Source organism: Haemaphysalis longicornis, unplaced genomic scaffold (assembly GCF_048455015.1).
Source record: "Haemaphysalis longicornis isolate Haplotype H1 unplaced genomic scaffold, Haemaphysalis longicornis Haplotype H1 scaffold_5, whole genome shotgun sequence".
NCBI classification, from domain to species: Eukaryota; Metazoa; Arthropoda; class Arachnida; order Ixodida; family Ixodidae; genus Haemaphysalis; species Haemaphysalis longicornis.
Genome location: NW_027526385.1, coordinates 64,218,254 through 64,281,461, shown reverse-complemented (window position 1 = coordinate 64,281,461; position 63,208 = coordinate 64,218,254). Strand labels below are relative to the sequence as shown.

The 63,208-nt window shown below is 47.9% G+C and overlaps 1 protein-coding gene across 1 annotated transcript; it reads right to left on the bottom strand.

Annotated features, from left to right (window-relative positions):
- Window positions 1-3,885: 3,885 nt before the first annotated feature.
- LOC144138329 (cytochrome P450 6B5-like) lies at window positions 3,886-55,266 on the bottom strand. The gene is made up of 15 exons (XM_077670556.1): window positions 55,032-55,266; window positions 48,938-49,020; window positions 48,089-48,185; window positions 47,258-47,310; window positions 46,099-46,195; window positions 44,607-44,732; window positions 31,478-31,721; window positions 27,979-28,109; window positions 17,701-17,797; window positions 17,273-17,333; window positions 15,520-15,628; window positions 14,791-14,879; window positions 10,306-10,446; window positions 6,645-6,810; window positions 3,886-4,025 (listed from the first exon to the last, which is right to left on the bottom strand). The coding sequence occupies exons 2-15, from the start codon at window positions 49,009-49,011 to the stop codon at window positions 3,945-3,947; spliced, it is 1,566 nt and encodes a 521-aa protein (XP_077526682.1). The 5' UTR covers window positions 49,012-49,020; window positions 55,032-55,266; the 3' UTR covers window positions 3,886-3,944.
- Between the last annotated feature and the right edge of the window lie 7,942 nt (window positions 55,267-63,208).

Sequence of the window (63,208 nt, the reverse complement as noted above, 5' to 3'; positions counted from 1 at the left end):
GAAGATAAGAGGGCATATACACAGCGCTGTGTTTGTGCCCTCTTATCCTGTCTTTCAATTCCTTGCCTCTTCTCCTTCTTCGAAGCAAACAGCCTGAAACCGATAAAAAAAAACTAGTCGCTGCTGATGGCGAATGTATTGTTCCGGGCCACAATCGACGACATGGAACCACACACTCACTCATAAGGCGGAAATAAACAGCTCCATGGTTTATTTCTTGCCAATACAAATCGCTTCGTAATGCAAAAAAAAAGGATATTTATGGAGAAATACAATAGTTCTCTTATTTTGACTGCTGCCCTATCTTTTGTTTTCCATGTTTCCCTATTTTCCCTATTTCCCTGCTCTCTAAATATCCCGGGGAGCTTAAGCCCGCTTACGAGAGCTGAACGCAGAAGGATTGTGGCTTGCGCTGGCTTTCTACGCCTCCAGCGCTACGGCCTTGATACAGTGGTTGCATCGCGAACCACGCTTATTCTGCCCCGGAACTTGCGGCACGCCGGTCGTCTGCGTCTTTTCCTTCATGCCGCACGGCGCAAGTCACTCAGGCAGCTCAAATAAACAGCACGCTCTAAGAAACAACCGCGGGTGGGGTTCCTCACAAAGCCCCAAAAGACCTATCAGCGTCATCAAACGCAGGAATTTGGCCAATGACGAGACCCAACATGCAATTACAGTAACATATAGAGTCTACGGAGGGACAACAGCGCAAGTCCTTTCGCATATTCTATTGTAACAGCAAAGCTGTTTAACGGTTTACTTCCGCCATATAGCGTTACCAGAAACGCTTGCAAAGAAAAAAAATTACACCATCTTCCGGTAGGGGAACCCTGAGTAGTATGCGAAGCAGGCATGGGGTCGATTCAAGTGCCCAATAGTTTTCACTTCGTCGTTTTAGTGAGGTTGAGGTACATAGCTACCGTTATATTTACCGTTTGGTTTCGATGGTGACTACCACACCTTTCACTTACCGGAACTGCGAAATGGGAAATTGCGTTGATCCCATGACTGTTTCGCATAGTACTCAGGGTTCCCCTACGGGAAGATGGTGTAATTTTATTAGAGGGGTATGGGGGGTGTTAGAGTGGAGAGGCATTAAAGAGAGAGAGAGAGAAACGTTGTACGTGGTATGAGATTGTCTTTATTTAAGCATTATCATCATCATGTTCAACGTAGGTGACGTCGAGCTGTAGTTGGCGTTCCGCTTTATGACCGCCTTATGGCCTGTGAAATCTAAAGTCAAGGGATGCTGTATTGGATGAACCCTAAAGTTGCTGAAGATGAGGTCGATGCACGTTCCCCGGATGGTTTGGGCTGCTTGTAATCACGGTCCGCCGAGACTCGCCGACGCACGCCGCTGCCGACGACGATGAAACGTCGAAGGCGTGTAAAGCGTGCTCGTCTCGTGCCGGCCCAGGAAGACACCGGCAACACTGTCGCTCAAGGAGCCATTAAAGGGTAAGACACCACCGGGCGTTCAGCAAGCCGAGCATGCGCAGTGGGGGTGTAGACGGCGCAACAACGACAGCGACAAGGGAGGGACATAGCCCCGACTATGAGATGCTTCGCATCTAAAAGGCCGAGACCACGTGAGCGTGCGTCTCGTAAGGAGCGCCCGGCGTCAACAAGCTGGACCTGCGAGAAAGCTCTGCCCATCCTTCGTGGCGTGATCTCGCGCGAGCTCTTCCTCTCGCCACTTCACGTGTGTTCGCGCCTGAAGTTGGGAACACAGACGCAAATGTTCTCGCTACAGACACCGAGTTCGCGATGGCGTTTGCCACAGGTTCTAGCGAGTGCTAACGCGGTCCACTTTGGGAGAAATGTGAAAGCCTGCGGACGAAATGATTCGGCCTGGGAGTCATGGAGAACTTTTAGCGGCAAGTTCGGAAATCCGTGCGAGGTTCAACAGCCGGGTGTCTGTCGAAGCTATAGAGGGGCCGCCAGCTTTGCTGTTACTCCAGCCTTGTACAGGCAGACTGTCTGCGCCCATTTCTTTTTACTGTTATTGCATGCTGGGCCTCGACATTCGCCAAATTGACGCATTTGGCAGCCCTCATTTTTGGTACCTGGAGTGTCGTGGTGAAGTAGATCTGCAGCTATGTCTTAAGGCGTAGGTGCATTGGAAGCCTGTAACATCGCGAAAATTGCTACAGCCTACATGTGGTCAAAGGAACGGCAAGAGCGCCGGATAGACACCCTCGACAGAGCTGGAACGAGACTGGCCGTAGGTATCGACAGCTAGACGGCTTCGGGCGTCTGTTGAAGCATGTCTCGGTAATCAGCGTGCGACAGGCAGCTCTCAGAACTACACCAAGCGTCTGTCAATATAATTTTTTATCATTGCCCAAATAACAAAAGACTCGCCCCCACACTCCAGACGTGCTCGGGGGTACCCCCATAATCCCCAATAGACCTCCCCTGTGCCTAACCACCCGAACACTAAGAGCGTGGTTAGGGTCTAGGTCCGAGGTTGTTCGACAGAAGGATACCTATCCTCTATAATGCACGTCAATATACATCACGGAAGTTTGAAGTCCGTAATGTTCACGCCTTACGAGCCGCCCATTGATGTAACGCAAGTGCTGCATGAAAGCAAGGCGTCTTCTATATACTACGTTAGACGTGGCGCGCCCAGTCCGGCTTATTGGCAGCTGTTGTTTTGGCGTTGCCTTTTGGGAGCAGAATTGAAGTTAGAGGACTCTGGGTTGCAAAAATCAGCGAGGCTGTAAGAATGTGAATGAACACGAAGCATGTATTGGCAGCCAACTTTTCGAACTGCCAGCCTCAGTCGCACAGTTTACACACATCAATAACGTTTACTGTAAAGAATATCTCCCGTACATCCCAGGTGTGATGAATGGCTACGTGAGTGGTTGCCCGTGCAAGTGAGCCAGCCAGAACGACAGCGACGATGACAAAGAAGAGGAGCGCACAGGAGGGATCGCGAAAGCTCGAACGATGCCGGATGGAAGCCAAGCGGCGGTGCAGGGCGCGATTCCGTGGAAACGACCCCGTGGGACGCCTGGTCTACGGGCCACGTTGACGAAGACCGTCGCTACCCTCCGCCAAGGCTAGAGAGCCCGTCTGGGCGCCGTCATCGCGGCGCTGGTGTAGCGACTGCTGACGTTCTGGTGTGGATGTTGGGCGCTGCCGTTCCTGCTGTTGGAGTGGCTATAAACGTGTCGCGACTGAACGTGAGCTGACTTCCCTACTGGGCATTGCTCTCGGCCCTTGTGGACTGCGAGGTTATTTCGTGTACCTTCTAGCTGTTGACTGTGCGTCCGTGTGTCCCAAACCCATCCTGTCTGTAACGTCCCGGCCTCTACTGTGCTCACGTCCTGTGCTTGTCCTCCATCCTGTTGAATATAGTCTTCGTCATGTTAAACAGTGTTCGTCTGCCTGCCTGCGTGGTCCTTGGCCCATTCATAACACCAGGCACAACATAGGTGCGAAAGCAGATGCAGCATGTTGTTGCTAACCAAATTAAACAGAGGTTTGGGTTTTACGAATAACACTATAACACTACATCTAAGCCTTTAAAAATTTGAAAAGAAGTGACGTAGCTACACATGGAAAAATGTGGAGCTGTTCCATTCTGTCTAGGTGGATGACCAGGAAAGCTGTGTAGAGTACACATCATTAACACGGCAAGAGAATGCGCACTTATTTGTTTTCCTGATCATTCAGTAATGGTAGTAACTGATGATTGTGGATTGTTTTCGATAAAACAAAAGCTGCATCTGTTTCCTGAATGTGTCCTCTTCCACCCGATGTTCAGATTTGACCTCAGGTGGGAATTTCACAACCTTCGCAGCTTCACGGTGTACTAGCTGATTGGGATGCATAAAGTAAACTCGGTGCAATGAGAAAGTCTTCGTGGCCGCATCGGGTCGTGTGCATATTTATTTTGACAACACCATTGCTGGTGCCCTTCAGCGCATAAGTCACGATATGTTTTCGATGCGCACGTATACGCCATTCTTCGGAGAAACCACGATGGATTCAGCCTTCCGCTGTAAAGTCCCCTGCGAGAACAAGGGTAAAGTTTACAAGACGCAATATCCGAAAACAAGTGACCGCTAAAGCGTCTCTATACATTTACGCAACGTATTACCGTTGTTTTATATTTGTAGGGAGCCGGTTTCTGGTCGTACACTAACCATAATTTCAGTACAAATAATTTGCTACCGTTTTTCTATTTTAAGCAACACTTTAAGCAACATACATTGACCTCGTTCTTCTGAGTGCCACGAAACGCAGATACTATGAACATTAAGGAACAATTACCATCAAGTAAGGTTTCGTTTCTTTATTATTATATGTTAAATTTATTTTAAGTTTCAGAATATGTAGTTGTTTTATGGCGCAATTAGGAGCATTTTGGAACCTGATGCCACTTTTCAAGGAAAATCCCTAGGTCATACCTCCCACCTTGGTTGGGTTATGTCCCTTTGTGGCCGTGTGTTGTGGCACGCCGCTTCAATAAACGTTTCACTGCGGAAGCGCCAATCCAACCTCTCAAAGATTCTGAAGCCTGTCGATCGAGCGCATGTGCCATCGGAAAACCAATACGCCGGGTGAACAAATGTGGGTACAATTTTACAACTAGCCGAGCAGACAATACCCGCCGAGAAGTATTAGAAAGCACTTTGTAGCACGGCTAAAGAACTAAACAATTTTAGTCAATGAAAACTTTCAACTAGTCAATGAATTTATGTATTTCAAGAGCATGATATGTCAAAATAAGGTGGTGTTTCAGGCCACAGGTATGCGTCTTCGACAGCCAAGAGAAGGCCATGCTATACTCGGCTACAGCTTAAAAACGGCAAGGATGATGATGATGATGATTCCTATTGGTTTCCCCTTTGAAGCGGGGTGATGACATGTCATCTTACCAAAAAGGACTAATATAACCATGTTTTACACTCTTGGTTTAATACTAGCGCTGCTTAGGGCAGGCACTAAAGCTTATTAGGCCCCAAATACTTTATTTTCCTTGTTACAGGTGGTAACTGTCCTAGGCAATATTCCCCTCTCTGCTTTTCGTCCACCAGCATTCTAATCTTCTTTTCGTCCCCTCGACAGCCTTGAAGTTAACTTCCTGTGTGATACCCTTTAATCCTAGGGCTTCTGGAAGCCCAATATTCCCTTCATGTAGATTTGGATGGATACCCTCACATTCTAACACTATGTGCCGCATAGTTTCTGTTTCTTTTCCGCAGACCACACATACCCCATCATTTTGTGAATACTTCCTCACAAAACTCTTAGTTCGCAGGCAACCTGCTCTAGCCTCAAAAAGCAAAGCACTGCCTTGGGAATTATCGTAGAAATTTTCCTTTCTGATGTTCATCTTCTCAGCCCTGTACATCTCTAACGACGTTTTAGCTTCCATTTTTTCCCTCCATTTATTCGTTTCAATCTGCCTTGCCTCTTTTTTGGTTACCTTGGCTGTTTTGGATTCCCCACTGTTCTTTCCGTATTTCATCGTTAGCCTTCTAGTCTTTCTTAACCATTGCGTGTCCACGCTTTTCAAGTATAGGTACCTGACAGTTGCCCGGGCGCCTCATCACCACCGCCGGTTGTTCCTCCGCGCAACGCAAGTAGTGCGTTATTGCGAGTAGTTTGGACGTGATACGAGTGGTTTCCGTGAATTTTTCTGCCTTAATCTGCTTAAGAATTACTGCAGCGACGATAAAAATATGAGTGAAAAGCCTACTATGTCACGTTCAAGCGCAATCTCCTTTCGAAGGGTCCGTCGCTCCCGTGTAGTGACACAGTACATGAGCTGTTGCCGTTCTTAACTTGTACCCGACTATAGGCCACGGCGTTCTGTCGGAGTGTCAAGCTTCTCACTAAGGTTCATAGATGGAAAGAAAGCTGCTCGAGCAAGACAACGCGCTGCTGTAAACCCGCAACATACCCAGTGTGTGGCGCTGCAGTCGGGAGCGTTCTAACCACGTCGTCCGCTACCGCGCCTAGTCAATCGGCGTCCCCCCTCTGGAGCGCTACCACTGGCGTTCATAGTGGAAAGAGGACTCTCCATTTTGCGTGTGAACGCGTATGCCCCCTAACGCTGACATTCGCGTCGCGAGTGCATCTCTTTGGTTGCTCTCGGCAAAGCTCCAAGAATGACGTCGGCGGCACAGGTGTCCAGCCGGAGCAATGTTCAAGATCGTTCTCTCGTCATTTCGGTGATAAATTATTGAAATAATTAGGCCACAATACGTTATACATTTCGACAATACTTTGATAAACAGTCTACTCGCCGCGGTGGCTCAGATGGCTAATGTGCTGTGCTGTTGAGCCCAAGAACGCTGGTTTGATTCCGGCGCGGTTGCTTTTTTAAAGATGGAAGCGACAAGCGAAAGCGCCCGTGTGTCCACATTTCGGCGTACGTGAAACCTCCCCAGGTGGTCAAAATTAATCCGGAGCCTACCGCGCGCCCCATTGCCACAGTGGTGGTTCGGTGCGCCCCACAGCCACAATCACTACATAAACAATGACCGTAGAAACTAGAGGAACAACGCTTACGAAAAATTTTCGATGACGACTCTCTGGGAGGACTTTCTATATTTAAAATCCCCGCGGTTACACAATAGCTGTAAAGGTACCCAGCCCAAGAACTCCACTTGCTCTCTTACGTTCTTGTTCCTGGAGCCCAGATGCAGCCTGAAGCGGTGCAGAAGCTTGGCAACAATGAGCGTCACTTCAACTTGTGCCAGTCTCCTGCCGACGCAATTCCGAGGGCCGATGCCGAACGGCTGGAAGGCCAGGGGGTCCCGCGAGGAAACCTGCTCCGGCGAAAACCTGCGAGAGATGCAGACATACATACACACACACACACACACCCACACACACACACACACACACACACACAGACACACACACACACACACACACACACACACACACACATACATACATACATACATACATACATACATACATACATACATACATACATACATACATACATACATACGTACATACGTACATACGTACGTACGTACGTACATACGTACATGCATACATACATACATACGTACATACGTACATACATACATACATACATACGTACATACGTACGTACGTACGTACATACGTACATACATACATACATACATACATACATACATACATACATACATACATACATACATACATACATACATACATAACATACATGCATACATACATACATACACACATACATACATACACACATACATACATACATACATACATACATACATACATACATACATACATACATACATACACACAGAGCACAGAAGTACCTAATGTGGGCCCTGACAAAGTTTGACAGAAAGCATCACTTTCCGCACTATATTAGAGGACGCACGTATGATTTTCGTTTTATATCTTATGTTTAAATGCTACGAACTCCGGGCGCCTTCGACTACCACCAGTTACTAACTACAGTTATAGGCCCGCTCCACTGCATTCATGTAAACGGCGGAGACGTCATGGTAACGGATGACCCACATCCATCAACACTTTTACGCATAGATTCATTCCTTCTTATTACGGAGTCGATTTTATTTAACGTTTAGTAATTACGACTTTTAGTGCGCCATGCCTAAGCGCCTGCTCGTGTGGTTTCATGGCACAGCAGTCTTTTGTTGTAACCTAGCACGAAAGCGGGGAAGGAAAATGGGGCGAAAGTGCGAGAGGGATGGTGGTATGCTGAGACCGCTCGAGAAATTCCATCCGGTTGCGATGCGCTACGAGATCAGCAAGAGAACAAAGAGTCTTTCCAAAACAGAGCGAGCAGGAAAGCGGAGACTGAAAGTATGGTGAAAGGAACGACACATGTTCCCCCGGGGCGACGGGTACGAGACAGTGCCAGGAAAAATCACGCGTTTTCTTGCGTTCGCCGATGCAGCGATCACTTCGTGAGACGCAGCACGTGTGCCCCTTCACCCGGACGACTGCAGTTCGCCCTGCACACAAATTTCGCATAAGGTAGTATCCTAACCATCGACCAATTTTTTTTATGTCCATTGTTTGTTCCTTCACTTGCAGAAGAATGTACTTGTCAACTTTAAGTGATTTCTCTGCGCAGGCCCCAACCAGTGTTTCACTTCGGCTCTTTCGAAATAAACAGCAGGCTACTTTTTCATTGAAGACAATGCTATACAACCGAAGTGAAGTGCCATTGATCACTTATAGGGCTGACAATTGGAGCATCGCTTAACACCTTGAAAGGAAAAATTACAGCAATTCATGTAGCCATAAAAGGAGGGATAATAGGAGTGGCGCTTACGCACAAGGAACGAGCGTTTTGTATTAGTGAGGCACTTTTAGAGGCAGGCAGTAAAGTTCTATTTACTACAATGTGGAGTTGGGCGGTTATGCTATACCAAGTACTAAGAACACGTAAGCGAACCGGGTAACAGTAACTACCGAGAAGCGAGACTAGAAGAAGCGGAAGAAAATTCGCTCGATGGGAGGATGCAATAAGTAAACTGCGGCAAATAATGTATTCGGACATTGGAGGTTAGTAATGGTTGGAAGACAATGGGAGACACTTTTCTACTACAGTGGTGTTAAAGAAGCTGATCATAATAGGAAAATTCTCCCATTACTATAATAAGATGAGTGCGTACCGTAAGCATTGCTGTTCGATATCCTTGTAAAAACTGTGAGCAGCTTCAGCTCCGTTGCATGACGTCAGTGTATAGCCATAGGCTACTTTTAGCTTTCTTAATACTACCGTGCACCAAGAAACAGGGAGTAAAAGTGAGGCACAAAGGAAGAGCGCTATGTCCTGTGTGCCTCATCTTTAGTCCTTATTTCTTGCTTCTCGTAGTATTAAGATGGATTGCCAACTCACCCAGTCCGGCACTCTTCCTTTAAATAGCACAGCTGACTTCACCACAAGGGCCCTAACTGCCTCCATCATGCTGGAGGACTCCTCCACATTCTCTCCCATTTCTTTGTTAACAGTCCAACCTGGAGGCGCTGTTTTTTCGGTGCTTAAGGAAGACCAAAGAATACCCATTACTGAAGGCCAATAGTCTCACCTGTTCTCTTCAATTAAAACTTCGCCGTATCCACTAACAGGCCATTCAACACCTTAGAGCTTTTTTGTTACCAGGAAAGAGCTGCCCTCACTTTCGTGGACCGTTTTAAACATTGTCGGGCTCTGATTCCTACGGCCACCTCACAGTACATACATTTTCTGAGGCGTCAGCACTAGGGCTCACTACCCGGCCACTTTGGCATTGCACCCGACAGCTGGTGGGTAGATTCTTCAGTAGAAGCTGCGATCGAGTAGCACACGAGTTTGGGAAAACCCTGAGTAGGTGAGTGAAGCTGTGTGTGTTCCAGGAAACGTTTCTTGTATTATTGTACATCCATAATGGAACCGATATTCTGTCGTACCAAAAAATGGTACAGTCGTATGTGGAATCGACACTCGGTGCTCATGAGAGGGTCTCTTGTTAGTCACTATTCAGAACCTAAGAAACTGCAAGGACATTTCACTTTCGTAACACGAGTTACACGCAGTCCCCCTGCGTGCGCAGTTCAGCCCGTGTCGGCGCATGCTGTGTTCTTCCCTGGACTGACGGTAGACACGCGATAGGCAGCTGCGGCCCACGTGTCCACGAAGTGGCTTTAGAGATTTCGCCTTCAGTGGTTCACGTGGGCTTCTCCCGATAAGGCGTAAGGGAGTTGTAATGCCGATCTTCTGGCTGTTATATTTTTGAGGGTCTGCTTTGACCTTGAGCAGCCCATGACATGCCCTCCATCCGCCCCGCCCCTTCTCGCATACCGCAAGGCATCCTAGTTTTCTGCCACACTCTTCCGTCTCCAAGCTTGGAAGTGTTTCATACAGCCAACCCGATATCACAAACGGGGCACTTAATAACACTTCTGGCTATCTACAGTCAACGAGGATGTGAAAGCAAACTGTACAATAAACTAACATAGAAATTTGTAAATAACTCACAAGGCAATAGGCGGCTCCCATTTGCGTCGGATTTTCAAAGCGGGAGATTGAAAGGACGATTGTTACTGCCAGCACAACAATGAAAAAAAGCATTTACACAATTGACTGAGCTACGTTTTCTCGATCCTGTTGCGAACTATTGATGCACATATATGCTAAATGCATCCGAACATTGCACGCAACAGCAACAAACACAAAGATAACTAATCACAGCGCGGAAGACGGGACAGACAGAAGAAGAGAGTGTCCCGCCTTCGCGCCGTGATTAGTTACGAACACCTACCAAATCGCCAACTTGCCACTATCCAACACAAAGATATACGTGCCTGTTGGGATCAAACTCCTCAGGCCGTTTCCAGATGCGGGGGTCCATGTGTATGTCCTGGGTGCAAGCCATAATGTTCAATCCCTTGGGAAGAGTGAAGTCCTTGTAGCGGAATTCACAGGATGCCCGCCTCGCGGTGATTCTGCGGTCAAGAAAGCAACATGTGGGTATGCATTTCCTCCGAAAGAACGGAAAATTCGTTACGCAAGGAAAGCTTCAAAAAATACACACCGAGATTCCTCACAATTATTTTTTTTTTTGGGGGGGGGGGGGAACATTTATTTTGCCACGGGGCATATATATGGGATTATGAGGTGATGGTGATTAGATGAAAATGGAAATGTTCGCTTCGCGGATGAAGTCAAGGAGTGAACGATGATGGCGTCCATGTATCCATGCACGTATGCGGAGGCGTCGTCTGCGCGGAGGCCCGTCGCCGCAAGGTGCCGCAGTCTCGTCGGCCTCAAGGCGAGGCAGGACCACAGCAAGTGGTGAAGGTCGGCAATCGCGTCGCTGCGGTGGCACACTGGGCAACCAGGGTTTGTAAAGGAACCTGGGTATTGAGGCCAGTGGCGGGTCACGGCGGGAGTTAAGGCCACCCCCACCCGAATCCTCCTGAGCGCAACCTCCTCTGCACGGGTAAGACCCGGGGGGAGGGTGGCAGCACACGGTGGAATGAGAGCACGTGTGCGGCGCCGGAGGTGTTCTTTTCTCGTCACCAGGAGAGTGGCATCATCCAGCTCTAACGGGGAAGTCGGAGATGGAACGGATGCTGCAAGTCGGGCTTCTACGTCTGCCTTGCAGTGTTCTGTGAGTAGGTCACGTGGAACCCATTCAATCAGAATCTTGTGAACGATTCCTGCCGCAAATTGATGAATACTCTGAGCCAGCACAGGGCTACGACTAACTAACCGTAGTAGGCGGACTGCTTGTAGAGCATCAGTGCGAACTACGATGCGCGCCCCGGGCTGCAAAGTGATTCCGGTTACAGCAATCAGAGCCTCTCTAATGGCTACAAGTTCTGCACAGAACGATGATGGAGGTTCCGGGACCTTAAATCTGGACGTCTTGCTGAGGGTTCCTCACAATTGTCTCGAGTAACTCAATATCTAAGGGAGCTGTGATATAATGGTTCCTTATGTTGGGTTAAGGTTTAGTACGACAAAAAACTGGATTCTAGCACTTAGAGATTTCGGAACTACCGAAATATATTCAAAAAATTTTTGCACCTGACACCTGTGTACAAAGATTCATCCCGTCTCGTTTTAAAAAGGTAAAACAACGCAGCCCATGGATAACCAGGAATATAATTCCCATGAAAAGAAGAATTACAAGACTACGGAAAAAAGGCAGGAACAGTACCGAATTACCTGTAGCCAGTAAAACCCTAAAAGGCGGCTTGTCCGAATCGAGGAATAAGTTTTTCAAACATACCCCTGCAGAATTTCTTAAGAGTGTGCCTAAAAAGCTTTATACGAGCGGTCGAAAAGAAAAAAAAATTAACGGATCACTACCGGAGCAAGAACAGTGACGCAAAAGATTCAGATATCAGACGAGTTTAACAGGTTCTTCCAGTCAGTGTTCACAATGCCGTCATATGTGCGCGGTGATGCAACTTGCAGTATTCATGAGCATGTCCAATAGAACCCCTTTTATTTGATCACGAAGGTATTTCGTCTCGGTTTGTAAATTTGGATGCGAATAAGGGTAGCGGTCCGAACAAAATACCAACTGCATTTCTGAAAAGATACGCAGAATGGGTATCGTTCTTCCTTGTTATTCTCTTTGAAAGATATTTAAAAACTCATTCTATTCCACAGGACTGGCTTTGCGCAATAGTCATACCTTTATTTAAAGCCGGTAACCGAATGATTATCAGCAACTATCGTCCGGTGTCACTGACGTCTGTTTGCTGCAAAGTTATATAGCATATTATAGCAAAGCATATCATTGTTCACTTGGAGGCCAATCAATTACTTAAGGACTGTCAGCATGGATTTAGAAGTGGCAAGTCCACAGTGACGCAATTGATTCAAACAATTCTTGATTTCATCTCGGCTGTAGACGCTCGCCAACAGGCTGATGCAATTTGTATTGATTTTGCTAAAGCTTTCGATGTTGTCGACCACATTAAACTGCTTTCTAAACTGCGAAAAGTTGAATTCAGTAATGAAATTTTCAATACGATTGGCGCCTACCTGAATAACCGCAAGCAAGCGGTGAGGATTGGCGGTTCTTGGTCAGCTACGCTAGATGAGTTTTCAGGTGTGCCTCAAGCGTCTGTGCTTGGCCCGCTGTTGTTTTTAGTGTACATAAATGATATATGCACTGTTGTAAAGCCGCCTATTAAGATGAAACTTTATGCTGATGATTGTTTGATTTGTATGCATGCAAGCTCTAATCAACGCGAGTTGAACAAGTGCTTTGAAGATTTGGAATTGTGCTGTTGCGAATGGAATATGCAAATTAACTTCAAGAAAACAACAAATGTACACATGGGTAATAAGTGAAATGTTTTAAATTTTCAGTGCAACATCGGGAGCAACAATCTCTGTAAAACGCAATTCCTATTTTAAATAGTTAGGGGTGACAATTACGAACAACTTAACTTGGCATCGTCACATTGAGTCGGTTTGTTCTGAGTCATTTAAACAACTGTTTTCTACGGGCAAAGTTGCATAAAACACCAAAAGAGGTTAAATTGCTTGCATACAAAACATATATTCGACCTAGACTGGAGTACGCGCCCGTGGTTTGGAGCCCTCACTAGAAACACTTGGTCACCAAGTTACAACGAATTCAGAGGCTTGCAGCACGGTTTTTATGCTCAGATATAGAAGGCTGAATTCAGTAACTGATATGCTCAATTTGTGCAATTTAGAATCACTGCAAATTAGAAGACGGAAACAAACGCTTAAAATATTATTTCGTATAATCCAATGGCTTTAAAAAAATTACACCATCTTCCCGTTGGGGAACCCTCAGTTGTATGCGAAGCAGCCATGGGGTCGACTGAAGTTCCCATTAGTTTTCAGTTCGTCGTTTCCGTTGACGTTCAGACTCGCGTGCCTTCGTTGTATCAGTAGCTTCTTGACGTAGTTTGAATGAGTAAAGGACATAAGATGCGTTCGTGGCACATGCTCCCGTCTCGGTTTGTAGCGCAGTGGGAAGAGCGCCCCGTACCTCCCGTTGCGGCCAGAGAGTCGTGGGATCGAAACCGGGCGCCGCCTAACTATTTCTTTTTATAGTGGACTGCGCTGACGTCAGCCCAAACGCTGACGGGGCTGAAGAGACGCGCATGCGCAGTAGAGTGCGGACGGCAGGCAACGACAACGAGGGAGGGAGGGACACAGCCCCGAGCATGAGATGCGTCGCATCTAAAATACCAAAAGACGAGTACAGACGCCTTCCCGGAAAACGTAGCGCGAGATTGAATCATGACGCTGCCATTAAACTTTTCAAGGGTCGCACTGACATTTTTCGGTGGACATTTTTTCCGGATGCTCTAGAACAATGGAATTGTTTATCCCACCATGTTGTTAAGAGTACTGATGTGCAAACCTTTCACAGCGAAATCGATGCTTATTTTAGTCATGGTTGAACTACTGCCAATTCCGTTTTCCTGTGTGCATTGCTTTGTGATTACCCTTTCTTGTTCTTCGGTTTTCTGTTTGTACTCACTATTGTACTCCCTCCCTCTTATGACCCTCAAGCGAAGGTTGACAGTATAAATAAATAAATAAATAAAACATTGAAATTAAAAGCCTCCTCGGCGATTCGCGAAATGAACGCTGATAAAAAGTACTCCAGGTTAGTGGGAGTCGCGCTTGCAGGTGAGCAGCGACAGGCATTGATGAGAGCAGCACTTAGCTCTATTTATTACAAGAACGAATCTTGCTTTTCAACCCAGGAAAAAAATTAAAACCTAAGGTTTGTGTCGATGATATCAATAATTAGTTGGGCAAATTCATCAGGCAATAAAGACACGTGTCATGAGTAAACAAGGCAAACGCATCACGTCAGCTTTTCTTCGCTTCTGACACCGAGATTAAAGAGGTCGCATCTTGCGCATTTGGGACAGAATACGTTGAAATACACGTTTCATAACACAGCACAACAAGCGGCTTAATCACCGTTTATCTGGATTTGCGACCACATTTTCCTTGTCGTCTGTTAAAACATTGCGGATGAAAAGCATTTCAACAAACGCAAAAAGTTGTTAGTGAACAATGATCCCATTCGAGAGAATCGGCATTGCCCACGTCGAGTGAAGGCTGAAGAAACACCACCGTCCTACGAGGGAAATAGGCTGGCCTTTTCGACGTTTCTACAAAAGCTATGTTACCCTTGGTACGAATAATGGTAGATTCTTGTGTAGGCCACTTGCTTTGCCTTGGTTTCGGCACAGACGTTTTATGTACAACTGCTTTCGTTAGTGGCGAAGCCACCACAGGAGCAGTAGTTCAAATTTAAACCTAGCACGTACCCGACCACTGGTTGGCACAACCGCAGCGTCTCGAATATAGTCTGCGTTGTGTAGGGCAGCTCACTGAGGGCGTCATAGCTGAACTTGCCCTGAAAAAGACAAAGCTGATGTGGCAGCACACTAGAAACATTCGTTGGCTTAAAAGCTCACGGATACCAAACATGAACTAATAAAACACAGGTTCCCACAAAAGAAATCAAAAGTAAGGGGACGAAGTATGCTTCTAACACGACTTTATTTCTGGAACTTTTACTTCAGGAGACATGTTCTCTCCATAAATGAAGTTCAAGACTTCTCTTTCGAACAGCGCGGGCTCAGACTTGAGCCCCAGAATATAGAGGGATTTTTGCATGAGCACAGCTCTAGGCCTTTAGGCCCGCGGCATCAGCTAGAGGCAAACGTCGGTCACGTGTACTTACGTGCTGGGTCTTCAGACCACGTAAATAGCGCCTGGATCTCAAGCAGCTAAACCCGAGATAAAGCCGAGAGAAACAGTTGCAGTTGGCGTGCGACCCCGGTGTCATTTTGGGCAGTTCAGCAGTGCTACTTAAAGATGCGGACAAGAGGCTAGCCAAAACAGAGCGTCGTGTTTATAGAAAGCTCGATATCGGCAACCTTTCTTTCCCTCTGTAAATAGGCATCATGATCTGCATCTTCTAAGGACACGCGCCTTACATCTGAGATTGAATAGACCTCTATTGCCATCCCTCAAGAAGGGCAGTCACTTACGTGTTTTTCATAGGCAGCGTTGACTTCTCGCCTCACTCTCTCCTGGACTTCGGGGTACTTTGCCAGAAAATAGATGCAGCTAGCAGAAGCGGCGGACCCTGTTTCGAACCTGTGAGAAAATCATGAGAGATAGCTACGCAGAAACGTCTTGACATACGGTTTTCGATCGCCCGCATGGCGCTGTGCACGCTCCTCTGACCACTACGTTCCCTTTCGTGCTCGCCCCGTCATAGCTCCCGTATTCACGCACCATGAGTCGCAATTCCTTCAGAGGTCACTTTAACGCCCTTTCTCAGCGTACACTCTGCAATGGTTCATCACGTTTCCACTGCCCCGCCCGCCGCAGTGGCTCAGTGGCTAAGGCATTATGCTGCTGAGCACGAGGACGCGAATTCTATTCCCGGCCGCGGCGGCCGCTTTTCTGGTGCAGGCGAAAAGCGACAATTCCCGTCTGTACGTTATTTCGGCGCACATTAAAGATTCCCAGGTGGTCAAAATGAATCCGGAGCGCTCCACTACACGCGCCACATGACCTGTGCAGTTTCGACGCGTTAAACCCAATCAATCAATCAATCAATCAATCAATCAATCAATCAATCAATCAATCAATCAATCAATCAATCAATCAATCAATCAATCAATCAATCAATCACGTTTACACTCCACACTCCCGGTCACAAGCCAGCGCATTCAAGCTGTCGCCTGAGCCCATGCTACGCAGGCAACGCACAAAGACCACCCTGATAGCGTAGCAGAATTTATTCTTTCTTTCCTTTACAGCGAAATCCAATACGCTATCGCCCCTGCCGCCATACACTGTGGATGGAGCCCAGCATTCTCAAAAGCGACTAAGGTATTCATCGGAGCGTTCGGATGCTAGGGGAGACTACCGTTGGTTCTTGTTTGATTTGAAGCGAAATATAACCACGATTGAAAAAAAAATATGATGGCATCAAAATTCTCTACAGCCGCGCTCAAGTTTTGCATTAGACAGGAGCGCACTCGCATCCGAATGCGCACGTTGCGTCCCATTTCTTAAATGCGTTATCAATGATATTCGGACCGGAACCGCTGTCCTTAGGTGCAGGCGTCTCGTCCCCTTTCAGGGCTTTCAAGCCAAGTGACCTGAACGTGACGTCTGCAGGGCGGTGAACTCTGCGGATGTAGCATTGCAGCACTTAAGAAAATGAATTGTTAACGTATCTACGCGGTAACAGTGATCAGACATGTGTGTGGTTAGAGAGCGTCCATACGTTTACAGCGAAAAGTTACTCCCTCTTCCGCGGGGTCGTTCTTGTCGGCCTTCGTCGTCACACGGGAGAAAAATTAAGCGTGATCGTCCCCACGCCAGTGAAGAGAGGATGACGCGGATTCAGCCTTCCTAGGGAACGGTGACTGTGATTTGTCTCCTCACAAGCTTAGCAGGAGTGACGTTTGTGAGCAGGAGTGAGAACACCATTATTTTCAAAAGCACGCCCTTTTATTTTAGGGAGGAGCGGCTGACATGCCCCCTCTTTTTAAATAGGCGGAATTGTGGTTCCACATTTCAAGGTGAAAGGAGGAATTACTTTAGCGAGGAGCACGATAACCGTGACCAGTATTTGCTAACTGAACTTTTGCAATTTCGCTATTTAATGATTGCCGGCTTCACGGAGCCATCCTAATATCAGAGGCCACTGCGTCCCACTTTTCGCGGTGGGCGTTTCCTTTACAGCTGTCTCTACGCTACCCAGAATAGGTACTTGTAACTCACCCTGCCACAAGAACAGCGGCGACGTTCGCTGCAACATCCCCGAGGTGCATCGACAGGTTCCCTGTGCGGGTAAAAAATACAGCGTATCTGAATGAGGCTGGGAATGCGGGGTTGCTAGTGGCGCCAGTGCATTTTCCGTTTGCATAATGAACTAGACATTTTCCCACCGCAATCGCAACCTGAATTGTGATGATACTGTTGGTGACCTCAGCTAACCTAACAGCTAACCTAACAGCCGTCAGCAAACCTAGCTGACGGCTGCAGCAAAACTGTCTGCCAACACTGATCCCTCCAAGCGGTCGCCAGAGCGATTAAAAAATCAATCTTGCCTGGATAAAGGTGACGTGCTTGTGTTCCGTTTGGTAATTACATCTCTGCGCCAGTTTAAGGTTCGATAGCGAACGTGGGTACGCTTAGAGGCAAGCTACCTTTGTCATCGCGGCGAGCGCGGAGATTGCGGTCACTGAGTAGCTCCGGGGGAACCGTAGCATCCAGAAGACTTTGGATTACGTCGGGACGGGCCAGCTGGGAAGCAAAAAAGAAAGGAATATCATATAAATATATCCATTTCCGAGACACTAAACATACATTCTTATCGGGTGCATTAACAAAAGAATTTTCCTAGTTACTGACAAAGTTTGACGAACCTGTAGTAGCAGTTTTTGATAAAAATTGTCAAGTCGAAAATTAAATATAAATAAGGGAACTGAGCCGGTGGAGTACCGCGTTCTGAAAAATGTCTACCTAGGTGTTTTGTGCACTACTCGCACCGGTTTAAAAGGTGCATGAAGACAAAATACAAGTTTGCTTTATTCGAAAGATTGGGTCTTTTATAGTACCCCGAGCGTTTGTACGGCAGCAAACGATGTTTTGTTCAGTAAGAAATTTACCATTTTAAGCCAAACCTTTCGGTCAACCGTGTTTTGTGACGTCTGCGATTATGTATTCGGGAGAGGTATTATTAACATCCTTGGTAAGCACCCACAGGGGTTCCCCTAAAACCGGCGCGGCGCACAGTGCCCCACGACTGGCGTGCCGCACGGAGCGTCGATAGAGGACAAACTGAGCGGTTCTACACTGGCGCCATCTCTTGGGCTATGAGAGCAATTCCATAAAAGCGTTGAGGCGTTCTAATAAAGCAGCTCAATATGACACAGCGCTGCTGCAAACTGATATTGTTTTTTTTGAAAGCCACCATACAACCTATATCCCTCCCACATGCGCGACAATGTACTCCTACTGAACGGCCAGCCAGAAGCTGCTTCTCGTCTTCTGAGAGCCATATCAACAAATTGTGCCTGCAAACACGGCCTGTCCCTCAGCTACGCAAATTATTTAGGCCCTTTATGTTTATGTTCTAGACACTCTAGTCACTGCGTGATTCCTCACGTGAACAAAACAAATGCAAAGTTCCAATAATTACTCCTACTCGCTGGACATGCAGCCTTCTTTCCCATAAGCAAAATTCCTACATGCTTTAGTGCTCATCAGCAACCTCTGGCCGTTATTAGCACCCGTTGTGGGTTTTCCGCATCGCTGTATGATGAATACGCGAGCAACCCATCCTTGTCAGCAACAATATACAGTCGTTTCCCCCTGCACACGAGTGCGTCGATGCACCGTCGCTTCAGAAGACGGCAGAGGGAAGCCGCTTCCTCGGCTTCGTTCGCGATGCGTCTCACGATTGCACGCCGGCGCTCCGTCGAATCTCTCTGTTGCCAACAGGGCTACCAAAAATTTCCCTGCGACGGTGCGCCCCGGTTTATCGAGACTGAAAAGGCGCACTGGTGCGCCCTATGTGATCCGGTGCGATTTATCAAGGATTCTATAAGGCAAATGTAACTATTTCGACTGTGGCTACTGTTAAGGGCGAAACCGTTGTTGCTTGGTTGCCTTCATAGATGGCGGGACGATACCTTTCAGGAACCGCTGCCCGCCCATGCGGTGTTTCTCACCGGGTTTGTACCTGCGCGGCTCACTTTTCGTACAGTCGGTGGTAATCTTTCGTGAAAATTTGGGTATGCCGGACAAACGGGGTCATGTAGTGGCGATGTCGATTATGCCAGTTAGCCGATGTGTCGGACAAGCCCAACGCGCTCCACGGCTGTGCAACTTTGATCGGGATAGTGCGCGCCCTGCACACTGGTGCTCCAATGTTTACGCCTTCGTTTATAACTTTTGTTGTTTACACCACCATTGTTACTGCTATAAAAATTAGCAGTGGCTCAGCTTCGCTATGCCAGGATATACGTAGCGTGAGCTAAGGTTCAGCAATCAAATCCAATTCAATCCGATCCAGTTCAGTCCAGTCCAGTCACTGCTCCTCGCGCATGCGCGGCACGGCTCTCCAGGAGCCACGCGAAACGCCTATCAAGCGGCTCCGGCGCAGCGTCAGTCTTGGCTACTGCGCAATGGGGCACGAGCCGGCACCAGTGCTTCTGCCGCGGCTATGACGCCATTCCTCTGGAATGCGCAGACCGGCGAATATGCAGACTCAATTCTCTACACATCATCATCATCACCACCAGCCTATCTACACCCACTGCAGGGCAAAGGCCTCTCCCATTAATCTCCAATTATCCCAATTCTCTACACACACGTATTCTAATTGGATTGGATTTCCAATACAATACAATACAATTCAATTTAATCCAATCAAATCCCATTCAAATCCAATCCAAAACAATCCATTCCGATCCTATCAAATCCTATCCAATCCAATCCAATGCTCCTTGCGCTTGCGCAGCACGGCCCTTCAGGGTCCACGCGAAACTGCTCGACCTCGGCCAGTGTAGCTTACGCTACAAAAGAATGTGCCATAAATTTAAGCGCCAACAGCTCGTTCTGCATGCCTGTGATACCTGTTTATTTTCGTTTGATTTTTTTGGCCTCCGCCAACCCGAACGACCTGCCCAAAATACGTCATAAGTTCAGTGCGGGAAAGTAGCTAGGATGTCACATGCCTATTCCCTGTTTTCCTTATTATGCAGCTGATTTTAGTGAAAAATGCGTAAAAGGTGGAGTCAGTGTTATTGTAACGAGGCAACAGTTTGAACGAACAAACTTGGATTTTGTCTTCATGGCGTCTTTACCATTCTGTGTATGGAATTTCCAGCGAATTTTTCCGACATAGGCACCACGTAAACTCTTTTGTGTTGCGCATCAGCGCAACATGGATAAGGACGATGGTCCTGCCCCAAGAGAAAGTTATGGTGCCACGGCTTACACTTTCTGTCCTCAGTGTACGCTGAGTATACACTGGCTACACTATTGTACCACCGGTGTATGCTACAAAATGGCCCGAGTATCGAACGAGTGAACGGCACATTAGTACAGAACGCTTCTGTACCTATAAACGCACAAGATAATCCCAGGGAGGGGCTGTTCAGCGGATTTCGAGCAAATTACCTACAGCGTGTCACTTTTACTTTGAGGATCCGGGCTCATCCGGTACTAACACGCAGATACCAAACACACGCCTGCAACTGCTTACATAGAAATACTGACCACTTCGTTTTCAGTAACATGTAAGTATATAATTTCTGCCTAGGTGACTCTTACACCAATCAAAGCTGGCTTTAAGTCTACTTCATCCGTATTGTAGCCGACAGCTTCTACGAGTTACCGTTTCCCTGAAGGTGTCCTTGCCAGACGCCATGATCATAGGTTTGGAGTTTGGTTCCAACACAAACTCGGGAATGTTCCCCCGCTAGACTCCCTTGCCATGCCCGCATTCCCGTAGCCTGATTATCTCGGTAAATCGCGTTTATTAATCACCCTCCGCGGTAGCTCAGTGGCTAAGACGTTGTGCTTCTGAGCCCAAAGACGCGGATGCCATCTCGGCCACCGTGGCTGCTTTTCTGATGGCGGCGTAACGCGAAAGTGCCCGAATGTTGGAGATTTCGGCGCTAGGTAGAGATGCCGATGTGGTCGAAATTAATCCGGAGCCCTCCACTACGGCGCGCCTCATAGACCACGCGTTGCTTAGCCGCGTTAAACCTCACAATCAATCAACCAATTTTCATTAAATAATTTCTGAATATTCGACCTTATAACCGTAGCATATGTGTTTACGCGGATAATCTTGTACCAACTATTACGTGTGATTCTACTAAGGTGAATTTTTGCCACTGTTCTCCAATCATGGGTGTTTTATCTAAGACTCATGTCTTACTACCTGCCTCGTTGACCTTGCCCAGCCTCCCTTAATGTATTATCCCAAAAGAATTGCCCCTAAGGGAGAAATAAATGGGGGTGACGAAATTCAGGAGTGTTTTAGGATTGGAGTAGTAAGTGCTGACAACAAAACACGCTTCCCCACAGTCCATGAGTCCCTCGAAAGTGCCTGTTTTTTTTGCGAGACGCGTGAAAATGTTAAGTTGTTGCGAACAGAAATACACACGAGTAATACATTTATTTGCATTGGTTCCAAGACACCGAGCAGCTATCTTCTCAAAGCAGTAATCTCGACATTTTTAAAGCGTCAAGTTCCTGCACTTCTTGCATATTACACAGTAAATACAATCCCCAGCCGCTCACCAAGGTAAAAGATGCTCACAAAAGCCCAGAAATACCGAAACAAATGTGGTTGATCCCTCTTTCATAGGAATCGGTAAAACACGAAAGTGAGATGTGCCTTCACAGGATCAGTTGAATGTCTATTCTGCATCGATGTGAACTTGCACATGGCTGTTTATATTTAGTCGGTATGGCACCGTCTCACTACAGTGTCTAGAATAGGGGAAGTGTGAAAATGCGCTCTTGTACTGTCGGTGGCGCGCGCGGTGCGCACTTTTCGCGTTGCTTTTTGTGAACATGCTGCCTTGAACATGCCAGATGAGCCGACGACAGAGTCATTGTTTTGTACCCGGCTGCAAGAGCGGGTACAAATCATCCAAGGGGAAGTTTTCGTTGTTTGGCGTGCCGAAAGAAGAGGCGGTATTTCAACAATGGCAGCGGAATATTCCAAGAGCTCACAAGCCGCTTCAGCGCAACGCAGCCGCCTGCGAGCTCCACTTCGACAAACAGTTTGTGTCGCGCCACTTCGAACATGTTGTTGACGGCAAAAGCGTGCTTATTGAGAGAGCGAGGCCGTTTCTTTTGCCTGGCGCCGTTCCGACCATGTTTGCGAATGTGCCTTCCTACCTGTCAAAACCGGTGCCCAGGAAAAGAAATCCCAAGGAGAGGTTGTGCCCACCGCCTGCGCTTCATAATAAGCGACAACGGATGGACGAGGTACTGCAGCCACTGCCAGGTGAGGAACCGGATGAGCCCGCTACGACCACTACCGAGCCTCGACTCCCCTTCAACAACGCGGATGTTGCCTTCCCGTCAGACAGCTGGGGAAAACACGTGTTCAGTGGTGTACCATTGAAGGTTGCGTACAGTGTATGCCTACCCGGACATGATACAAGTCTTCTGTGCGCCGCAAAGCTTGTGTTGTTTACGGTGACAGACGACACAGTGACGCATGAAGTGTTTGTCCGGGGTGTGAAGGTTGTGCTAGACGAACCTGGTGATCGGTCTTCCATTCTCCAGGCCGTGGATAGTATGCATGTGTGTTCAGGCGCAGGATTTCTTGAAGAGTTCCCGTTCGCGCGTTTACACTCTAATTTGACCGTGTGAAATGGCAGCCTTTACAACAAGACGTGCACGGGAACCTCAAGTGACTGGTGTGTAGCTTGCAAGTATCTTCAGAAGATCCTTATCAACCAAAGATGCCGAAGAAAGAAGACAAAGTCAGAAACAAATCTTGCCAGAAAGATCAAATCGAAAACCCAAGCTGTGCGTCGCCTGAAGACCAAAGTGAAATCGTTAGACGAGCAAGTTGCTCAACTGAAAGCGGAAAACGAGAAGATCGAGGAAGCGGCGCTCCTGAGAAAGAACGACAACCTTCCTCCTAAACAGAAAGCTGCCATCCTTCAGTGTTCTGAAGCTGCGAACAGGAAATCACCTAAGGGGATGCGCTACAGCTCTGAGTGGGTTTTGGAATGCGTCATTATGCGTATGAAGAGCCCAAGACTGTATGAACATGTACGCAGAGAAAAAATTATCATGCTCCCCAGCCACACCTGCCTCAGGAATTTCATGAAGAAGTATGAGAGCAGCTTCGGTTTTAACGCCACTGTTCTCTCAGGAATTGCAAAAATAAACCAAAAAGATGGATGAGTTTCAGTGTCATGGAGGTTTCATACCAGACGAAATGAAACTTTCTGCAAAGTTTGGAGTGGTCCAAGGTACTGGGAAAATTGATGGCTTCGTGGGAAAATTGATGGCTTCGTAGACCTCGGTGCGTTCACTCCTGACCACGACAAGACCGTACCTTGTGACCATGGCATGGTTGTGATGTTTCAGCCCTTGTCTGGGTCCTGGCACCAGATATTGGGTGTTTTTGCTTCTAGAGGAAACGTGAAGGCCCATTTTCTTTCCAAGATCATTTTGGAAGCGGTTGTTTTCGCAGAAAGAGCAGGGCTGAAGGTTGATTATGTAACTTGCGATGGGGCCTCCTGGAACCGGTCCATGTGGCATCAGTTTGGTGGGCATGGTACAGCTGCAGCTGTCACGCCATCAGTACAGCACCCTACTGAAGATGGCAGACGCCTTTTTTCTCAGATTTCCCGCATTTAGTGAAATGCGTGAGAAATAAATTCATCAAGTCGGGGTACAAAACCCCAGAGGGTCCCGTTCACGTGCAGCCAGTCAAAATTGCCCATAAATCGGACAAGTGCGCAACAATGCTTAAAGCGATGCCTAAGATCACTAATGCGCACTTGTAAACATTGAACAGTGGTTTTCCAACAACAGATTAACGCTTAATGTAAACAAAACTAACTACGTCGTGTTTTCGTCCTCAGCTAAACGAATCAATAAAAGCATAAAACTTAAGATAGGCGGAGAAGAAATTACGAAAGTACCAACTTGTAAATATCTTGGCGTCACCCTAGATGCGTCTTTGCACTATAAGGAACACATAAAAATAGTTTGCAGCAAATTGAGCCGTGCTTGTTTCACTCTCTATCAGGCACGCTATCATTTTCCTCTATCGACGTTAAAAGCCATTTATTTCAGTACTTTTCACTGCCACTTGACCTACTGCGTGGAAACATGGGGCAATACTTATCACTCGTATCTTGAACCGGTTGTCATATTGCAAAAACGCGCGCTACGAATTATGACGTTTTCCACATGCACGGCTCATTCGGCACCACTCTTCAAACAGCTTGAAATAATACCTTTTTTACTTGCACGCGATTTCAAAATAGCTTGTGTTACCCGGAACATCATATCAAACAATAACCCCCTACCATCATCAATATTTATAACACCAGTCAGAAATACTAGAACTCAATCGGATCACAATTTGAACATTCCCCCCGTACATAACGGTTATGGGAAACGTACACTGCAATATGTCGGAACTAAAATATGGAATACCATACCAGTTCATGTCAAACAAAGTCAGAATTTTTCCAGTACACTCAAAAAGTACGTGCAATGTAAGGAGCTTACATCGCTTATTTAATCACCGAAACTTTACTTTAAAATCAGCTGTTTACGCAAGAAATCATTTATTTTTCGTAACGTGTTTTCAATTATATGTTTTCTGGTATAATTCCTGTGTTTAATATCTGATGAACTCTGTACGCGCGTATTGTTTCATTTTCTTTACGAGATATTTTCTTTGTGTCATGCTATAAACCGTATATTTTGCATATGCTATAGTCTGCTTTTTAGTATTCTTTCGTTTCTACATGTAGTGTAACTGAGTGCTTGAAATATTATAAATGTATCAACTGCATGGGCCCGGCACTAGCATTACTGCTAAGGGCCCAGATGATCTCTTCAGTCCTCTGTAAACCCATGTTTGAAGAAATAAAAATGAATGAAATGAAAAAATGAAATGAAACCCAAACAGCTTTGAAAAGATGAAGGTGAATTATGCTTTTCATCTCTTTAGCTCCGAAGTGCTGCGCGGGCTTTTTTTGTACAAAGAGGAAATGCGAAGACCTGCGCATACAGAGAGCCGACAGAACGGTTCATTGCCTTCATGCAAAAACTCATTTCCGTCGTGACCTCGAGAGTTCCTGCAGCAGCACTGAGAAGGAACACTGAAGGAGAAACAGTGCTTCGAAATCCTCTCGAATACCTCAACAGGTGGGAAGCCACCACAGGGCCCCCCAAAAAAAGGCTTTTTGTCAAGAAGCACAGCCGAAGGACTTAGAGTCACACTCAAAGGCACTCTGCAGCTTTTGGAATACTTGACTGAATCTGTGGGATACAAGTATTTACTAACCTCGCGTCTCAGTCAAGACCCCGTTAAAAAATTGTTTGGGATAATAGGGCAGTTTTCCGGTTGTAATGACCATCCAACCTCGTCACAGTTCCTAACAGCTGTTAACTGCTTAAGCTTTCACAATCTAGTTAAAGCACTAGACACAGGGAACTGTGTGGGAATCACTTCCTTAGTCGGAGTGAATGAGCCTACCGATCAGGTAGGCATTCTAATCGACAATGGAAAACTGGATGAGGCTTCAAGTGTCCTCGACAAGTCGGAACTTGGTGACCATGTCTACCCACAGAAGACCAGCGATGCTAGGTTGACATATTACCTGGCTGGATATGTGGCTCGAAAGAAGGTCATGGTTACTCAGTGTCAGGAGTGTTTCAGCCAGTTAGTTGTTAACATCAGCTGAAGACGCAGATAAAGGTCTGTCTTCCTTTACAGCCTTTTGTGATCAAGGAGGCCTTCTGTATCCTTCAGTCGAGCTCTTCGCATTTGTGGAAGCTTTGGAAGATGTGTTCACGATGTGGTTCAGTTGGAACAAACTTCAGCGAGACAGTATGATAGAAATTATCCACATCATGCAGAACGTACCCCGTGTTGGGTGTCAGGTACACCAGGAAGAACTGACAAACAACATAACGAAGTTCTTTCTTCTTACTAGGCTTCATTTTTTTTACAAAGTCCCTCAATAAAGAACGACCTTCAGTAAGCGAAAGAAGAAAGCACCTGAAGCTAAGAACCACAACATGAAGAGCAGCAACGTATGTTAGATGTACCACATGTTCACGCTTGTTTCATGCAGAAACCAACCAAGTGCAATATGTTGGTTGTTGTTGGAAAGAATCTAATGCAATGCTGGCTGCAATTTTGTAATGTGTTCAATGCTTTTTTGTGGAATAAAAGTGTTCTTACGGCAGAGACTTCTTTCTTAACCATAGAAGTAAAATCCCGATAAACAACTAAAACAAATATACAACTGTCATCACACCGTTTGCAATAACGCGATCGTTCGGTCCGAAGCGAACCTGCCGGCTATTCCTCATCGTGCGACGCGTGCTTGGCGAAAGGCATCCCCTTTGAAAGAGTAACCTCATGCCCATTTCAGCTAAACGCCAGAAATTTCATGGTGCCCACGAATGTAGTTGGGGCTCCTAAAATTATCACAGCGTGAGCAGGCTGAAGAATAATGCAAAATATGCGCGAGATCCGGAAGCAATCAGGAACAATGAAATTCAGGGGGAGCAAGATCGCCTTACGAAATTATCTGTTCATTTAGGCATGACCGGTACGCTGGACGACTAAAGCTGCTGTATACATGTGCAAGTCGCACAAGAAAACGCAGCGGGTTTTACAGGCATGTGACGAAACTTCAGCGATTGAGTGCGCGGAGAGCAGACGACTTTGCAGCGAGCGGACGTGTAAACGGTGGTCAGCGCCACCTGGATCTTTATCGCCGGGGCATCGCGGAGTGGCTTCAGTGCCGGCGGCGCGGTAATCACACTTCCCCTATTCTAGACACTGTAGTCTAACTTATCGACATCAGACACTGGATTGCAAGCGATGGAGCACTGCGTAAGCCCGAATGAAACCACACGCGACGGGTTGCCAGCGAATCGCTTGGTGAACTCACGGTCCGCTGCAGCGAAAGAGCATGATTTGCGGGGCTGTCTTCTGGGTGGGCTTGGCGAGCGACAACCTGCTGGCGCGTCGCTTTCGCGAATGTGCGACCACTGCGTCCCTGCCAGTGTTCGGCAGACGGTTGCGTTGCGACGAGCTCAGCTGGCGCCAACTGTCCGCGCTCATTAGCATCGTGATGCACTATTTCGCTTCGCCTCTCTTAGACGGCAGCGCCATCGAAATAGAGGAGGTCATGCAGGGAGGAGGGTATAGGAAATATATATGGCGCGTTTATACGGCTGTCTGCGCTTCAGATCGTAGCGGAGTCGGTAAAGCGCCTGGCACATCCCGTTGTGGCGACGTAGCCCCCGGCTGGAATCCTGGCGCAACCGCGTTTTTCTGGCGATGTCATTTACGTGACGGCTATGACGTCAGTCAGGTCTGGGTGGATCCCTCCATAAAACACCTTCGTGTTAATGTCTTGGGAGGGCATTTGGAAACATCCGCCATTCAGACCAGGGCAGTGAGAATCGTGTCATGCGGCCTTCTCTCCCAACGTATGCCACATAGGCCGAACCATCACCAATCCCCGCTCCTCAAATGCACGTAGCACTAGTTTGTGGGTGACCTTGACACCGCACAGCTCAGCCTGGTCAGCCGGATATCAGCGCATGCGCCTTTCATCCGGCAAGCAACACCCAACGTCAGCTTCGTGCCAAAGGAATTCCTAGGTTCATCAGAACAAGGCGCTACTGCTGTTCGTTCAAAGGCAGACGAATTAGAGGTTGTAAAACGAAGTCCATACACTGGGGTCCTTTGCACGTTCAGTAACGATGAGTTCGGCTTTCTGCACCAGCGCGAAGAGAGGCTCTTGGGAGAACTTCGTCTCCAGAAACAAGGTGACCGGCAGCAGGCCCTTGATCCCGGAAAAAAACTCTGCAAAAGCAAGGCAAAAAAAGCCGGCGACAAAGAGAAGCTAGTCAGACATTCACGTGAAAGCTGCTTAAGGAATGCGGAGAACGTACGCGCTCTATCTTGTAGTGGATACACATCGTAAAGAATAATTGAATAATCCAGAAACCTTATCACAGAAAATTTCACCTGCTCCACTCTGTGAAGCATGAAAACCAGCGAAGCAGTGCACAAATTCAGAAAATACTTTTGAGCAACTACAGAAATAAGGCCATTTACTCTGCTCTGAGTAGGGCCGCGGCGTCTAACAAAGAATCGGCAGTTTGACATGTTAAAATTTTCTCCTGCAAGCCCGCATAGAGGAAACAAGTGCCATCATCAAGCGTCTAAAAAGTTAGCCCAGCTTTACTGACTTAACCTCGCGAACGCTGATATTAGAAGGCGAAGCTGTCGAACGTTCCCTAATCACGAGGCTAAGCTTCATAGATCTTCTCAAAGCCATCACATCTACTCCTGTTCACACCAATCATTTTTTCCATGTTCCCCTGCGCGCGCCATCTACTGGAACCTTTTGTTAATTTTGAACTTTTAACACTGCACGACGGGGTACCGCTAACGCTTTTTGCTTTTTACGCCGTATTTTTTATTACTCATCACAAAAATCAAGCAGCCATCTACTTTTGATTAAAAGCACAATGCATATATTACTTATGTACTGATATCCTGTTTCAAATATGCTTAATTTTTTCTTTTTGCTCAACAATGTTGACAAGTATGAACTTCGCCACCGTGTTTAGTATTTTACAAAAGGTGTCTATATAAGCGCCTTGTTCAAGCATTCTTTACACTTTCTCCACTTGTGCATGGCGCTTACTCTCCTCCTCGATAGGCTATGTCCTCTACACATCGCTTCGACCGCGTTACCACCATCCGCCCACAAAGCCTCGACCAAGAACGGTTTCGCGGTTAAAACGACCTAGCTATAGGGTGCATCGATATCAGCAGCACCGCCGCCCCACCGCCGCAAGCGCGCGTGCTTTGAAGCACCCTACACATATTCATCAACCATTGCCATCCCTGGTACTGGGGCGCCAGCACCTGCCTCAGTGGTCTGCTTTGCCTCCTCGTAGTGCGTGCTGGGAGCTTGGAAACATGGAAATAAAGATTATTACGGCAATTAGGTCGTCTGACGAGATTTCGATGACGAACACGTATACCAATACTTAACAGTGGCTTCTTTAAAGCGAAGCTGTTGAGCAAATCATTTGTGTATGGTGTACGCACTTAAAAATACCAAGAAAATGCCGAGCGCTCGTGCACGCTGCCTCGAGCGCCCGTTCGTCAATCCTAGCATACCCACTTGAAAAGATAGGCCAACATTGGCCACAAAAAAAAAATACTCCAGCGTTCGCCGTTTTACACACTGCGCCACGACCGTGGGTTAATACCCGAGAGTCAAACGGGTTACTCATTCGGCCCCGACTGTGTGAAGAGGAATCGCGCAACCTGCTCAAGCCAGAACACTTGTAGTGTACCCGTTGCACCTGTGGCGCCTAGTTTAAGGGTGCGCGTTGCGTTCGTCCGTTCGTTCGTGGAAGAAGACCCCCTCCCCGCGTCGTCCACGACCGATTTGCTTCTTCTTCACCGTTATATCATCAAAGATGGAGTAAAGGTTGTTGCGGCTCAACCGAAGAAGCAAACGGGCTGCAATCGTGGAATTAAACCGTCCTGATGGTCGTGAAGATTGGTACAGCGTCGCTACGTTCAAGTATTGCGTGTTAGTGTAAGCTTCCTGCATTTTTACTTCTACACTTTACTTGCGTGTTTGTGTTCGCTTTCATTTGCTTGTATTTTGATGGAACTTACCTTCACAGGCTGAGTGCCCGCACATAAAGGGACACATTCTCAAGGCTGAAAGCTCCCTGCCGCTGGCCTGCACTTGTTCAACTCATGAGCCGGCACTTTCACTTCTCCCTTTGCACGCGGTAGGCCAACTCTCGCTCCGCCACAGGCAACGTGCTGGGACAGCGCCGTGGTTAAGCCCTCGCCTCCTATTCTGGAGACCCTGGGTTCGATTCCCGCCCGAACTCCAAAGTGTTTTACAGCGAAGCTGCGTAACTATCTTACCGAGAATTTTTCATGTATGTGGCCCAAAACTCCCAGCGCCTAAAGATAAAATACGAAGCAGGATTTTTTCAGGGGGGGAAATAGAAAATTGGAAATTGGGAGGGTGTGTTAACATCTGCCCGTGATGCTCACTAAAAAAATTACTGTCCCTCCCTAAAGAAAGTTCAGAAAAGCGCGAAAGCCTTCTCAAATCAGAAACGGCTTCAAAAGTGCGTCAAAACCTTCGCTGTAAGTGGGTTCAGTCGATCGTTAAACCTTCCAAGACCGAAATTAGAAACCAAGAACGAACATCTGCTACGATTTCTCGCGCCAATCTATCAACCACCTAAATGTTTAAAGATTGATGGTTTATGAGACAAAGGTGTACTGTCTCACTCCTACATAATGATTGCGGGTACAATTGCCTTATCAAGAACTGTTTGTTTCACGCTAGTTTCAATTAAGCGTTTTGACACAATGGAAACCCGGCTTCCCGCACGCGCCGTGCGTCCTGAGATCTTATCACAGCTTTTCAGTCGACCAACCGGTCTATGAGAGAATGCATTCGTTTTAAATGCAGAGCATTTCAGTAATTCACGATGTCACCCGCGTTGACGTCCGTAGTCCGCACCGCACCCCTCCCTACTATATAAAAAAAATACTATCCGGCGCCCGGTTTCGATCCCTCGACCCTGCGGGCGGAACGCAATGTACATGGTGCTCAACCCACTGCGCCACAAAGCCGACACAGAATGGGACGCTACGAATGCGCCTTATATCGTTGACTCATTCAACTTACTGCTGACGAGCGCTCTCTCGTCAGCAGTTGCCACAAGTGCAACAACATTAACGTAACGCAAACTACTTAACGTCGTGCGCCCCCGGGAAATGATCTGCATTTGATCGTGCCCCTCGCGAGGGGGATGTTTCACTGCGTCTTATCTCGGTCGCGGGACCCGTGGCGCCATCTGGCGGAGGCGCGGCACAACTTGTAGCACTTTCTTTGAAAAAGCGCCTCGAAAGCGCGGCAAATATGAAATAGGGATGACGCGCTTTCGAGGCAATCCGCCGACGCGGCTGCTTTGTGTACAGACTCGGCGGCGAGCGTCCCGGGATTCTGGTGCCGACTTTTTTTTAAATTACGTCATTGGTCCCACTAAGAAAAATTACGCTTTAATACCGATTTAAGTAATCAGTCACTCTTAGTAATGAATCATGCGCATCAGTATGCGTTCCTGATCCCGTTCGCTGCGTTGGAGGCGGCAGTGTCATTCAAGATCGCTTACGCCCAGCTCTTTGGTAGACGCTCTCAATCACGTTCATCATCATGGAGCGAGCCGAGGCGAAGTAGTCATCGTTCGGCTTGTACTGCACGTCCAGAGTGAGCCCGCACGCTGTCTCGGAGATGATGTCGAACGTCAGTGCGGCCAGCATGGGGAAAACGTCCGCTTCTCCGTCCGCAGCCGCTCGGCACCGAGTTTCCAGGATGTCGAGGAAGCGATCAACGGCTTCACTCATTTCTGTGACCATCTGTAAGAGGAACAAGAGAGCAAAACTCAGGGTTTGTTCCTGCTGCAGCGATGGGGGCGAACGTCCGGCGTGCCGTCGTATGCGTCCCGTTTAGGCTTCGAAAACCAGGCGGTTTAAATAGTCATAACCGTTTTAAACTCGTGAAACGCTAGCACTTGTCATAAATCTCGCCGTTGTTCAGCGCAAAAAAAAACTGCAGGTACAGTTGACGCAAAATATATGTAATTAACCGACAGCACCTGCGTTTATTTAGTTCGGAACGCTCGTTGGGTTGGTTTTCGCGATAGTAAGCGAGGTTAGATTAGGTATCACAGAGGGTCAGGAGCCCTCGTCAGGCACTCAATGCCTTTAGCTCCTGCCCGTCAGCAGGCATTGTAACAACGTCTGCTGAAAAATAAAGTCTTCTTCTTCTTCTTCTTCTTCTTCTTGTATAACGTTACTAATGCCTGCAAAACGACGGTTTTTACTCGCCGCGACGCGTGCCTGGCGTTTGCTGTTACTCTGCACAACGCCAACGCACCCCGTTGCCGGATGGCCTGGTCTGTTTTTCGAGCGCACCCCGGGCCTGCTGGACGGCCCAAAGTTGAACGTCCTTGTCGTTACTGCGCACTGCTTCTTGGAGTTTCGGCGGATAAGTCCTTGACTTCACTTCGTCTAGAAACCAGACACAGTCCCAGAAGATGTGCCACTCGTCTGCCAGATCCACTTTACACACTTTGCACAGACCACTCAAATAAAGTCCTGGGTGTAACACGTGCAGCGTTGCCGGCGAGAGGATGGATCCGGTTTGGAGCTGCCCCTGCAACACGGCCTCTTCCCGGCTCAGTCCTTGGTGGGGAGGTTGCATTACCCGTCGAGCTAGGCGGTACGTTTTGGTGATTTCGGTGTAGCTTGATAGGCGGTCTTTGCTCTCGAACCACCACGGATGGTCGGTCTTGGGGGAGCGGAAGGTAAGTGCACGCGCCTCCGAGTAAGCCATCTCGTTGTGGTTGGACGTAGTTGCTCACTCGCCATGTGCGCCGGGAACCACTTGATGCGGACTTCTCTGCCTTGAAGCTTATCTTTCCGATGATGGCGGCCGCCTGGGCGCACACTCGACCCTTGGTGAAGTTGCGCACGGCGGTTCTTGAGTCGCTGAGCACGGTGCGACACTCAGCCTCGGAGATCGCCAGAGCGATGGCTACCTCCTCGGCGTCCGTAGAGCCCGTACACCGCACGCTTGCTGCCACTGTCGTGGTACCCGTGGTAGCCTTGACGGCCACCGCGACGAAGGTACTCCGCCGCGTCGACGTAACGCGCGTGCTCGTCCTTGGCGCGTTGTTCGACGAGGGTCTTGACAAGTGCCGCTCGCCGCTCTTCGTTGCATTCTCGGTGGACGTTCTTGGGGATCGGGTCCACTCGTATGTGGGTCCGTGCATCCTCGCCGATGTTGTTGGACTGCCGGTCCGGTGCTCGGGGGTTGTATCCCAGGGTCTTGAGTATCTGGCATCCCGTCTTTGTTGCTGAGAGGCGCTCTAGCTGTGCAGTCAGCTGCGCCTTCTCGATCTCTTCAAGGGTGTTCTGAACGCCGAGTTGAAGTAAACGTGTCGTGCTCGTGGTCTCCATGAGGCCCATCGCCGTCTTGTAAGACTTGCGTATTAGCACATTGATCTTGTTGCATTCTGTGACCCGCCAGTTGTGGTAGGAAGCCACGTACATTAGATGACTTATGACAAAGGAGTGGACGAGGCGCACGAGGCTGTCCTCTTTCATGCCCGCTCCACGCGTGGAGACTCGGTGTATGAGGCGGGTTGCCTCCGCTACCTTGCCGCTGAGCTTGGCCACGGTTTCGCCGTGGCAGCTGTTCCTGCTGATTAGCATACCCAAGACCCGGATTCTTGCCACCTCGGGAATTCGCTGTCCCGACGCGGTGGCGATCTTGATGCGGTCGCAGTGTCTTTGGGGGATGTTGCCGCTGCGTCTCGGTGATATCACTAGAAGCTCGGACCTACTTGGCGAGCAGACCAAGCCCGTGCCCGTGAGGTACTCATCGATGGCGGTGACCGCCGCCTGCAGCTGGTTCTCGATATACATAGGCGTCGCTACCACCGGCAACCCACAGGGTGATGTCGTCGGCGTAGATTGTGTGACGGACGTTCGTCTCTGCCAGCGCCTCTGCCACTCCGATCATGATGAGTTTGAAAAGAAGTGTTGAGACGACCGACCCCTGCGGTGTTCCGGTGCCACCGAGCTTCTTCTCCTTGAGTTTGAGGTCCCCCACGTGGAGTTCCCCCATTCGATCCGTGAGGAGGTCCCTGACGTAATTGTAGCTGGCTTCGCCCATATTTTGTTTGGAGACTTGCGCCAGTATGGCCGAGTGTTTCACTTTATCGAAGATGTCCAGACCGAGGATTACTCTGTTGTCTTGCGTGCTTCCCTTGTCGATAATTTCTTCCTTGATCAGCAGCATGGCGTCTTGCGTGCTGAGCTTGTGCCGGAAGCCGACCATTGAGTCCGGGTAAAGGCCTTCTTTCTCGAGGTAATCCTGCCATCGGTTCGCGATCACATGCTGCAGCACCTTGCCCACGCATAACGTGAGCGAGATCGGGCGGAGGTTGTTCGTGTTCTGTGGCTTGCCCGGTTTCGGGATCAGGATGGTCTTTACGCATTTGCACTGGCGGGGTAGCTTGCCCGACCGCCAGCACTCGTTGTAATACCGGGTTAAGGCCTCGATCGACGCGTCGTCGATGTTCCGCAGCATCTTGTTTGTGACGAGGTCCGGACCCGCTGCCGAGCGAGTGTTGAGCTCGTGCAGCGCGGTCCGCACCTCGGCCACTGTGATGTCCCGGTCAAGCCACGCGTTCGGCGACACTCCGTACGGTGGGTGGTTTTCCGAGGGGGTAGGGGGTAGATATTTGCCCTCCAATTTCTTGATCACTGCGTCCTTGCCCTGCTGCTGTACCGCCGTATGCATGAGCCTGGCGATGCGGTCGCGCTGATGGGTCTTGGTTTTGGTTTCATCGAGCAAGTGGCGTATGAGGTTCCACGTGCAGCCTCGGTGTAACTGCCCGTTCGCCTTGTTGCATACCTCGTTCCACTGTTGCCGGCACAAGACCTTGCAGTGTATTTCGATGGCCCGATTTAATTCGGCCACATTTTTCCGTAACTTGCGATTCAGTCGTTGCTTCTTCCAGCGCGCTTGGATGGTACGCTTGGCCTCGATCAGGTGGACCAGGCGGCTGTCCATGGTGACGCCCTCCTCCTTCGTTTCGATCGTCTAGGTTGCCAATTGCACCAAGCTTCGTGGAGCTCGGCGGTCCATTCGCCTATGTCTTTAATAGCGGGTTGTTCTTTGGGCTGGTTCTGGCGGAAACTGTCCCAGTCCGTATACTTCTGTTGCGTGGTGTTACCCCGGAGCTGGCCGGGTACCGTGATTTCCACGATGTAGTGGTCGCTACCCAGGTCAACTCCCGTGTTCTTCCACGTGACCTTTCCCAAAGGATCGTTCTTAACAAAAGTAAGATCTGGTCATGTATCTCGTGCTACATAGTTGCCGATCCTGGTGGGGTTGGCTGGATTCGTGATTAGAGCGCAGTTATTGTCTAGGGTGCTTTGCAGCAAATCTCTTTCCCTGATCGAGTCGCAGGCGTATCCCCACGCCGTGTTCGGCGCGTTGAAGTCCCGCCGATCATGAGCATGCTGCCTTTGGCACGCGTGCTTGCTTGATGAAACAGCGAACGAAACTTCTGAAGTGGGTTCTTGGGGTTACCGTAGATGTTGAGCAGGAATAGGCTGCCCTTGCGTTGCTTACTCGGAATAATTTCGGTGAATGTGTATTGGGCCTTGATTCCTCCTTGCTTGACTTTATGTTCCACGAAGGTGAGCCCATTACGGACGAGGGTGAACACACCCCGTCCCTCTGCGAGACTGATGTGTGCTTTGCACCCGGAAAGAGATAGAGTCTTCGTGACCTTTCTTCGAGCATAATTACGTCCGGTTTCTTGTTGACCGCTGCTACGTGCTGTTGTAACACCGCCGTCTTGTTGTCGTAGCTGTGGAAATTCCACTGCCAGACCGCAAGGTCTGACTGTGGCTTTAGTGTTGTTGCTGTGTGGTTGGCGGCCATGATTGGGCTAGTGTAAAGGGTTGCTGCTGCTCTTGGGTATAAGGATGATTCGTGAACATTGGTGCGAACGTCGGGTGTCTCACTATTGGCAGTAACGTCTGTTCGATGAATTCGAATTCGGCTTCAACTTTCTGGAAGGATGTGCCGATGATCTGCTGGAGTTTACCGATCCGTGCATCGGTCGCTGCAATCAGCGCCTCCAGTTTGGTGAATGGGGCGTCTATTCGGGCTTCGTGTCTTGCCTCTAACTGGGCGATATCACTGCATTTTCCGATCGACTCAAGCGTGCGTTTGTAGGGCGCTCGCTCGGCCGCCGTTTCTTCTTGGGGGTCGTCTGTCGACATTTCTGTTTCAGGTACAATTTGCGGTGCTGGCGTCTCAGTCTGTGGTGCCGTAGATGTCGTAGCCGGGGCCGGCGCGGCCATGATCACGGAGTTTGTAGCGTTGGGACGTCTTGGTACTAGCAGCATTTTTCGTATTTCTGCAATTTCTTTGGTCAAGTGGTTCATCGAGGTTTCAAGCTCGGTTTTTCGCTTTCGTAGCGATTCGTTCGTTGCTTTCAGCGATTCATTTGTTGCCTTCAGTCGATCCCTTTCTTCGTTGTTGTTATGCCTCCTAGGTGGCGGTGCATTCGGCGTGCTCCTGCCGCTGCTGGCGCTGCTGTTGGTAGCGCTGCCGCTGCCGTTCATCGTCACGTCAGCCCAGGCCCAGCTCACGCGATCGCGCGATGGCAACCTTCTGGGCTGCTGCTCCGCTTGCTCTTGTCACAGCTGCTGTTTCTTCTTGATGGGTCACGGCTTCGGCACGGCTTCGGCGATGCGCTAGGTGAACGTGGCCTTCCCAGCCGCGGGAACGAGCCTGCCGAGGGTAGATGTTGCTGCTCCTCGGCGTTGCGACGCTCCCATCGTCGGCGGCGAACCACGTACAGGGTCTTGTATTTGCCCTTGCAAATGCGGTCGCCCGTTGGGTTCCCGCATCCGCACAGCTTGCACTCGGGGGTACAGCGATGCGTCGGTAGTGCCGCATGTGAAGCACGTGCGGATGTTCGGCGTGGGGCACACGTCGCGCCGGTGGCCGACCTTGCCGCACACTCGGCACACGTCGATCTGCTTTCTGTATAAGCTGCATGGAATAAGGGTTACGGCGTACCGCACAAACCGCGGAACCTCGGTGCCTCGAAACACTACGATTACCGTCGACGTGCTGCCGATGCGTTTGGCTCCTACCGCAAGTAGGTTGCGATCGTTCACAATGTCTCGGTCTATTTCGTCGGCGGCTCTCATCTGTCGGTATTCCACGTATCATGCCCTTGACAGTGTCGTGGGGTGCCGTGCGTTAAGCACTCACTTCGTGAAGCCTGCCTTGTACTTTAATCGACTGGACACGGGCATATTTCGCCACTCTCTATTCCCTAGGAGTGCTTACGACCATTCTATTCTGCTGGGTGTTCGGCCATATCGTATCTTGAGTCCCCGCCACGTTATCGATTCCTGCCGCCGCCACGATGGCTGCTGCCACATTGGTAGTACCGGCCTTGATAATATCAAGACCGCCTCTAGGTCTCACTGCAACCTGGATTTCTTCCGTTGGCATGGCGGGCATGCACACCGCACGTATCGCCGAAACGCGAGCGCTCTTGGTAGACTTCGCTTTCGAAGAGCTCGAAATAACGTCTCGATGGGAAGACTCACCGCTCGAAGCACGTTGCCGAAGCCTTGACATACGTTCGCCGGCCTTGGACCATCCGGCTTCGTTGTGGTATTGCTCGGGCGAAATATCCTCGCCCTGCACTTGCGCACACATTTGGGAGAACGATGTTATAGGCGTTGATGCGGTGGAACCCTCCATGTCGTGGGCGAAGAACGCGGGGCTAGACCCAGCGGGCCCTGGGTTCGCTTAGGCTTAGCGAGTTCTCATCGCGTTGGAACGTGAAAATTCCAATAAATTGGCGAACAACGCACCTTTCGTAGAAACATTGGTATCGGTCGATGCCAGGTACTTTCACGGACACATTAGTAATAAAATATCCAAGGTTGGAGCTAAATAGCACTGCGTTTTTGGGCATGAAAGACGGAGCCGATTTGAACACGTCTGCTCACCTCGGCGACCACAGCGCTCCTCATAGTAAGCGAAAAAAAGTGGCAGTGCAACGCCGACCCGTGCGCGAGGAAAAGCAAGCACAAAAAGAACAGAACTCCTGCTGGCGCTGTTTCAGGCAGGGGGCGCGCGAGCACTTCGGAGGCGGGAAATTCGGATTGCATTGGGTGGTAGCAGTGAACGGATAACGGCGCTACAGCCCATTATGGCGAATAACTTTCTCTTCACTTCCGTCAGCTTTCACATTGAGTGGAACGGCTTTAATTTTGTATCCCACTTAGCTTTTTACTGAAGCAAGCTCTAGGAGTGACACGACCCTCCACTGCTGCTTATAACGAGCGGGATTCCGCTCATTATTCCGGTAAGCCCTTTTATAAGGAGCTGGTAATCTCCGCATACACAAGAAATAAGTAATAGGGAGGGCACGACTTTTGAGCGTACGTCGTAAGCACGGACGTGCGTGATGCCAGGGATGCCTTCAAGCATATCTACTTATGCATCGTGAAATAGCGCTAAAGGCGAGGACGATAGAGGAGGAGACATAGAACGGTGCTGAGCGCCGTCGTATGACTCCGCTTCTTTCGTCGTGGTCTGTAGGGTTAGTAGAATCAACTAGCTCAACTGCTCACTCTACTGACCTTAGCTTATGGCACGTCATACATCATATTGTTTGATATGACCAGGACGAGGATTGCTAAGACTAAAAGTAGCCAGAACAAGGAGTTGGTACGGATTCAAGTTTTTAGCGATGCGCTACAGGCCCCCACTATAGCCCCCAGGTTCGCTGGTTTGTTCATAGCTTGTAGCTGTGGGTTTTACTTTCGGTCCGTTAGGTTCTACTAGTCCACACAGGCGAAGGACGAGTCAAGCGCCATCCAGCTGCGGGCTCCACTTAAAGACTTTAGGTCTCAAAGGATCACGTCAAGCCTAATGCATCTAAAGTCTTGCACAAGCGTTTGCCAAAACACCTTTGAGGGTATGTGCTACGCCTTAAAGCTAATGACATTTTTATTGACGGTCTTGCTGCTAGACACCGACGCCGGACGTCGGCCTGTTAGCTTAGTAGGCCGCTTAATCCTTTGCTTTAAATTTTCCGAGGAACAAAGTTGTGCCCGTGCACAAAAGTACCCAGAGCCATCTTCGATCGCATTCAAACTTCCGTTCAAACTTCTAATTATTCGCTTGGCTGTTGCGTAAGATTGCCTACCTTAGTTATCCGACAGGTCGCAACCATCAGCTCTTTAAAACTCTGCTCATATGATGAGGCTGGTGTGCAGTAGAGGGGAAAAAAGATTCTATTAAGAATTGAAGGGTTGCCCTTGAAGCGAAATTGCTTGCCCCTTCAGAAAAGGTGAGTGTACATAGATGATAAAAAATTTAATAATAAAAAATTAGTGCCATTCCACTCTGTGAAGAAGGATGACCTGCAAAGCAGGACGCAGTCAACGGAGTGCACGAAACAAAGCACGTTTTTTTTTATTTGTGATAGAGCGTACCTGCTAGCCAATTGGCTGAATGAACCTCCAAAGGATCCAAGCTTTGTTCTTGCAGACAAACATGGAGCTGCCTGTGTCCCCCCCGCGTCGTAAGCATCTTACTGTTTGTGTAACACACAAGCCCAATCCGCTCTACCACTAAGGATTCCGGACAGGTCCTATTTTGCCGTATAGCGTCCGCGTTTAAACCTCGCACCAGCACAACGGACAGTACTCGCATGAAACCTATAGCTTCGCGTTCTCTCCCACTATCCTCCCCTACAAAACTTCGCACGCATAACCCGACAACGGTTCATGTGCGCGTGCTTAGAAGTGACCGACGCGGTCGAAAATGTCTTCTGAAAGCCCTTTGAAGAAGTGATATTGTCTCACGCCACGTTCCAACCGGGCAAATTGCTGTTCATCAGGGAGGGATTCGCCGCTACTCGACGAGCTGAACTTAAAGCGGTAACGGCGGTACCAGCAGCTTTTCGTTGTTTTTGCCTTAGTTCGCGCTTGTGTTCGGGCCGACGCTTCAGTTCTTGCTCTTCTTTCTGCAAACGAACGACATGCATCCGTCCCATAACGATTTAAATCCTGGAAGCCCTTGAGCTCCATTCTCGCATACAAACATGCGCCCATTTTCCTTCCCCACCGTAGACATCTTACTGGCTGTGTAAGGTTGTCTGTGTAACACATCAACCCACATCCGAACCACTCGATTAAGGAGGACAGCCGACTAAGCACACTGAGCCATTTAATTTCGACATCTAGATCTCCCACCAGCACAACCGGAATTCCATCGGTAGCGGCGTGAAGCCTATCTGTGTGTGCTTCATCATTATCATCATCATCATCATCACCAGGCCATATACACCCACTGCCGGGCAAAGGCCTCTCCCACTGATCTCCAATTACCCCGGTCCTGCGCTAACTGCGGCCAATTTATCCCCGGCAAACATCTCTATTTCATCTGACCATCAACCTTTCTTCCGCCCCCTGCTACGCTTGCCTACTCTAGGGAGACCACTCTGTTACCCTTTATGACTAGCGGTTATCTTGACTTCGCCAGACATGCCCTGCCCACGTCCATTTCTTCTTCTTACTTTCTACTAATGTGTCCTTAACACGCGTTTGTTCCGTGACCCACTCCTCTCTCTTCTTGTCCCTTAATGTTACACCTATCATTTTCCGCTCTATTGCCAGCTGAGTCGTCCTCAATTTAAGTTGAACCCTCTTAGCCGCCAAGTTTCTACCCCGTAGGTGAGTAGCGGTAAGATACAGCTGTCATAAACTTTCTTCTTCAGGAAGAATGGCAGGCTGCCATTCATTATCTGAGAATGCCTGGCGAATGCACTCCACCCCGTTCTTATCCTTCTACTTATCTCTGCCTCATGGTTGGGATCCGGGGTCACAACTTGGCCTAAGTAGATATATTCGCTTACCACTTCCACTGCCTCGCCACCTATCTCAAACCGCTGTGCTGTGCCGAGGTTATTGATCGTTACTTTAGTTTTCTGCATATTAATTTTCAGGCCCCCGGTTCTACTGTTCCTCCTGTGCGGTAAGCATGCTTTGTAATTCGTCCTCCGAGTGACTTACCGAGGCAACGTCATCAGCAAATCTCTGGTTACTAAGGTATTCATTAAGCCTTACTCCCACTTGTTCCCAATCCAGTGTTGTGAACACTTCTTGTAAACATGCTGTGAATAACATTGGAGAGATTGTGTCTCCTTGTCTGACACCCTTCCTTATAGGTATTTCACTGCTATCCTTATGGAGGATGATGGTTGCTGTGGACCCATTGTAGATATCCTGTAGTATTACATAATGCTCGTCTACACCCTGGTTCCGTAAAGCCTGAATGACTGCTGAGGTTTCGACCGAGTCAAATGCTTTCTCATAATCTATGAAGGCGATATATAGGGGTTCAGTATACTGCGCGCACTTCTCTATCACCTGACTGATCGTGTGAATTTGGTCCATTGTTTAATAGCCTTTACGGAACCCTGCTTGTTCTTTAGGTTGACTAAAATCTAAGGTGGCAGAAATTCTGATAGCGATTACCCTGGTAAACACCTTGTAGACGACTGACAGTAAGCTGATTGGCCTGTAATTTTTCAACTCCTTCTTGTCCCCTTTCTCCTGGATAAGGATGATCGCGTTCTACCAAGATTACGGTACACTCACGGTCATTAGGCATTGCGTGTGCCTTTACACGCCCCCCTTGTCCACCCGCATTACTTGCACGCATAAACAGGCAACCGGTGATTGCGCATACTCAGGCGTGAAAGACACCGGCGAAAATGTCGCTAGGAAGGGCTTCCAAACTGAAAAAGAAATATGTCCTCATGCGGGATTTCTAACTGGGCAAGTTTCTCTTCAACCGGGAGGGATTCGCAGCTACGTGGCGAAGTGGAATTTGAGCGGAAACAGTGACGGCAGGTTTTGGTAGCTTCAGGAAGCAGCCCTTCTTCAACCGTTACCTGGGCTTCTCGGTTGCAGTGTCTGTTTATGTCCGCGTAACCGAGTGAGCAAACGCAGCCACCACCAGAGAAAGAAAACGGAGAGAAGCGTCTACAGAAGGTGACTTGGAGTACCACACGTGTGGCTACGGCGTCATCTCTCTCACTGCCTTTCCCTCGCCCATCTTTCACGCGTCGTTCCCAAAGCGCACCGTCCCCCTGACACTTTCCCCACATGCTGTTTCATTCCCCGCTAATCCAAACCCCGTGAAATTTGTGTGTGGGGGGGGGGGGGGGGGGGGTTCAAACACGATTTGCAACAGCATGCTCGCTGCTACCTTGGGCGGGTGTTATCCGAACCACGTGACATTTGCGCAGGAGGTTCAAACAGGATTTGCAACATGCTGGCTGGCGGCGGGGGAGCGCTGCGTGGTAGCAGCAGAGTATCGCACGCCGCCATGCGTCCGCTGATCACGCGAACATTTAATGAGGCACACCAGAGATGCGCCGTGACCGAAAACACCACAGCTCACGCTGCGCACAAATTTTATATTACGGAGTACAGTAATCGTCAGTGCATTTTTACGCCCATCCGTGCTTCTGTTTGTTTTGCGCAATCGTCTGATAACCGCCGTTATCTGCCGACTACGCAACTTTTCAAAGAGGCGTCGGTGGAGGCGAGGGAAAAAATAGGTGTGAAAAACGTGTCAGTGGTGGTGAGGAGGAGCCCCGCAGTGGCGCCGAATAAATCGATGACACCGGAATGAAAACTGGGGTGGGGGGGGGGGGTGTTAGACATATACTGCTTTGTAGTAAAAAATGGCGCAACTTGCACTAGTGGTGCAAGGCTGGAGAGACAGCAGAGCTGGCAGCCCCTATCCAATCGTCGGAGACACGGATGTTGCACCTCAGATGAATTTTCGAACTTGCCCCTCAAAGTTCTCCATGGCTGGCACGCCCGGATTGTTTTGTCCGCAGGCTTTCACATATCCCCCAAAGTGTATCGCCGTTAGCACGCGCCTGAACCGCGGCAACCGGCTTCGCGAACTCGACTGCTGTAACGCGAACTCGGCGTCAGTGCTCCTCACTTCAGGAGCGGACGCGCGTGAACTGGCGTGGAGAGCAGCAGACCAGATATCGCGCCACGAACGCTGGGTAGAGTGTTCTCGAAGATGGAGCTGGCCGACGCTGGGTGCTCCTCACGAGGCGCACGCTAACGTGCGCTTGGTATTTTTCTTTGTATTTCTTTGCGAGGTCCTCACCTGGCGCAATCCCACACGCAAGCCTGGAGGGGGACGCGAACTCTTCACGAGGCGCATGCTCACGTGCGCTCGGTATTTTAGATGCGACTGCATCTCATTCACTCGCCTTGTCCCTCCATACGGCGTTGTTGTCCGTCCACACCCTCCCCCATTCTCCTCACCGCGCGAGCTGCGCTCTCCGCCGCTCACCCGTCCCCTCTCCTCTCCGATAGCGAACACTCTCTCGCGAGGGGCATTGGATTAGATTCGATTGGGTTGGCTTGACTTGGCTTGGCTTGGATTGGATTGGATTTGGATTGGATTAAAGTGGATTGTGTCGGATTGTGTTGCGTCATAGCCGCGCCACGTTGCGTCATAGCCGCGGTCGTTCCAGCACCGGCGTTCCGATTTCCATCGATGCGTTGAATGGAGCCTAACAATTCTGCTATAGCCCGCGCAACCGTAACAAGCACCGATCACTGTGATAACAGGAATACTAGCACCACTGAAGACAAGGCTGCGAAGCGGCGTGAATGTGATGCTGAACGCAAACGATTGAAGCGAGCAGCCGATTCCGAAGTTCGTAAACGTGTTACCGAACGCAAACGGTTGAAGCGAGCGGCCGACGCTGAACTTCGTCAGCGTGAACCCCCAAGATGCGTCGCATCTCCACAGGGTTCCCCTCGCGGGAAGGTGGGGTAATTTTTTTTCTTGGTTTTTTTGTCTAGTAACATTGAATGACAGAAATAAAATCACTCGGCTGGGACCGTTGGTTAGTACCTGAGATCCAAACGGCTTACTCAGTCGGCTGTGGCTGTTAGGAGAGGAATCACGCCTCCTGCTCTAGACAGAACACGTGATGGGGTAGACATTGCACCTTTGGGTGCCTAGTTTAAAAGTGCTCGTTCCGTTTGTTCGTTCTGCTTGTTCGATTTGTCTCTCCGCCGTTATAGCAACGAAGATGGAGTAAAGGTCGTTGCGGCAGCGAATAAGAAACAAATCGGCTGCAATCGGGGACTTAAACCGTCATGATGGTCGCTAAGATTGCGTATAGCTTCGCCACATTCAAGCCTTATGCGTTAGTTTGAGCTTCCTTCGTTGTTTTTTTTTTCGCACTCGTGTGACTACTCCATGGTCCAGGATTCAGCATCGTGATTCGTATTCGCTCTGAAGGTGTTTCTTTTGCTACAGCTCCCGGTTTACTACTGAACAAAAAATAGCGACGCAAGTGCTCGTGCGACGGCGACGGACGTGTTGGAACTGCGCCCACTACAGGTTAAGGTATATCTCATAAGGTCGAAACAACCTGATGTAGCCCACCTCGTCTAAGAAGGTTATGGGTAATCTACACGCCCTTTCATATGACGTTGCTGTTACCAGGTAAACACCTGAGTTCTAACTATAGCACAGATCTGAATTGGCGAGAGATTGGAGGGAGTGGAAGTAACAGTGCTGCTCTATGAATACATCCAAGGAATTTCATGATGGCAAAGTTTTCTTACAGATCGAAGCCTCGAGACTGTTAATGCCTTGGAGATGGAGCTCCTGGCGAATTTCCAGTAGTGCCCCTTGGCAAAGGTGATGAGATTGCGCAGCGCTGGCTTTACCATCAGCATTCGCCACACTTCCTGCGGTCACAGAGAAGAAAAAAGGCATTATGGGCCCGCATCCATTACTCCACGCTTACATACATACTTTTTCGGCAATCGGACGGCCGAAATCATGCGTCCTTTCAAGGGACACCGAAGCGAATTGGTCAAACTTATGTTCGTGCCTGTATTTAAGAGGCCGGCTGCATTAAACATACGTTTCTTTCGTTTATCCGTGGCTTAAAGTATTATCTACTTATCTACCCGTTAAATTGAAATTTTGTCGCCCTTATTAGTTACCGTAATTTTGTTGTCCTCCAAATTTTGCTTGAACTCTATTGAGAAGGGGAGAGGCTGAACGTGTCTGAAGCGTGAGGTCTTCCATAGCGCGACTTTTTAAATGCAGAGCATTTCAGAAACTCACGATGTCAGCCGCGTTGACGTCCGTAGTCCGCACCGCACCCCTCCCTACTATATATAAAAAAATACTATCCGGCGCCCGGTTTCGATCCCTCGACCCTGCGGGCGGAACGCAATGTACATGGTGCTCTACCCACTGCGCCACAAAGCCGACACAGATCTGGAAGCTACGAACGCGCCTTATATCGTTGACTCATTCAAATTAGTGCTGACGAATGCTCGCTCGTCAGCAGTTGCCACAAGTGCAACAACATTAACGTAACGCAAACTACTTAACGTCGCGCGCCACCGGAAATGCTCTGCATTTGATCGTGCCCCTCGCGAGGGGGAGGTTTCACTGCGTCTTCTGTCGGTCGCGGGACCCGTGGCGCCATCTGGCGGAGGCGCGGCACAACTCGTAGCACTTTATTTGAAAAAAATTGTGTGATGTTCTTTAGCTCGACATCCGCCTTTCGCTCGCTTTTGGATCAACGTTACTCGATCGCCGTGTGGTGTTGACGCCAATTTTGATCTCCAGAAATGTGTTTATTTAGCCTTAGCTACCGTCTTAATTTTTTTCATAGTACGCGCCTGTCTTTAGAATACGATAGCTGTGGACGCCCAAGGACGTACAAGTTGGGCAGAACGACGGGACATATAAGCTTTCGCCTTAACAGAAAAGGATTTCTTCAGTGATCACGGAATCGAATTACACTGACGCACACTTGTTTGCAAGCGGACCGCACAACAACGCAGGCCCTGTGGTTCGGGGGGTGGGGGGTGGCAAGCGGAGAAAGGCAACGTATGGCTGTGGGACAATGAAGCATGGTAACAAGCAGGTAAATGCTTGTAACAAAAGATGTGCGCCTGTGTGCGGTTCGCAGATATTTATTATTTCCTTAAAGAAGCAACACAACATCAGGTTTCGTGTGGTACAGCTGTTCAGTTTGTTTTTTTATGGCCAGCAAAGGTAACCGCCAGAAGAGGGGAAAGCATCTGTACTTACGCCTCGTTCCGAGAACAATTCAAAGTCAGTAATAAAGACACGTCGAAGTAGATCCAGATCTTTTACCACAAGGAAAGGTGCGTCTCCATGGAACATGCTGCGCAAGCAAAAAAAAGAAAGGGGGAACTTAGTACCTTCTGTTAGCCTACCTTCAGTGTCGTAAGCTAATTTAGACCAACTCAAGCTGTCTTCATTTTTCTTTTCGGAACACTGCCCCTCAGCTAGAATTACTTTGTAGAACGTTTAAAATTTTTGAGATGTACTGTTCCCTCGACAAGTTACAGTCAACAGGCATCTGTAGAGCACACCCCCGAACGTTTCTGCGACTGGCTATTTCACCAATGGGTCTTGTATCAAATTATGACACGTTTGGCGAGACAAGAAAACAGTGCAAATTGTGAAGTTACCGGTTGTCACAGAATTAGCCATAGCAGTTTTGAAATAAATGAAGCGACCCTGAGATGCCCCACCCGGCATTCTGGTGGCAGAACAGGGCAGGGGAAGGAAGCTGTAAAAGACGTTTTGAATTACAAATGAAAATTACAACCATGCAAAGCTTTTAAAGCAGTTTGTTTTAAAATGGGCTGAGTTAAAATTTCAAAATGATACTAATTTATTGTACCATGCTATCTTTTTGTTATAATCAGAACTATGGCGCTAATTTTGAAGTGGTTCCAGACCACCTTACAGGTCACATTATCTCTCGCACCTCTCTTGAAGCCAATGCTCCCATGTGCCAGATCTCAATTTGGCTTCTTATGATGGACAAATCACTCATTTCGACGTTCAACCTCTTTAAACGGAATATGGTTTGAAGATCATACAACAGCGCTTCCCAGCCTGTTGTGAAGAACAGCTTGTTCCCCGTTAGATACGTAGGAAAATAATTAGTTGAAAAGCCAGGAGTAATTCGTAGCAAATATAGCCTGATTATCTTATCAGTTGCCAGTTTTTATAGTGACCACCAAGCCGTAGGCACCGTCAGGGAAGAGGTCACTGGAGCACTTTCTCAGAAGTTAGTTTTATAAACGCTCGTTTCGTCTACACTAATTGACGTTCGAAACGTTTCAAATTTCTCGTTCAAGAATCACCTGTAAGTGCTGATTCGTTATTACCCCACGCACTTTCGCGTAAAAGCCCCAAAAGAATTGAATCTTACCCATAGATGTCGCCGTACGTTTTCGACCACTCATCCATCACCTTTATCATGTCCTGACGGCGCCATTATGAAAATTAAAAAAAAAGATGTAACTGAGCAACCCATTACGCATTGCTTCAAGTATGTTACCTAAAAGCGAGGTTTCTATTTGTATACAAAGTGAACACAAGCCAGTTATAAAATCCTTCGGAGGAAACATCTTGATGCTGCATAATCGGCACAAGCAGCGAACAGCTGCTATAATCGGCACAACCAGAAAAACAGCGAAAATGCAAGAGTGATGTTCCATCTATGATGCAATCGTATATCTCTGTCGACAATCGCAAGTTGTGCGACATCCTTGTGAAACCAATATTCAACCTCTGCTCGCGCTTAGTAAACATTACAGGTAAGAATAAGGACAACATATTGCGAACACTTATTTAATGCCTTTATTGTAAGTTATAGCAAGCCTCTTATATTAGCATACGGGTTTGATGGCCGTGTTTGGTGGGTCCACTTGTCCACATATCTGACTTAAACGCTGACAAACGTCCTCCATGCCTGTTTGGAGTACGTTTATTTTGGAAGACTCTTGTCGACATGTAAGTCATGTTAACTCTCCTTGTCTAGGAAAATTTTGCCGCAGGCGCTCAAAACGGCTGAAACCAAAATGGCCGACGGCAAGAAGTAGAGGGGTACACGAACATATTCTTCCTATATTGCACGTGTCCTTCAAGTTGTTAACCTAACCATAGTTTCTTTCAGGTGTGGGACGTTTGTGGTGGCATTTCACAGTTATTCCCGCGTTTCAGGATTACTTTTTCGTTGGCGGATCTCTGTATCACTCACCTTGTTCCAAAAGCGATGGAAGTTGCCCGATATAATGTCAGGCTCGGGACCGGGTATTCCTTGGTCTTTGAAAACTCTAAACGTTCGCTTGCGCCATCTGAAAACGCGTTTGTTCGAAATTTAAAAGCATTCAGACGTGTTTTATTGAACCAGTTGCTGTATATTGAACAAATCATGTTTCCATGCCCATTCCCGGTTCCACAAATAAGCCTTTAAGTTTTCAAAACATCGGTTTTCAGTCGACTATTCTATAATTGGACGATGTAGTCATAAATCCTATCAGTTGAGTATTACTTCAATTTTTCATGCGGCTGTTACATTACCAATACAAGCTTCTGCTTAATGCAAATAAAATCGAGTTAGGACAAACATTACGTAGTCAACCAAAGAACGCCAGAAAAAGTTTTAAGGAAAGAATGCAACAAAAATATATCACATAAATTGGGTCAAAATAAAACACCTTCGGCGTTCTAGTGATTTCACAATGTTATAGGGCGATCCTCCAGTGCGTCCTTAACATTATTTGTAGTAGAGAACCTGAAAGACTTCAGCTTTCAGAAGTGTGAACTTTGACCGCGTTTAGTGATTTTTTAGTAATAATTGCTACGGGGGCCGCACCCATTCTTGTTTAATTAGGTGCATGTTACACATTACCGATTCATCTTGCTTGTGCTCCTGGCGTATTTCTAAACTAACGTGATGTTCGCTATCGAGTTGAGTTTCTCACCCTACAACCACAGCCTACTCGCCAGCATTAACTTCGGGATAGAACGAAACTAACATTCTTTTGACAAAGCTAAAAAAGTCGCAAGTACAAAGATCTACAGTGGTTCGATTTAAGACACCTACCTCCAAAAAGCTGTCACAACGATTAAAGCAGTTGCAGCAGTCCAGCCAATACACTCAGTCGAAGTGACCGCCATGTCGATCTTCTGCAGGAGAAACGCGAAAGCGAGAATTTCAACTCTTCCTCGATGATCCGAGCAACGCAAGAAGGTAGAAGGAACACCGTACGATTGTAAACTGCACAATGACGGTATTGGCCCAGATTTTCACGCCGACAGCACGTTGCAACTTCAGCAGCATACGCTAACTTGCGCGCTTTTAGGGGCAAAGCACCTTAGGACCTCGCTTTGTACGTGGCTTGTCCCTTGGCGTCCGTATACACAGTGTTACGCTTGCGCGAGGAGAATTGGATTGGATTGGATTGGATTGGAATAAATTGAATTGTATCAGATTGGATTCGATTGGAATTGTATATACTGTACACACGCGTTTTCACTCATTTACATGCGCGAGTGGGCAATGCCACGGGTGATTTACAGTAGGAACGGTCCCCTGTGCTTCGCCCACTCGTCATGATTCACTTCGTGGAGCTGCGTGAATTTTTTCCACCGTGGCCAATGGGGTTCGCCTTGTTTTGAACGGTGATTGCGTACCGATGACGTTTAGCGCAATTTCAAGTTTGCTTGCGAGCACTGCATACTCCTGTCGACAACAAAAGGGAGGGCATACTCTCTGGTGTGGCATTGAGGGCGCGCACAAGGCTAATCTGATCATTAAACTGAACCGTTAACTTCTCTCGTGTGCCATTTATGGTACCTCGCGGAGTATACAGAAGCAACCAGCAATGCGAAGGCCTTTTTACAGGCGAGCGATACAGCTGGTTCCGTTTTTTACAAGAACCTTGACAGCTGCAGGGTATAAGGGCACCAGCTGATGTCCTGCTGCTGAGAAAAAAAAGTCCATGCCGAGAAAAACGCTTTCGTCACAAACTGCATGGGCCTTTCGTCATTACGTAGATGTCGGACTTCAAACCGTACCTTATACGGCTCTAGTCACATGTCTATTCCATCTACGCGCACAAAGCACGATGTCTTCGGAAAATGAGTGTGAGTGTCCTGGTGTGTGTACTACAGGCATGCCACCGCAACCAAAGTCGCACACCGTTAAAAAAATTCCCCCGCACCTCCCCGAGGGGGATTGTGAGGATGCAGAAATGCGAACGTCGAACGCAACGTCCTCGGGTACCATGCGAGGAAGGCACCGCACAACCTTCGATACGTCGATGGGCACGTTCACCGCCTGTCCCTTGATTCCAAACTGCCCGTTGCCTCGAGTCAGCCGCCTGATGCTCATGAAGGGGAGTCGAGGTGCGATGAGCCGCTCTTCGACCGGGTTCAGATCGGGAAGATGCGCCGGCCGAGGAGGATAACGGTAGCCAAAACTCACGCAGCCCTCCTCTTCGCAGCTTTGTTGTTGTTGTTGTTGTTGTTGTTGTTCCTTTGTATATTGGCGCATACCCAATCAGGGGATCGGCCAAACATCAGTGGTTAATTCGAATGTGATTCAAAGAAAATTAGAAAATTAGAATGATTCAAAGAAAATTATAAAAATTTGGAAGCTTTTCTTTTTCTTGTGTTGGAGGAATTGAGTTTGGAATTTGGGTAATATTGAAAAAAAAGGAAATAAGTAAATAAATAATTAAATAAAGAAAAATAAGAAGAGTCTTCTTCTCCTTCTTCTTCTTCAGCGGTTCCCCTACGGGAAGATGACGATGGTGGTTGAACGCGATGCTATCTCGTGATGGATTGTTTGGTTGGCCGATCCCTAGGGGCATCATGCCACAATCATCATCAGACGCGCTGCGCACGCCGGCCAAGGGACGCACGACAACCCCCGACTATAATGCATTTTGCATAAAACATGGTTTCGACGTCAAGCCTTTACGTCGCATCCTTTCAGTAGGCGTATGAGGTAGATTAGTTCAAAATAGGCGCCGTTTCCGAGATCAAAACTTGACTTTTACCTTACGAACATACGTCTCCTCACTTTTGTATGCATTTGCTGCACATTAGTTATCAATAGCCACCAGTCTCAATATACTTAAAGTCAAAATAAATGCGTGTGCGTGTATGTATGTGTCTTCCTTAGGGACGGCCGCCGTTAACACTGCAGAGGTTCACACGTTGCCAGTATTTTTCCGCTGAATACTCTGTCAAATTATATAGTGAGCTAAAACACTTCTCTCGGATCATTCACCTTCACAGAGTGGGATGGCTCAAATTTTTTTAACAGGACCGCTGAAATACTGAATACAAAGAAACGATAAGCGCGCCGATTTGACATCGTTGAATGCCTTCCCTGATTTCGGAGGCTTTCGTTGAGGGCGCGTGGTGACAAACCGTCTCCGGTCAATCGCACCGCAGCACTCTGAAGTTTGGAGGTTTTACTAGAGGTAAATCTTTGTAGGAATAACTTTAAACAAATCAGTTTACTTTTTATGTTTGAAAATTTCCGTGTGTCTTGTCCCACAGAAAAATTACCGCTACTGCCGTCAGATACTTTGCTCTACCATGGTTCCGTCATACTAAATAGAATGGCGTACAAAGTTTACATCGCGCAGTTTTCTTCCTCCACTTTTTGAAATACCTCCCAACTTGCGCAGGACAAGATTAAATGCTCTATGCAGTCCTGAACCAAATAATCATCATCATCAGCAGTAGCAGCAGCATATCTGTGCCCACTGTACGGCAAAGGCCGCTCCCATATATTTCCAATCATCCCGGTCCTGTGCTAACTGCGACCAATTTATTCCAGCAAACTTCTTGATCTCATCTGCCCACCTAACTTTCTTCCGCCCCCGGCCACGCTTGCCTTCTCTATGGATCCACTGTTACCCTTAATGACCAACGGTTATCTAGCCCTCGCATTAGATGCCCTGCCCACGCCCGTTTCTTCGTCTTAATTTCTACTAATATGTCCCCACAACGCGTTTGTTCCGTGACCCACTCCGCTCTTTTCTTGTCCCTTAATGTTACATCTATCATCTTCCGCTCCATTGCTGGCTGAGTCGTACTCAATTTAAGTTGAACCCTTTTAGTGAGCTTCCAAGTTTTTGCCCCGTAGTCGAGTCCCGGTAAGATGCAGCTGTTATACCCTTTCCTCTTCAGGACAATGGTTGGCTGCTATTGTCCCAAGTAATGCGAAAATATAAAACGGTATTAGATAGAGAGCCGGACAACAGCTTTATTGTCTTGGGGGCATGAATGTCCGGGTGGGGAGGGAGAGTGGCACGCAGGGATGGAGTGATCTAAGACAGCTCCGGTTCAAGGTTACCCGGTTTGTGCAAGTTTAGGGAACTCACAAGTAACCGGGTAGAGCTCAGTTCCGTGAAGATAATATAGCAGTTCTTAAAGTCTGTGAAGGGGCTGGTGGGCAACATGAGTCGGGCCAGGTTATCCCACCAGCTTGTATACACAACTGGTTAGTGCATATTCAATCATTCCATCACCTCCCCCAAGACACTAACACGTTCAGGGGAGTTGATAGCTGATACCATCTATGCTAACACAGCCCTAACCCCTCTTGTAGTACATAAATGGACCCGCGGGGCCTCTCGCACATCCAACGCTGGCCGTATTGTGACGAGACGTGCATTCCTAACCTAAATCATTTGATATGGCACTGTGCACACTTTACGGCCGGTCGCGAGCCACTATGTGGCCTCGGTTCCCCACCCGCAAATGAAGAAGATATTTACAACGTGTTTTAGAGAACCACTCAGCGCCAGGGAAAATTATTGAATTCACTGACCAGTAGTCTCTACAAGTTGGTGGGAAAACCTGGACCGACTCCTGTCATAAACGTAGCACCTACTATCTCTTCACGAAATCTACGAACGATATCTTCATGGAACCATTGACTTTAAAATGCTATGCACCGTTTCAAGGGATTGAACCCTGAACCGTGATTTTTTTTTCGGTTATTCCCTCCCTTCGACCGTGTCCCTGTCTTTTCCCAACTGGGCATACATGCCCCCTCTGATAATAAAGGTATTCCTCCTCCTCTAGCGACGAAGGGTCTGCTCAAACTCGTCGCAATGCGCTTCTTGGTCTGCATATGAGAAACCGAGTTTCAATAGTGGCTCGTGACTACTCGTGGGGTGCGTACACTGCCATATGATGTGATGGAGATTAGGGATGCATGTATGATCCCAATACGAGCAGTGGTTGATATGCGAGCTGGCTCTGTAGGCCCATTTGTGTACTTCATGAGATGTTAATGCCATTTCGGCATAGATATTTTAGCTATTGCCTCCACCGAGCACGTGGACGTCTTGAGTGGGAGTCTTTTTTTTTTTTTTTTTCGACCGACAATAGTTGCAGTCTTAACCGAGTACCCCCGCAGCCGGGACCGTGTAAAAGCCTGCATTTCCACAATAATGCAGATTTCGGAGGATTTCCATCTTTAGAAGTTACAGTATCATAAACAGAGATAATTGGTCGAACAGAATTTTGAAAAACCAAGAATTGGGAAAAATATAAAAAAATACTGAAAATGACGAATAGTGTGACGCCCTGCATTTCCACAATAATGCACATTTCGCAGAAGTTCCACCTCTAATCATTCTAATAGCGTAAATGGAAACAATTGGTCCAACAGAATTTTGGAGAACCAAGAAATAAGAAAACGTAGCAACAATGACGAACACTGTATAACACCGTTCATTTACACAAAAAGGCTAATTTGGCGGGAGTAAGACCGGTAATCGCCATAATAGCGTAAATGGAGGTCATTGGTTGGACAGAATTTAGAAAAACCAAAATATTGGGCTGTAAGAGCTCACACTAGAAAAGCGGCAGAAGACTGCCAGGCATTAGTAGAAAATTCAATGAATTTCTGCAGATTTTTGCAGGGAGGCTGTAATAGTAATAAATAGTCCCATAAAATTAAGAAATAAGAACAAGCGGTTGGAAGTTGGTTAATTACCCGAAATCACAGGTTATGTGCGCTCTGACCTCTATAAAATATTGTTGGAGTGCTCCAAATTCCGTCATTAGGCGCACCAAACGGTGTTCGTATAATATGACCCGCGAGAAGGGTGGCCGACGCTTGATTCATCTTAGACAATTTCGCCTTACGTTTTGCGTACTTGCGTAATCTGTACTGTGATGAGCCCAAATTTATTTTCGTGAAGTGCAGGCTGACGGATATGAATAATCAACAGCCTAAAAAAATTAATGCCGTTCCACTCAATGCAAACGCTGTCGGAAGTGCACAGCAGTGATTCCCCATAATGGGCTGTAGCGCCATTATCCACTTACTGCTACCACCCAATGCAATTCAAATTTACCGGCATCGCAGGGCTCGCGCGCACCCTGCCTGAAACTATGCATATTTTGCCTCAAATGTACCTGCAGTTTTCTTTCGTTGATTGATTGATTGATTGATTGATTGATTGATTGATTGATTGATTGATTGATTGATTGATTGATTGATTGATTGATTGATTGATTGATTGATTGCAGGGTTTAACGCTCCGACGCAACGCAGGCGATGAGGCGTGCAGTAGTGGAGGACTCCGGATTAATTCAGACCACCTGGGGTTCTTTAACGTGCGCCGAAATCTCGTACAAACGGGCGTTTTTGCTTTCCGCCTCCACCAGAATAGCGGTCGCCGCGGCCGGGAATCGAGCCCGCGACCTCGTGCTAAGCAGCACAACGCCTTAGCCACTGAGCCACCGCGGCGGGTCAGTTTTATTTGCGCTAAACAACGGGGAGATGTATGACAAGCGCCAGCGGCTCACGAGTTTCGAACGCTTATGACTATATAAACCGCTTGGCTTTCGAAGCCTCTGGGTTACGCCGCGACGACAGCCGCTACGAAGGAACGCCGTGTGGCTCTACTTGGTTCCAGCGAGCCAGCTACGACGACAAGGCGAGCCCCTAAAGTGCTCTGCACTTAAATGTGCTGTCCTGTGCTCGTTGTTGTTCAACGGCGTTCTATTTTGCGGCAGTCTCGACGCGTTCTCCGGCAAACGCGCGACACATATACTTCACAGGCACATCCCTCCGCGAAATCAGGAAACCATGAACGAGGTAAGCATGTAGATAACTATTTCAAGATCAAGAGGCTCTAATTTAGCAAACATATGCTTACCTTCGCGTTCCCGTCGTGTCGGTACCAACTCAGCCAACGAAGCGAACTGCACGCAGACCTCTTGAAATGTGCGATATCTCATCGTTTTCGACTCAGCGGTATTTTACAGCATGTGTGCGAAAATATTTTCTTTGTACAGGGTCGTACGATTAGATAATGGCCGCGGGAACAGATTGCCATTTCGTCCTATCCCTATTATTTGTAAGCTTGTAAGCTCTTGACTTACGCAGATAACAAACGATAACGCTATTACAAGGCAAGCCAAACAGTCCGTACAGTCGGTAAAACGCTTGTCTGTAACGCTCGAGCGCCGTGCTCCGGGCTACGCGGTAGATGTCTAGTGATAGCGCCGTGTTTGAGACCGGCAGATTGGGAGCATCCGCGACCCGTATTAGTGCGATGGCCGCGTCGCCTCTCGCTGTGCCCGTCTCCTTGGCCTCCGCACCTTCTTTCGCCGTGACGAGCGCTGCCTGCGGTGCCGGGACGGGATATAGAAGCTAAAACTACCTGCCTTAGAGCGCGATAGCGAGAGTTTTCCGTCTTCATTAGCTTTGGCGCACTGAGGTTCACTGCGTCGTTGTTATGTCAATACGCTGCGTGGGTATGGCGTGCACCATTATTCGGTTTCTGCGCTCAGCTTTGCACGTCACCGCCGACGGGCCGACGCCACAAAACTCGATGCAGTGTGCAAGCGGCCATCGACCGATATCTAGGCCCTCAAGAACAGCGTCAGCGATGCGCTTTCGGCGATTGTTGTTCTTTTTTCACACTCCGAGAACGGAAATAAAAAAAAAACTGCCACAGCATCATACAGAGTTTAGTGATTTATTCAAAACGAAACAAATGCCCGAAATATGGTAGCATAAAGAACATTAAAATGTAATGTAGCCTCGCACAAAGCAAATAAGGACCGGATGACTCCGCCCTGTCGGTTTTCAGTCTGATAACGGCACATATATGCGTGATAGGGATCCGCTAATGACGTGCACAATTCATGTCCAATCTCTTCACAGACGTACACATTTAATGCCCAAGCTCTTCACAGAACAGCTCGAAAGAAGCTTGAAAAATGGCCTGTTTATATCAGTCACTTCCTGGGCGTAACTTGTAGCAGATCTTACAAGGCTGGTCAAATGAAGTGGAAGTGGAAGCTCCACACTTCAATGGAAGACCTAAATGCATCCCAAATAAGGCTCCTGAGCTAACTAACGTCGGCGTCCTTAAGAAGCGGGGGGGAGTCGGCTAGTTGATATCTGCGATGACGTGGGTTACACTACGTGCATCCACCTGGGATGCAAGTGCCCCAGACGTCGCACTGGACACGACGGTGATACTAGACACGTAGCACCTTGCTGTGCTCCACGAGCTAACTTTGCGTTCTGAACGCTTCCGGCAATAGAGTCGAGCGCGCCCACGAGACTCGGGTCAGTGCGGAGACGCTCCCACTCGCTTTCAATAGTGATCCACAGCTCGTCGGAGTCTGAGGTTGACAGACCAGCTTGTTTAGACAAATTGGTTTTGATTGACATCCCCCCCCCCCATTTTCTATTAGGTTCAAATGAGGGCTTCTGGCAAGTCATGGAAGGGCGTTATTCCGAGGCTTTCGATGATATCTTGAATAGCTTTGGCGGTGTAAACTGGCTCACCGTCTTGCTGGAAATATGACACAGCCCGTCTGGAAACCACCTATCCGACACGTAGGGCACAACGACAGTTTGAATTATGTCGGCGTAGGCTGCTGCCGTCATCCGACCGGTGACCATGTGGAGTATTCGCAGGCCTTGGTGGCTAGCGGCTCCCCACACCGGGACTGCTGTACGCCCGCTGGAGCGCCCCTTCCAAACAAATTTGGCGTTATACCTGCGTGATGACGGTAAAAAATCTGCTATACCAGGAAGAACTTTGACACAGTCCCAACAATTAAACATTACGCTCAGAAGAGAGCACACATCCCTAGAAGCGAAAACGCCCGTGTGTTCGAGATTTCGGCGCATGTTAAAGATCCTCTGCAGGTGGTCAAAAGTAATCCGGAGCCCTAGACTACGGTGCGTCGCATCGCCTGTGAAGCTTGGGTGCGCTAAACTTCATAATCAACCAGTTATATCAGTATGCAAAATTTATCCTTACCGGCGTTTATTAACTTGGAGGCTCACTACGAGGGTTCACCTTAAATTGAGGACGACTATGCGAGCAATGGAACGTAAGATGATAGGTGTAACATTAAGGGACAAGAAGCGAGCGTCGTAGGTCAGGGAACAAACGCGGGTTAAGGATATATTAGTAGAAATTAAGAAGAAGAAATGGGCGTGGACCGGGCATGTATGCGAAGGCAAGATAACCGTTGGTCATTAAGGGTAACAGAGTGGATCCCTAGAGAAGGCAAGCGTGGCAGGGGGCGGCAGAAAGATGGATGGGTAGTTGAGATCAAGTTTTCGGGGATAAATTGGTCGTGGTTTGCACAGGACCGGGATAATTGGAGATTAATGGGAGAGGCATTTGCCCTGCAGTGGGTGTAGATAGGCTGGGATGATAATGATGTTGATGACGATGATAATAATAATAACAATAACAATAATAATAATAATAATAATAATAATGATGATGATGATGGTGATGATGATGGTGGTGATGATGGTATGATGATGATGATGATGATGATGGTGATGATGATTATGATGATGATGACTCACGTTTTTGCTGGTCCCAGCGGGTCAGAATTCTGACTCGTCGCTAAAGACCATGACCCTCCAGTTGTCCTGGGTCCAGTCCTTTACCAAAAGCAAACTCCATGCGCTGGTCTCATAGTTTTGCTTCCAGCTGGGTCTTTTAGGGGCGAAACACCTTAGGACCTCGCTTTGTCCGGGTCATGGCGTCCGTGTACACACTGTTGCGCATGCGCGAGGAGCATTCGATTGGATTGCATTTAGATTGGATTGAATTGGATTGAAATGGACTGGATTGTAGTGGATTAAATTGAAATGTATCTGATTGGATTGGATTGGAATTGGAATTGTATGTACTGTTCACATGCGTTGTCACTCATTTAAACGCACGAGTGGGCAATGGCACGGGTGATTTACAGTAAGAACGATCCCCAGTGCTCCGCCCACTCGTCAAGATTCGCTTCGTGGAGATGTGTGAATGTTTTGTGCATCCGTCCTTCCTTTGATGCCGGCTTCATGAAGTCTCAACCCGATGACTTGGGCTGAAGCGTGCCACTCTAGTGCATCTCGAATTTCGCAGCGCTTAAGTAATGGTTTTCTACTGCTGCTGCAATCATCAGTCTGTCCTCCTCAGCGGTCGTCGCTTAGCTGGCCTAATACGGGGAGCATCGGCAAGTCGTCTTTTTTTACCGAATGCTTGAACAATTTTATATAGAGTTGGCAATGAGCGCCCTGTTGACGCAGATGTTGGGACGTCGTCCATCCCATCAGAGCGATGGCTTTGGTGTCTTGAAGAGTTAAAGGGATAGACAACCGATTTTTGTCGAGTATGTGCGCTCTAACATAAATGAAAGAGCCTCCCTTAAAACACCTTAGCGCGACATGGTTTTGCTCGTAACGCCCTAGACATTTTTAGGATGAAAGTTTTAGAACTACGATCAATATGTGGCCTCCCAAAAATAATGCTGGCAACCATGACACACAGTAGCACGGAAAAATACTTTTGTCTGTATGCGAGATGGAAAGCGGAATTAAAATCTTGTCCCCAGCTAAAAATATAGTGAATTGCAAGCTTTCTTATTACTTTATGTGTTTTCTTGTTCGCGAGTCCATTTCGCACGAAGGCGTCCTCTGTTAGAATGAACGAGAGGTATTGGCGGTGAGCGCGACCACAGGCGGCGCTGCGAAGCGCGCCTCCGTGACGTCGGCTTAGGGATTCTCGCATTTGTCGTCTGCTTCACTCGGGCTCGATCTCCCTGCTGTTTCTTTGCGCTCGGTTGACGTGTGAGGCTTGTCCGCAGCAGATTTTGCGTGTGCGTAACTTTTTATCGTAATAATAGGCTTCAAATCGCATACACTAGCTCAAGGAGTGATTTGAAGTAAATTTTCGAATACCGCTGGGGAAGAAACATTGCCGGCGTCGCCCCATTCCTTGCGAAACCGGTCCTGCGCGGAGCGCCGAGAGTCGGAGCTAGGCGTCAGCCTCTGTATTCAAGAATCTTTGGAACAAAGGGGACAGCCAGCTGCTAATAACCGACAACAGCTAAAATGCAAGACCAGAACAAATTCCAGCCCTTCGGGGCTCTCGGCTTTGACAGAAGGAATTTAATCGTACGTAAAGCAAAGTAGTTTTCGCAACCTTGCCGAAAGCTGGAAAGTATTGCATCAGATCACTTTATGTTGTCACTGCATGAAAGTATGCCGACATGCATTATGGACCGCAAAAATGGTAGGTTGAGTTCCAAATAATCCACTTTGTGAATAAGCGCGCGTTTTTTTTATATCAGGCTTCTAACCAGTGTGGAGGTTTATTGAGCCAAACGAGTCACGTCTACGGTAAAAATACACTGTCACAATGTTTGTTCCGACCTGGAGGGGTACTTCGGTACATTTCCCACAGCCATATCTTCCCAATATTCAGATATGCGTTACAGAAAAACTGCACTCGAGAGGGGGAGGAACAGGAGGAGGAGACAACTTTATTCCACAGTAAAATCGAGCTGATTAGTGGGCCGCATCCTCAGTCCATATCAAGAGCGTAATTTTCTTCAAATCATAGAACGACATCCCGAGTATTCCAGGATTTGTTCTTTACGCCTGGAAGTGTTAGAAAACAACAAAGAGCTGCTTGGAAATATTCATCCGTTCTTGTTATACTGGAAACCAGCACGTATACTATTCATTCTATTCGTTAGCGAGTATATCAACCCTCCAACACCGCAATCATCCCATAACTGTTCTAGTTGTGAGTCAGTTCGTCATGATAACGATGGTTACGATAGAAATTAGGATCCCAAACAAGCCTTCGAGTACTATGGACAACGTTGTCTGAGGCGCGATCGCTATGGCGTAGCACAAACCTTCTCACTGCGTTTGCATGTAAATAAACAACGCACGCTTTAGATGTGCACATTCTTTCACGCAGCCATAACATAAACGAATTTGTGAAGAAGTAATGTATGCCATACAGCCTGAAGAAAATATCACATGAACTCTGTGAACCCCCCAAACATCCCCAAACCTCCTAATAACACGTTTGTCACGATGATGAAAATAATATGTTGAGAACAGAAAAACATCCATCTGATACAAGTCAACAACAGCGAAAAAAATAGAGGAGAGCCGTTTTATTTCCTGCTGTGCGACGCGCGTGTTGGGGCTTGCTGCTTGATAGCATTATACTCTTCAGTCTTCATGAGAGAATCTCAAAAAATACTTCAGCGAAGCCTACGCATTTTGACCACTTATCGAGGAGCCCTGAGCTCTACACCTCGCAAATAAGATAGAAAGGACGAGTTACACACGATCTTCTGACTGATGCTCTGAAGAAAGTTGTTCTCTATTTCCTCGTGTGTGGAAAACTTGTGCGGGATACAGTTTGAAATTATTCAGAGCTGGTAGAAGCTAGCAAAACAACTGAATTACTAGAAATACGCTTTTTAATGCACCAAAAGCAACAAAGCGGGCTATTTCAGCACAGGCATTACTGCCCCTCACAAGCGGAGTGTAGCAGACGACAGCGGACCGAGTCCCTAAGCTGACGTCAGAGCCAGAGGGCGCCACTCAAACATCTCTCCGCCAATAACGCTGGCTTCATGTTGTGGAGGTTGGCAGTTCGATTCTCCCCTGGCGGGTCCTTTTTTTTAAGCTGCCGTTGGCGTTTTAAAACCAAAACAAAGCTAAACCGAATGCAAGTGTTACAAAAAGAAAGCAATACGACATATAGCTGGCGTAGAGCATAATCCACATACTAAAAACCTATTCAACAAACTCAATTTGATATCAGTTCACAACCTTTATAACTTCAACCTAGCAAAATTATACCAATTTCACTTACATCATCATGACACTTTCATAACAGCAATTGCGAACCTAACAGCAAAAGCATACAAATACCCAACGCGTTCACAAGCGATATGGACTGTACCATTTTCGCGTACTACCTTTGGAAACCATATGATTCGACACACTTTGCCTTCCTTGTTAAACCACCTTGTCGCCAATGAGATTACCACTGAGCATTCAAACAGCGTTGTATAAAAAAAAGTTTTGTTACAGCGGAATAATTTCTAAAAACTTTGTATAATGATGCCGCAAAAACGATTTTCTCTGGAAAGATGTACTTTTGTGATGCCCGTTGCTGTCTGTAACCGGGGCTCGGACTTTGTCAAGTGAATTAATTTCACCTTTTTCCGAGCCCCCGCTTGTCGGAAATAAAGTTTTATCTTATATTATCTTTTGGAAACTAGAAACGAATATTTCGGCAGACGAAGCGCCCTTGACTCAGGCAGAATCGTCAAACAACGTACAACACAAGCAGGAAGCTCCTTCACTCGCTCTGTTTACTGAACGCTGCCGTTGACTTTGGACTGGGCATGGAGGTTCAGTTAGCCACACTGGGAGCAATGGAGCGGCGGCGGCGGGTAGAGTGTCTTTAAAACTTTTAAAATAACGTTTAAAAATACATATACCGATTAACTTATACAAAAAATTGTGTTAAACGGTTTTCAATAAGTGAATAAACGTTTCGGCTGTTTCAGTAGCTGCAAGGTTTAGCAGGTCACGTGACCGGGACACATAATGTAGTGTCAAGTTTCTACACTACGAACCGCCACCCTTCCGATTTTGGAAAGTTTAGTGACAAATCAAAATTATTTCCGCCACATTGTTTATAAATTGCTTGTGCTTACCCCACTATATAAAACGCTGGCATTCATATGAGCTAGAGAACATATATAGTCGACAGAAATCGGTTGTCTGTCCCTTTAAGCTCAGCGGGATGGTCGAAACACTTAATGCCGCACAGGTTCGATCGCGTGGTGTATTTACAGGATTCGCTGGGCGCGTCTTGCACATCTGCGCATCACAAAACTAGCCAGCCCCACGCGCAGGGAGTCGAATAGTTGAAAGATCTGCACCGCACAAAGTGCGTCAGGGTTTCATATCAAGAGTTAATTTGAACGCAATAAGCCGACAGATACTGCCTTCAAACAGTTCTCTGAACAAACATTTTTTTTAAGTGACCATACTTGTTCCGATAGGACACTTACCATCCCCTTTTGAAGTTAATTGTTCTTCTACAGACGCTTGGTCCGACTGTGTTGTTGCATTCACTAAATTCGACATATCGCATTTACTCGTATAGTTCAATCGGTTATTTCGCTCCTGTTTAAGTGGGCAATATTGCATGTTATGAAGGCGGTAAATAATGAGTTTTCAAAATCATAGCTGTATTTACTATAGCGTTGAAGACGTATCGCTCCTCATCAGTCCCTCACTGTGCGGATGTCGGTGCAATAATGATAAGAAATATTACATGTATTAAAATGAAAAAAAAACAATCGAGTACATGTGTGTGTGAGAGAGAGAGAGAAAACTCTTTATTAAAGAAGAAAGCCGAGAGGTTTTCCAGAATCTCTACACTGACATGCTACTCGGTGGGGGAATGGGTAAGGGATGGTAGAAAATGCCCTATAGATAACAGGGCGGAAGAACGAGGAGAAAAGAAGTAAGAAAAAAAAAGCACACATCGTGGAGTTTGTGGGAACAGTTCGATGAACGTCACAATCTGCGTAGTATGTCTTATTGTATCTCGAGAAGGCGAATCATATTTTTTTTCGTAACGGATATAGCGCAGAAGGGTATTGTGATTTCAGGCATTAGTATATCAGTGTCGCGTAAACTTAAATAGCAGGCCCATGGATCGCCTCTCCAATATCCTTCCTCAATGTGGTGAGGAGGCTGCTCTACTCATTATTCCTCGAAACTCGTACGGCGTCACAATTTCGCCGGCACAGGTTTCTTCCCTTTTGTCGCCTCTCCAATCACGGAAAAGAACAGTGTTTCAGCCACTCTCTCGCTAACCTGGGTAGAAAACTCCATGAGCAGCCGAATTTTAACTCCCATCAACAGAAGTATTCATAGAAGCGCAATCTGTCTTTTGAGGAACAGCTTTGTAGCGCACAAACAGTTCATTTGTGCGCTATACAGCTATACAGTAGCGAGTTTCAAAAC

What these genes read in the sequence shown, in the direction of transcription:
- LOC144138329 (XM_077670556.1), bottom strand. Translation starts at nt 49,011, where the DNA reads ATGGCGGTCACTTCGACTGAGTGTATTGGCTGGACTGCTGCAACTGCT. An exon ending in ACGTACGGCGACATCTATGG is followed by an intron (nt 46,196 to 47,257) that starts GTAAGATTCAAT and finishes TTGCTTGCGCAG; the next exon opens with CATGTTCCATGGAGACGCAC. An exon ending in CGTCTACCAAAGAGCTGGGC is followed by an intron (nt 28,110 to 31,477) that starts GTAAGCGATCTT and finishes TTGCTTTTGCAG; the next exon opens with AGTTTTTTTCCGGGATCAAG.